Source organism: Cricetulus griseus, chromosome 6 (genome assembly GCF_003668045.3).
Source record: "Cricetulus griseus strain 17A/GY chromosome 6, alternate assembly CriGri-PICRH-1.0, whole genome shotgun sequence".
Lineage (NCBI taxonomy): Eukaryota > Metazoa > Chordata > Mammalia > Rodentia > Cricetidae > Cricetulus > Cricetulus griseus.
This window is the reverse complement of record NC_048599.1, coordinates 6,852,451-6,922,331: the sequence shown is the minus strand read 5'-3', so window position 1 is coordinate 6,922,331 and position 69,881 is coordinate 6,852,451. Positions and strand designations below refer to the sequence as shown.

The 69,881-nt window shown below is 49.5% G+C and overlaps 4 protein-coding genes and 1 non-coding gene across 6 annotated transcripts in view; 4 read left to right on the top strand and 1 right to left on the bottom strand.

The window, feature by feature from the left end:
- Cass4 (Cas scaffold protein family member 4) overlaps positions 1–7,870 on the top strand; it is a 19,110-nt gene extending 11,240 nt beyond the window's left edge. The window contains exons 4-7 of the mRNA XM_035446572.1: positions 230–310; positions 2,280–3,536; positions 5,226–5,303; positions 7,282–7,870. Of these exons, the coding sequence (XP_035302463.1) occupies positions 230–310; positions 2,280–3,536; positions 5,226–5,303; positions 7,282–7,692 (1,827 nt within the window). The 3' untranslated portion in view covers positions 7,693–7,870. The remainder of the gene's footprint in view (positions 1–229; positions 311–2,279; positions 3,537–5,225; positions 5,304–7,281) is intronic.
- An 8,461-nt stretch (positions 7,871–16,331) lies between these two features.
- Rtf2 (replication termination factor 2) lies at positions 16,332–47,097 on the top strand. Of its 2 annotated transcripts, none has more exons than XM_027423271.2 (9): positions 16,332–16,486; positions 20,859–20,953; positions 21,724–21,817; positions 22,495–22,634; positions 22,937–23,015; positions 38,877–38,990; positions 43,129–43,183; positions 43,288–43,377; positions 45,751–47,097. In XM_027423271.2, the coding sequence occupies exons 1-9, from the start codon at positions 16,418–16,420 to the stop codon at positions 45,924–45,926; spliced, it is 912 nt and encodes a 303-aa protein (XP_027279072.1). In that variant the 5' UTR covers positions 16,332–16,417; the 3' UTR covers positions 45,927–47,097. The 2 variants fall into 2 exon arrangements, with proteins under 2 accessions (XP_027279072.1, XP_027279071.1); XM_027423270.2 differs by having other exon boundaries at positions 45,748–47,097.
- On the bottom strand, positions 27,309–31,303 carry LOC100760777 (beta-1,3-galactosyl-O-glycosyl-glycoprotein beta-1,6-N-acetylglucosaminyltransferase 7). The gene is made up of 3 exons (XM_027423272.2): positions 30,238–31,303; positions 29,219–29,314; positions 27,309–27,532 (listed from the first exon to the last, which is right to left on the bottom strand). The coding sequence occupies exons 1-3, from the start codon at positions 31,283–31,285 to the stop codon at positions 27,309–27,311; spliced, it is 1,368 nt and encodes a 455-aa protein (XP_027279073.1). The 5' UTR covers positions 31,286–31,303.
- Positions 47,098–50,498: 3,401 nt separating the features above from the next.
- On the top strand, positions 50,499–52,434 carry Fam209a (family with sequence similarity 209 member A). Its single transcript, XM_027423238.2, has 2 exons — positions 50,499–50,747; positions 52,171–52,434. Exons 1-2 carry the CDS (start codon positions 50,499–50,501, stop codon positions 52,432–52,434), a joined length of 513 nt encoding a protein of 170 aa, XP_027279039.1.
- A 13,920-nt stretch (positions 52,435–66,354) lies between these two features.
- LOC113836508 lies at positions 66,355–66,634 on the top strand. Its single transcript, XR_003486813.1, has one exon.
- The last annotated feature ends 3,247 nt before the right edge of the window (positions 66,635–69,881 follow it).

The window sequence follows — 69,881 nt, the reverse complement described above, 5'->3', positions numbered from 1 at the left end:
GAGACAGAGAGTAACAGAGTTTATTTCAGAAAAACGAGGGAGGTTCAAGCTGGTGGTTGAACACGACTATTAATTATACCATAACATGTGCACTTTCTTCTGCAAAGAACTGTGACTACAAGCCCCAAAGTTTTGTCTTTCATTGGATAAAACACTGAACTTGTGGATTTTGTGTGGGAAATCCTTCAAAAAAGAAATCAAAGTTGCCTTTTTTGTGGTCTTTCCCTAGATGCCAGAAAACCGGCAGTTCTACGACATACCCACCAGCTCCCAGAAGGCAGCACTCCACTCCTCCGCCAGCCAGGCAAGTGTGAGTATGATCAGACCTGTGATGGGGAGCTAGCTGACTAAGCATCCTCTGGGAAACTTTATTAGCTAGATGTATCGCCATCTTTCTGCTGCTGTGATGAAGTGTCTGAGATCAGCAAGGTTTACTTTGGCTCACTGTTTCAGAGTTCATGATTGGTTGGCTGGTTGCTTTGGAGACTGTGTTGTGAGTTCATCTCAGTGAGAGCACACGGTGGAGGAAGATGCTCACTCTGTGAAGGCCAGGGAGCAAAGAGAGAGGAGAAGAGAGGGCTGGAGTCCCAGTGTTCTCTTTAAGATGATGTCCCCGATGGCTCAGCTTCCTTCTACTGGGCCTCACCTCCCAAAGGCTTCATCACCTCCTACCAGCAGCACAGGCTAAGAGCCAAGCCCTCAGCATCAAGGAACATTACAAATTCAAATTGTGACACTTGACCAAAAGGCAGGTGCTGGATCCTTGTTGCCGATTCAGCTGCACTGCAGGTGCAATCCCTCCTTGCCCTGCTATCCGGGACAGGGCCAGAGGGCTGCAGAGATGGCTTTGTTGTTAAGTGCTTGCCTTGAAAGCATGAGGAAGGACCTGAATTCGAATCCTCTCTGCTCACGTCTTTTGTTAAAAGCAGAGCTGGGGAGTTGGCGAAGAGCATTGGCTGCTCTTCCTGAGGTCCCAAGCTCCCACATCCTCATGGCTGCTCACAACCATCTGTAACTCCAGTCCCAGGGGATCTGATGCTCACTGTTAGCCTCCATGAGCAGCAGATATGCACAAGGTACAATACATGCAGGCAAAATATCCACATACGTAAAATATTTTTTAAATTCTGAGCGTAAGCCAGTAGTCCCAGAGCTAGGAAGGTGGAGACAGGAGGATGGCCATTGCTGGTGGACCAGCAAGTATAGTGAGTTTTAGGTTCAATGAGAGACTCTTGTCTCAAAATACAAGGGGAAGAGTGAAGGAATAAGATGCCCAGTGTACAACTCTGACCTACACAAAAACAGACAGACAGACAGACAGATGGAGAGCAGTGGTTTAACTTCCCCATGCCTTCGTTCTTACTGCAGACGTTCTGGAATATTCTGTGAGATAATTGTGGAAGCCACAGAGAGAATGTTCAGCAGGTGCTAGAGAAAGACTTCCCGGGAGAGATCACATAGCGTGTTATATTAAACAGTGCTCTCATCTTTATATTGATGATATCATTTGATGTCCCTCATGAGGGGACCTGTGAAATCCACATTGATCACTGAATTCTACCAGATGTGTCCTGCAGCTGTCCAAGGAACACAGAATTAGGGAGATCTTCCAACAACGTTGCATTTCAGAAAGAAAAGAGTAAAGAGTCCACTAGGAGCAGAGGGAACAATTGGGACATTAAACATGAGTGTGTTTTCTGAACTAAGGAGAGAAAGCAACTTGGGAAGGCGAAGGCTGTATTAGTTCCTTTTGCTGAGATGAAACACCATGACCAAGGTGACTTATAAAATAAAGCATTTAATTGGGGCTATGGTTCCAGAGGTTAGAGTCCATGGCGACAGAACAGAGGCATGGCAGCAGGAACAGCTGAAAGCTCACATCTTGAACCACAAGCAGGGGCAGAGAGAGCACAGGGGAGCAGGGGGAGCTTTTGAAGCAAAAACCTGCCCTGTGACCCATCTCCTCCAACAAGGTCACGTCTAATCCTCTCAGACAGGTTTGCCATCTGAGAACCAAGCGTTCAAACATAAGAGCCTGTGGAGGCCGTTCTCAGTCAGACCACTGCCGCCATACAGGAGGGAGTAGAGGCAAACTTGGGCTGTGGAGAGAAAGCAGGTTCAGACAGAGGTGAAGCCAGGCTGTGAGAGACCTTGAGTGACAAGAGCAGTGGGGAGCCACTGAAGGAAGTTGAGCAAGCATGCCGCTAAGATGCAAAGAACCTTTCAAACTCTCTTTTGATCGCTACTAACCTGGACAGCGTTGTGTGCCTCTCTCCCAGGGACAGAGTGTTGTGCTGACACCAACAACTGCCTTCAGACAAGATGGTGGCTACAGAATGTCATCCAGCCCTCAGAAATCAGAATGGATGAATGATGCACCAGTGTTGCTGGGAAAGGCCAACATCAGAAATGCACCTCTGACCAGCTTCACCAGAGAATCAGGGTCCAGTGCTGTTCCAGGCTCCACCTCTGCTGTGCCCATTGGAGCTGTGACCCACCCCCCACAGCTGGGGAGCACGGGCCAGAAGAGCAGACTTCCAGAGGAGCCTTCCTATGCTGTCCCGGCACCCAGGGGCTCACTTCCTTCTGATTCAGGCAGCAGCTACAGGGTCCCTTCCAGGTTTCTCATTCCCAGAGTGGAGCAACAGAACACCAAGCCCAACATTTATGACACTCCTAAAACCATGCATGGTGTGTCTCAGGCTGGGAAGGAGCTGGAGAAAGTCAAAGAGGTCCCAGAGAATATCCCCTGGATCTCCAGACACACAAATTCCCTATTTCCAGACTCAGACCAATTATCTGTTGCCAGCTCAGACAGCAGAGCTAGTGTGGTGTCTTCGTGCTCATCCGTATCCATGGACTCCTCCCAGGGCTCCTCCTCAGAGGACTCGGCAAAAGAGCTATGGATGGACACAGAGTTTGCCAGAGAGATGGCAATGGCCCTGCAGCACAAAGTGGCCAGCTCTGTAGCGGGCCTGCTGCTCTTTGTAAGCAGGACTTGGAGGTTCAAGGACTCCTTGGAGGTCAACGTCCACACCATCCGCAGGGCTGCTGACAACATTGAAGAAGCCTTAAGAGAGTTTCTGGATTTTGCCCAGGGGGTTGGTGAGACCGCCCGCAATCTCACAGACAGCCAGCTTCAGGCTAGGATTAGAGATCAGCTCCAAATAATCTCGGGTTCCTACCAGACTCTACTGGACGCCAAAGGGAGCCTGGACCACTGCAATTGGTCCCTTGAAGTTCTTGTGACGGACAAAGTCCAAAGCAACCTGGATGACCTGGAGACGTTTGTCATGGTGGCACGGATGGTTCCAGAAGATGTCAAGAGATTTACCTCCATTGTCATTGCCAATGGGAGGCTCCTTTTTAAACGGAACTGTGAGAAAGGAGAGACAGAGTTGAAGTGTGAAAAATGCAGTCAGCCTCCCCAAAGAGAAACTGAGTCATACCAAAAGAGCAGTCCCTTCAATAAACAACTGGCGAACGAACGCCGCCTTGAGCTAGTGAGGAAAAACAGAGTGCATGTCTGTGGACAGGTGAGTGGGGTGATGAACAGTACATCAAGGAGCTTCATTCGTTTCTCAAAATGGAAACAGATGCCGGGAGATGCCGGGAATGTGTGTATGTGGAAGTGTGTACCTGTCTGTGCGTGGAAGCCAGAGGACCACGCTGGCTGTTATTCTCAGTGTCTCCCACCGGCCTGGAAGCCGCCAAGTAGGCTAGACTGGCTGCAGAGTGGGACCTAGGGATCTGCCTTCCTCTCCTCCCCAGCACTGCAGTGACAAGCTTGTGCCACCACACCCAACCTTTTCCCATGGGTTCCAGTGGTTGAACCCAGTTCCTTGTACTTGCAAAGGACCTCACTGGTTGAACTATCTACCAGGACCTTTTTGAGTATGTGTGTGTATACAGTGTGTACGTGTGTGGTGTCTGAATCGGTCATTCTCCATCTTGCTTTCTACTGTTGTTGGTCTTTTGTTTGTTTGTTTGTTTGTTTGTTTGTTTGTTTGAGACAGGGTCTTACTATGTAACCCTGACCTGGAACTCACAGATCTTCTGCCATGACTGAAACAACTCTATTTTTACTCTTTATTTTGAGAAAGGATCTACCTAAGTTGCTCAAGCAAGTTTTGAATTTGGGTCCCTCCTGCCTTAGCCTCCTGCCCGAGTTAGGGTTATTGCAATTGTTATAATGAAACACCATGACCAAAAGCAAACTGTGGAGAAAAGGGGTTTATTTGGTTTACACTTCCACATCACTGTCCATCACTGAAGGAAGTCAGGACAGGAACTCAAGCAAGACAGGAACCCAGAAGCAGGAACTGATGCAGAGGCCATGGAGGGTGCTGCTTAGTGGTTTGCTCCACATGGCCTGCTTAGCCTGCTTTCTTATAGAACCCAGGACCATCAATCAGCTCACGGATGGCCCACCCACAATGGGCAGGGCCCTTCCTGGGAATAACTAATTAAGACAACACCCTGCAGTCTGGCCTACAGCTTCATCTTGTGGGGACATTTTCTCAATTGCAGCTCCCTCCTTTCCCATGACTCTAGCTTGTGTCAAGTTGACATAAAACTATCTAGTACATCTCCCATGATGTGGAAACCATAGGCCTGTGCTGCTAACTTCCAGGTTTCTCCAAATTTCTGGGTTGAGTCATTGTAGATGTGTTTCTCAGAACCAGAGGGGAGCACACGTTCTTCCCAGTGCTGGGCTGACCAGCCTGCTGCTCCAAGAGCTCCAAGAAGCACTTCTCTGGCTGAAGACACACTTCAGAGGCCCAGCGAGTCACTGTGACAGCGGAGAGGTGGCACTTCCTAAGTTCTTCTTCAGTGCCTGGCTGATAGAAGAGCATTGACCCATTCTAGAAAGTTGGCTGTTTTTTAATTTCCATTTTATCAGGCTACATTGGCAGGCAGAATCCAGCCCTTTGCTGCCAAAGCCAATGGATGCGTCAGAAGGCAGAATCATAGCAAAATCTCACATTTAAAAGTAAATTTATGTGGGGCATGGTGGTGCATGCCTGTGACCTCTGTACTCAGGAAGTTAGGGAGGGGGTGGTGAGTTCCAGGCCAACCTAGGCAACATGGCAAGATCTTGAGGGTGAGGAGGGGGGCATAAACCACCAACCATAAAAAAATGAAACAACAAAAAGTGAACTTCACCAGTCACAGTAAGGTGAAAGCTATTCAAATTAGTAATGTGAAGACTTCAATTTTTTCAGAAGCCACCTAACCTTCAAGAGAAAGGAGAACCCATCTTGGAACGAAGGTCAGATGAAAACAAAGATTTCCATGCCACGGTAAGACCTCATGCTCCCCAGGGCTCTGGTGAATGTGACTGACCCTGGAGCACTCTCATTGGGCTATGAAAATTCAGACCTATAGCCTACTCCATGTTAGTGACATCCATCTGCCTCCTGCTCTCCTTAGTAGTGGAGGGACCCTGGAGTCCCTAACGATCAGAGAACGAATTTTAGGTGCTCTCTTCAGGTTTGTCATAGGCGGTGTCCATGTGACACTAAACGACACTTTAATAATTTTCTTTCTTTCCCTCCTGTCTCTGTATTTGGGATTGAATCTAGGGCTCTGCGCAAGGCAGGCAAAGTCCCTACCACTGAGCTACACCCCAGCCTGGCAACCCTTTCCTATTTCTGATGATGAGCACAGTAAAGCATTTTGTTTGGGGGGTTTATGTTTCTTCATAATATCTTTGACACCTGATCATTGTCTTTTAAACCAAAGATGTTATCACTGATCGTGCTTGTGGCTATCTTTTATTTGTAGCAGAAGGCAGTTTTCCACTTACCAACTTTAAATGTTTCCTCTAAATCAACTCAAGTATGAACAATGGGTTAGGGAGATGGCTCAGTGTGTAAGAATACTTTCTGTGCAAGCATGCAGACCTGAATTCAAATCCCCAGCACCCATGCAAAAAAGCCAGACATGGTTGGCTACCATGTGCCTGTAACCCCAGAATTGGGGAGGGAGCGGGTAGAGATTCTGGGAGCTCACTAGCTAGTCAGCAAAGATGGGGACCTTCTGGTTCCGTGAGAGACCCTGTCTCAAGTCAAGAAGACAGGGAAAGATTGGGGAAGAAACTTGACACCATGTTTTGGCCTCTGAATGTATGTGTACAAGTAATATCTATACATTACATACATGCAACACACACACACACACACACATCCATTTAAAAACCAAGTAAGAAGGCTGTCAATGTTAAGAAGAGGCAAGAGGAATGAAGGTTACAGAAACTGTCGCAGTAAACCAAATCAACAACTGGAGTATTGGAGAGAGAAATGGACGACAGAGATGCCCACTGACTTGGACAGGACTGGGGACAGAGCTGCCTGTTGACTTGAACGGGGTATCTGCCTTCTCAGAGATAGATGAGGACAAGAACCCAAGCCTCGTAGAAGTCAGCTCCCCAGCCCCTAGCACTCTGTCCTAGTGAAGGCAGTGCTGTTTTACCCCATGTGAGGGTGCCTTAGACTTAACTTATAAGGGTGTCACCATTGCCCGTCAGTCTTACTACAACCCTCAGTTTCTGATCTTTTGGGTCTGGGCAGAGGTCAAGAATCTGCATCTCCAGCGTGAAGATGAGCTGGTCCCGGGCCCATACACAACAGTGCTGCTTCACGCTAACAGGGCTTCCTCATTGGACAGGGATCTATGTATGTGGTGTCCCATTCAGCATTCCAGGACCCCTGACCACTAACTGCCTGCAGCAGTTCCTCATTAAGAGACAACGATAGCTTCCCCCACACCATCTCTGCCCCAGGTAAAGCTTTAGTACATTTTTCATTTGCCTATGGTTGATATTTTCAAGCTGAGATGCTCATGACGCAATGTCTGTCTCTCTGCTTCTACCCTCTGCCTGGAGACCAAGGTGCACCACATAGGTCAGGCCAGCCTCGGAACTGGCAATCTTCCTGCCTCCACCTCCAGAGAGTAGGGTTACCACCCAACTCCCCACTTCTTGAACATTTGAAGGTTGCAAATTTATCATTATCAGTGTGTTCCTTAGAATGTGTTCCTTACGGTTTACAGAGCTGGTTGAATAAAACTGCCCGCACACATGCACTGCAATCTATAACACAAGAATACACACAGTTGCACGGCGAGCAGTGCTTTGAACACGTTGGCATTCACTTGTTAGACAAACGTCACAGCCGGCTCTGAATTTCCTTAACAAATCTGCTCTTTCTTAGAAGGGTTCTTGCAAATTGAGCAAGGGATGCAGCCTGCTGATGGTGCTATCTTCTTCCTTTTCTCCAGAGTCCTAGCTCTCTCAGCTCTCCACCTCCCAGTCGGCAGGATGCAGACAGGAAGATCCACCTGTCCGAGCACTGCAGGCTCTATTTCGGAGCACTCTTCAAAGCCATCAGCGTCTTTACCAGCAGCCTCGGCAACAGCCAGCCCCCCGAGGTCTTCATCACGCAGAGCAAGCTGGTCATCACAGTCGGGCAAAAGCTGGTAGACACACTGTGCAAGGAGACCCAGGACAAGGACGAACGCAATGAGATCCTGCGTGGCAGCAGTCACCTGTGCGGCCTGCTCAAAGACCTGGCGCTGGCCACCAAGAATGCAGTGATCAAGTACCCGAGCCCCAGTGCCCTGGGCTGCCTCCAGACAGAGGTGGAAAAACTGGAATATCAAACGCGCAAATTCAGAGAGACACTGGAATGAAGCCTTTCTAATGCCTCCTGTAGAGGTCAAATCCTGGCTAGCTTCACACCCACAGAGGGTGTCTCTCTGTCCTGTGGGACAGCCAGTCAGATGGGCTGAAACAGCCACAGTCCTTGGAGCTGGTATTAGTAAGTGGCTGAGCCTCCGAAGGACACTGGCTGACCACAAGGAGGTCAAGAAAGAGGCAGGTTGTGACGAGTCAGGACCTTGTGACGTTGAACTCACTGTGCCAAGGTGGACCGCACCAAGAGTGGGAGTGGCACCGTAGAAGCCATGTTTCCTGCCAGCCAAATGTGTGTGTGGTTTACAGTCTTCCTACACTTATTTATTAGGCGGCGCCTAAGATCACATTACAGGGGCCGAAGTGACAGCAGTGTACCAGAGGCTCTGCCCTCGGAGTCAGTCTGACTGGGAAGATGGACGGGAGGACAAAGAAATGTCTGCAGTCCATCCGCTGCTAACGAGAAATGAAAGTCGGGGAAACGGGAGGATTGATTTCTGTTGCACTCATTAGAAAGTGTGGTGACATACAGGGATTGGTGGTGCCTGCCTTTAAATCCAGCACCCAGGAGGCAGAAGCAGACAGACCTTAATGAAGCCAGACTGGTCTATAGTGAGTTACAAGACAAAGAGGGCTATATAGTGAGATACTGTTTTTTTTTTTTTAAAGCTCCCCCAAAAGTAATGATCATTTGCCCTTCTTTTTATCAGTTAGTTTTGGATTAATGCTGTGAGATGTATACAAAGTGTGCCTGTGGGGTGTGTGTGTGTGTGTGTGTGTGTGTGTGTGTGTGTGTGTGTGTGGTGTGTGTTGCTAGAGATTGAATCCAGGGATTCATGAATGCCAAGCATGTACTCTGCCACGAAGATTGACCCCAGTCCCCTATCCCTAAATGTATTTTGGCTATGTTACCTCAACCCAAAGGTGATTGTTATGTGTTCTGTTGGGCTGTCCACTAACTTATTTTGTATGTTACAAATCCTGTATCAGTCAGTTCCACTGTTCAGTTAGATTCGGTTTATAACTCACTAGTCTCAAATGTGATATATATTTACCTATAATCATGGATTTAAACACATTTGCAAGGTCCCAGGAGATGGCTGGGGAGGTAAAGGTACCTACTGCCAATCTTGATTGCCTGCGTTCTGTTCCAGGGACCCATGTGGTGGAAAGAGAGAACTAACTCCTGTAATTGTCTATGAACATTCACACACACACAAACCTAAACTGTAATTTTAAAAATTAAAACATCTAAGCACTCTGACAGTGGCCCTTTCCTTGAAGAATCTCTGTGCCATGTCACCTGAGTGCTGGCGCCAAAGTGAAACGTTTGTTGAAACCGTCTCCTCTTTGAACGCATCTGCAGGGATGTGTGTGAGTTTGTATATGTCAGTCCAGACTGGAAGACAAAACCATGACTTGTGTGTCCTCAGGGGCGGACAGGAAGACGTGGCATGAGGTGACACCCACACTGTTCACAGTTAGGGATGTGTTACCAAACACTCCTCATACAAACCACTTCCTCTTTTTCTCCACGAAGCTCGCAGCCTTTCAATTCATGTTACCATGGTTATCTCATCCTTCGCTCCATGCAACTCACGTCACTATGGTTACCTTACTCTTCACTCCATGGGAAGGCCCCTGTCTCTTATGCTGCCTTCACAAAGCGTCTCCAGGCCTCCTGTAGTGGTGCCAAGGACAACTTCTATCTCCTCTCATGTGGTGGGCACTTTTAAAATAGTGACTGTAGGGACTGGAAAGATGGCTCAGTGTGAAGAGCACCTGCTCCTCTCACAAAAGGCCCTGGTCTGGTTCCCAGCATCCACATGGTGGCTCACAACCATCTGTAACTCTAGTTCCAAGGGATCTGAGAACCTCGTGTGTCCTCCTCAGGCAGCAAGAGTGAAAGTGGTGTAATACATCCAAGCATGTGCATACAAACATACATCCACACATATTCATGCATGTAAATACACATACACATAGAATAAAAATAACACATATTCATACATGTAAACACACATACACATAGAATAAAAATAACATTCATACATGTAAACACACATACACATAGAATAAAAATAACACATATACATACATGTAAACACACATACACATAGAATAAAGATAACATTCATACATGTAAACACACATACACATAGAATAAAAATAACACATATTCATACATGTAAACACACATACACATAGAATAAAGATAACATTCATACATGTAAACACACATACACATAGAATAAAAATAAATCCTTTTCAGAATGTTGACTGTAGTAGCCAGAGAGCACTTCCTTCTCTTCCAGAGAACCTGAGTTCAGATCTTAGCACCTTCCAACCACAGCTCCAGGAGGTCCAATGTCCTCTAGCCTGAGAGCACACATGTAACACACACACACACACACACACACACACACACACACACACACACACACGCATACTTTCTCATCCCCACATTCCCACACTCATACACACACACACACACACATACACACACACATACACACACATACACACACGCACACACGCGCACACACACACACACACATATATATACACACACATACACACACACACACACACACACACGCACACACGCACGCGCGCGCGCACACACACACATATATACACACACACATACACACACACACATACACACACACACACACACACGCGCGCACACACATACACACACACACACATACACACACACACACACGCGCGCACACACACACACGCATGCACGCACGCACACACACATGCACGCGCACACACACACACACGCACACGCACACGCATGCACACGCACACACACACACACACACGCGCACACACACACACACACACTCATATTCCAATGACCCTAACCACTGCTCAGTGTGCTACTGTGATGCATCTAAGAATTTCTTCTGCCAGTTCTAAGGACACAGAAAAAGAACGGAGGTTTGGGAGAGAGGCTCTGTGGCTGTGCCCCAAGTAACCTTGCAGCATAGTTAGTCACGAGGGGACAGACAGCAGGACCCAGAGGAGTCACACTCGGAGCTATGGTTCATTTCTTTTACTTATTTTTTCCTTTTATGTTTTCAAGACAGGGTTGCCCTGTGCCGCCTTGGCTGTCCTGAAACGCACTCTATAAGCCAGGCTGTCCTTGAGCTCACAGAGATCCTCCTGCCTCTGCCTCCCAAGTACTGAATTAAAGGTGTGTGCCCCATGCCCAGTGCTAGGATTCGTTTCTGTGACAGGGAAGAGACTTCAGGGCTCAGCTGCATGGGAACCAGGAACAAACTTCCAAGAGCCAAGATCATGTTACACTCTTCAAGCACAAACTGCACTAGCACCTGTGGGTGCCGCTGACCAGAGACGCGAGAGCCTCAGCCCCAGCACTTTGTCTGGTGGCTGATGGCACTAGTGTTCCAGGCCAGGCATATATATCCCGGCCTCCAGGGGAAAGCAGACGGTTAGCCTGAATCTCACTGTATGTACAGTTTAGGTGCAGAAAGCCATGCTTAGCCAGTCTGGGGATGGTGAAAAGCCTTCCCAATTCCAAGTTCCCATGTGCCAATCAAGGGCCCACTCTTCAAGCTGACTCTCCTAGGCATGGCAGTCAGGCATGCTGCATAGACACACATCTGCCCAGAGACAAGGGTGTGAAGCACCAAGTGCAACTGCATTCACTTTCATACTGTTAACTGGTCCGTGTCCCTGCAGCCCCAGACAGTGATGCAGAGGTGGGCTCGGGTGAAGGCTGGACACCAACAAGTTTGTATCAGAGCCAGGGAGCTCTTAGCTTAGGAATGCCCCAACTCTTGCTGGAGCTGTGTCTCTGAGACACCATATTTATCTGATTTTCAGCAGCTGGCACTTTGGGAGTCAGAGGCAGGAGGATTGCTACAAGTTGGGTACAACCAAGGCTATGTACTTAGACTCTGTCTCAATTTAATATTTGTAATCTATATAGGTATCTATAGATACAGATACATCTGTCTATACATGTATCTGCGAATTTTAGATCAGCCTGGTATAAATAGTAAGTGTAAATATAGCAAGTTACAGGCAAGCCAGGGCTGCACAGTGATCCCATCTCAATAAAACAATAATAGGTACCTGATAGATATCTAGATAGATAGATAATAGATAGATGATAGGTAGATGATAGATAGATATAGATAGATGATAAATAGATAGATGATAGATAGATGCGTTGTTGGCCAAAAACTTGTCCTGCACTCTGGAGGGAGAAACTATCTTATCTTCCAAAGCTGTTGACCACAGCATCCTTGAGAAGATAATTCAGAACAAAACCCCATGTGGTCTGCTCAGATGTGCAGAGATGGTAGACAGCCATTGGGCGTTGTCTTCCAGTAAGGGATGCAGTCAGGGATGCAGCTGGAAGCAGGGAGTGCTGCAGGCAATCAAAGGAGAAAGCCTTCTTGCCACAGAAATACTGGTCTATTTACTCAATGATACGACAGCCTCTATTTGCACTGCTTCCTGGCCCAACGCTGTTTCAACGCCTCACAAACGTGAACCCAGCCCCTTCTCAGGGGCAGACGGTCTAGCAGCTTGTGGCCCGGTGCTGCTTTTCATATTTGTAAATTTTTGAGTTGCGTTCAAAGCAAGACTGTTGTCAAGGGATGTGGGTCAGTTGGTAGAATATGTGTTTAGCACGCAGAAAGCCCTGGGTTCCATCCCCAGCACCTCATGAACGAGCACTGGCACGCTGCTGTTATCCCAGCACTCAGATGGGCAGGGGAAGGGTCAGGATTTCAAGGCCATTTTCAACTACTCAAGACTTTGAGACCAGTCTGGGCTATGTGAGACCCAAGTAAGCAAACAACAACAACAAAAAATTCTTGTCAGCAAAGAGCTGACATGTACAAAATCATGAAAAATAGTGCTCTCAGCTGCAAGTGCCTCCTTCCCTTTTTACACAGACAGTGGCCATCATGGGGGTGAGTCTCCACAGACTGCACAGACAGACAGTGGCCATCACGGGGGGGGGGGTGAGTCTCCACAGACTGCACAGACAGACAGTGGCCATCACAGGGGTGAGTCTCCACAGACAGTGGCCATCAGAGGGGTGAGTCTCCACAGACTGCACAGACAGACAGTGGCCATCACAGGGGTGAGTCTCCACAGACTGCACAGACAGACAGTGGCCATCAGAGGGGTGAGTCTCCACAGACAGTGGCCATCAGAGGGGTGAGTCTCCACAGACTGCACAGACAGACAGTGGCCATCACGGGGGTGAGTCTCCACAGACAGTGGCCATCACAGGGGTGAGTCTCCACAGACTGCACAGACAGACAGTGGCCATCACAGGGGTGAGTCTCCACAGACTGGCTCCACAGGGTTACCCAGGAACTTTAGAATCACATGCAATTTGTCAGCTTCTGACAACTTGTTAAATGTTTCTAATATCCAACGTTCTGCACCATTTCCTCCACAAAAAGGAAAAGGAAATGGTGGGTGGTGGTGACACCAACTTGGCCTCAATTAAGCTCAATTCGCCAAGAGGATGGAAGTGGTGAGGACCCACCCGAGAGATCTTCCAGCGTGACAAGCACTGGGGACTCAAGTATGCACTTTGATGCAAATACATTCTTTTCTTGAGAGAGGGTCTTGCTGTGTAGCCCAGGCTACCTTCAACGCCCCCATCTTCCCAAGTGCTGGCTGCAGCATGGACCACTCCCCAAACAAGTAATATATTAATATATATAAAGCATTGTCTTGGGCCAGCAGGTGAGATGGGTCAATAATAAAGGAGCTTCCTGCTGGCAAAACATTCACACACAGAAAGTAAAGAAGCATTTTTTAAACTATTAAAAATTCTAATATATCGTTTTTGAGGCAGAATAGAGTGGGAAAATTTTTGGTTTTCGACACAGGGTTTCTCTGTGTAATTTTGGCTGTCCTAGAACTCACTCTATAGACCAGGCTGGCCTTGAACTCACAGAGATCTTCCTGCCTCTGCCTCCTGGGGGCTGGGATTAAAGGAATGTGCCATCACTTACTGGCTAGAAAGGGAAGGTTAAAGGGACATAGGAAGCGTGGAAAACTCTTACCTAGGGTCAGTTTGCATGTTCCACAGACCGAGAGAAACACAACATAACTGACTAAATCATGATTGCTTGCAGATAGACCTCTGTGAGTTCCAGGCCAGCCAAGGCTACACAGGGAGACATTGACATTGTCTCAAACAAAAACACCAGGAGAGCAGGGTGGTGGTGGCATAAGCCTTTAATCCCAGAGGCAGGCAGACCTCACAGAGTGTCAAGACAGCCAGGTCTATTACACAGAGAAACCCTGTCTTGAAAAACAAACAAAAAACAAACAAAAACCCACCAGGGGTTTAAAAAAAAACCAGTAAAAGTGCTGAAGATATGCCAAATCGGGTACAGCTGTCTGCCTATCACACACAAAGACTTGGGTGCCATCCCCAGCGCCGCAGAGATGGTGACAGGAGGATCAGAAGTTTAAGGTCACCATTGGCTGCATAGTGAGTTCCACCTTTCTGCAAACCACCACCACTAGACCATGCTCCCTTACAGGGTGCTGGCCAGTCTTGGGTCTCTCTGTATCAGCACTGCTCTCATCCCTGAACCTGCAAGGTGCACCCCACGACGGGAAACTGAGTCAACCAGCTCACTGTTTTGTATTTAATCTGTAAACTTTGCTTGATCTTGGAACTTTGCTGCAAGTTGATCCTTTGAATTATGTAACTTCAGAAACCACAAAATCAGATGTAAAGCTACTGCTAGACACCCAAGTGTGACTCCCCCACCTTGAAAAGCCCATACCCAAGTCCTGGGTACTTAGTATTGTCCCTTTCTGTTTGGGGTATGTATATACATATGTTGACATGCATTCACCACACGCTAGAAAAATATGATCTACCACTCTGAGATATATCCACAGCCCTTAAAAAATTTTTTTTGAGCCAGGTGGTGGTGACATACACCTTTAGTCCCAGCACTCAGGAGGCAGAGGCAGGCAAATCTCTGTGAGTTCGAGGCCAGCCTGGTCTACAGAGCTACACAGAGAAACCCTGTCTCAAAAAAACAAAAAACAAAAAAAAAAAATAACAACCTTTTTTTGACACAAGGTCTCACTCTGTAGCCTAGACTGGCCCTCATTCATGCCGTGTAGGCCCAGGCTAGCCTTGAACTCAGCATAATTCACAAGGCACAGACATAAGGCATTGTTCTGGGTCTGCAACCACCTAGGGTGCCAGAACGACAGAGCCCCAGTGGACAGAGCACTCTCCTAAGTGAGAGTGAAGCGAAAAAGAAACAGAGTCCTGAGACAGGGTCACCTCAAGCAGTGGGTACTTGGGACTGGCCACCTTGCAGGACTAGAGCTGGCAGAGAAATCAAGGAGACCACCCCTAGCCCAGGACTGTTTACTTATATGTGCCTTTAGTCCCTGTTGGTCCTTTAGGCCCACAGCTCATGTTAGTACCCCACAGACAGACTGGGTTGTCATTGATGTAAGGATTCAGGCATATGCTGACCCGCCCCTGTCACCTGGCAGAAAGCACTCAGGCAGTACCCTGGTCAGCCCAGGGTTCCTTGAGACTGTGTAGTCGCCACACAAAGGACCCTTTTAAAAAACAGACCCCCCACCCACTTAACGCTCTCTTTTCCTGTTCCCCTGGGGCACACAGGACTTTTCCTGTCTCCCTCTTCCCTTTCTAATAAAACTTAAGCTCTGTCTGCCTGGCATGTTTGTCCCCCGACTTGGTCACCCTCGGGCACGACATGGACCCCACCAAGGTTCCTCACGCTAACAATTGAACCCCTTATTTGTCCTCTTCCCAATATGGCCACCCTGAATATATCCCTTCCTCTGCCTTTACCGTCACTAATCTCTTTAACTGGCACCATGGGATGGGCGGCTAAGCTTAGCTTGTGGTGACACTGGAGCCCTCAAAAGTCTGGATACAGGTTGGAGGGACGGCTCAGTGGCCAAGAGTGCCTGCTGTTCTGTGAGTAGACTGGTTTGGTCCCAGGAACCCCAGGGAGAGCCAAACGCTCTGCAGGCCTCCACAGGCACCTGTACTCACGTGGAGCACATGCACACATGCAGGCCCACACTCGTGGTTGTCTCTTGTTGTTTGGGTTTTGGGTTTTTTTTGTTTGGTTGGTTTTGGTTTGGGGTTTTTTGAGACAGGGATTCTCTGTGGCTTTGGAGGCTGTCCTGGAACTAGCGCTTGTAGACCAGGCTGATCTCGAACTCACAGAGATCTGCCTGCCTCTGCCTCCCGAGTGCTGGGATTAAAGGCTGGGCCACCCCGCCCGGCTGTTTGTTTCTAAGTCTGGACTTTAAACACATGAAAGCTAGCTGGTGACAGGTCTGGTCTGCAAAACGCTCAGGGTCCGGGGCTCACACGCTCCCTAAGCTCCCGCTCCCCGGGACCCAGCAGAAGCCCGGGACGGCCGGGAAGAAGACGGGCCCGCCCACGGCCGGAAGCGGATGCTCTCCCGAGGAAGCGCCAGCGCACGGCCCCGAAGCCACGCCCAACTCCGGGCAACGTTCCTATAGCGACCGCCGCTGAACAAAGAATCCGCGGATCCTCGCAGTGGCCCCGCCCCATTCTGCGGCGCGACTGCCGTATGCGTCATCAAGGAGCGCCGGAAGTGAGTAAAGTTTTGGCAAAGACTCCGGAAGCCGCGGCCTCTGGCTTTCACTGCGGCTTCTGACTCCGGCCTTGGGATGGGTTGCGACGGAGGAACAATCCCCAAGAGGCACGAGCTGGTGAAGGGGCCGAAGAAGGTCGAGAAGGTCAGCGGGGACCGCGGGCGGCGGGGCTGGGGATGAAGCGTCCGTTTGCGGTCAGCGGTCTAGCCTGGGGAAGCCTCCCAACAGACGCGGTGTGGATTCGTAAACATTAACCGAGGCTGGAGAGCTAGGAGCGGCCCCGCCAGCCCTGGGACCACACCTGCAGCTAGCAGCGATCCCGTCCGTACACGCTCGTGTGTTTTTGTTTGTTTTCGAGTCGGGCTCGCACTAGGTGGCCCTGGCTGTCTGGAAACCCTGCCTCTGCCTGCTGAGTGCTGGGATTAAGGGCGTGGGCCACCGTGCCTGGCCCCTGGTGCATTTTAAAAGCTACGCTGTGTGTGGACACGAGAGTGCGGTACCCAAGGAGACCAGGCCAGAAGAGGGGATCCGATCCCCAGGAGCTAGAGTTAGCGGTTTCTGTGAGCCATCGACTTGGCTGTTGGGAACCAAGCTCGGGTCCTTGGGAAGAGCAGTACAAAGATGTAACCAGTGAGCCTGGCTTTCCAGCCTGAGCGTTGTGTATATTAAAGGAGGCTTCCCGGACCGTCCCCTTGTTTTGTGACCTCAGACCCTTATTAAACTCTTTTAGCTCTGAGCACACTGATTTGGTGGTTGATCCCAGTCGATCCCCACCTGACTTGGAGCTCCTAGTGGTGGAAGCCATGCACCACTTTTCTTCCAAAACTAGCACAGTTTCTGGCACAATGAATATCTTGAATAATGGGTGAATGGTCTCTAAATCTCACAAGACATTGAGCAAAGTGTATAGTTCTACACTAATGACAAGGAAATTGAGTCCAGGAAAGAGAATTAACACTGTGAGAGTCACTCAGCCTGTAGTTGTGAACCGCTATTCCCACCGGGTTATGTGCATTTCAAAGCGAGTGCTGGTGATGATGACTGTGTAAGGCATGGAAGGCCCTTGATACAGTTCCCAGCACAGGGAGGTTCACGTTTTCTGATCCAACATTCAGAGAACTTTGGGGTGGGAGGTGAATCCCATCCAGTATTATATAGCTTCCTGTCACCTGCCTAATAAATTTCCATTGGGTCCTGTGTGAACAGACCCACTCCTGCTTGTCTCTCTGCCCTAGTCTTCTGCCCCTGTTAGCGTTTTCATTCTGTTAGATAATGTAGGCCTTGTCCATCGTCCTGAACATTCCTCACTCATAGTGACATCATTACTTTTTCATTCAGTCCTCATTTGGGGGGAGGGGCTGCTTGGGGCAAGCTTTCCCTGTGGGGTAGCTTAGGCTTGCCCCAGACTTGTTCGGTTCTCCTGCTCCAGCCACCTGAATGCTGGGTCTACTGTGTGAGCTACTCAGCTCTGTTCCTTCTTGCCTTCACCCAACAGTCATCTCAGTTGGCTGCAGCTAGGGCTCTTCCCTTGAAGTCACTCTCTCGCCCCTCTCCTGCTCTCTACTTTATTACTTTTTTAATGATGCCTGTCATTGTGGTTATTGACTATATATCTCTCCCCTGTGTGAACTGGGATCCTTGCATGTCTTAGTTCTGCAGCCTCTGTGGTGTTTCTGCACTTAGACATCCACTCATCTTGTGTTGAAAGTGAGATAGGGTACTCTGAGGCCCTGCCAACTTGTCACATTCAGGTGTGCAGAAAGCATTCGTCTTACTTTTGCTGTCTTGTGCCCTGGACTGACAAGGAGTAGTGTAAGGAAAGAGTTGGCAAAAGAAAAAACTGGTCTCAGAAGGGCAAAGAAAGAATGATGAGCAGGGGTGGTTTTATTAACCCCATCCATACAAGTACCTTATTAAATGCTTGTTGGGTATGCTGTTGGCCCCAAGGGCAAAGAACAGAGTGTGTTACCACTTCTGGAGCTTCCATTTCAAATGCCGCTTATGAAGTAATGATGTGGATGGGATGTGGGGGTGGGAATCTGCCCCTGCCTCACACATAGCTCCTAGATCCCCTTGTTCTAAGTGAGATGTGTGATGACTTTTTTAAAATGTATTTAAAGTAAGGGCTCAGTATGTAGTCCTGGCTGGTCTGGAACTCTATGTAGATCAGGCTGGCCTCAAACTAACAGAAATCCACCTGCCTCTGCCTCAGTTGCTGGGCTTAAAGGTGTATACTACCATATCCAGCTTGTGATGACTTGAACTCCTGGTTGGAGACCGGTCACCAGAATGACAAAGTCATGCTTAGGAGCTTTACACTTGGTTTTTTTCTTTTAAAATTTATTTATCATTTTACCTGTATATGCATGAGTTTACTTACACCACGTGTGTGCAGGAACCCAAGGAGGCTGGAAAAGGGAATTAGAGTCCCCTGTAACTGGAATTGTGAATTGCCTAATATGGTTATTGGGAACCAAAAACTGGGTCTTTTGCAAGAGCAGTAATGCTTGCTTTTTATTTGTTTGTTTGGTTGGTTGGTTGGTTTTTTTTTGAGATAGGGTTTCTCTGTGTACCAGCTCTGGCTGTCCTGGAACTCAATCTGTAGACCAGGCTGGCCCCAACTCATAGAAATTTGCCTGCCTCTGCCTCACGAGTGCTGAGATTAAAGGTGTATACCACCACCACCACCACCCAGCTTTCAGTAATGCTCTTAAACACTGAGCCCTCTCTCCAGCCTTGTAATTTGGCATTTTTATACGCCCTCCGTATTCCAGAAAGAAATGTCATATTCTGTAAGGCATTTATTTACTTGAAAATACATTAGTGTTGATGTGTAGGGCTGGAGCCAGATCAGAGGTGGAGCCCCTCTTAGTGTATGCAAAGTGGTTCATTCACTCCCTCCATTCCCCCAATTGTGGGTTTTTTTATAATGATTGTACACACAGTACAATTTTTGTTTTTGTTACCTTAATGACATGATATGAACTTGCTTTGTGTGTCAGATGTTGGTAGGTCTTAATTTAACATAATTTAAAACCTTTTTAAAATTGTGTTATGTGCTGCATATGTAGAGGTCAGATGAACTTTTGGAAACTGGTCTCATTCCACGGTGGGTTCCAGGGATCACATCAAACTTGGGTTTTTCTTGTTGTTGTTGCTTGTTTTGTTTCATGTCTGAGACATCTTTTTTGGTTTGTTTTGTTTTAGGTTCACTTTTTTGGTTTTTCAAGACAGGGTTTCTCTGTGTAGCTTTGGAGCCTATCCTGGCACTCGCTCTGGAGACCAAGCTGGCCTCGAACTCAGAGAGATCCGCATGCCTCTGCCTCCCGAGTGTTGGGATTAAAGGCGTGCGCCATCAACGCCCTGCGGTCTGAGACATCTTAACCTCCCCTAATTTTCAAAAACTTTTTTAAAGTCCCAACTTCATATATCACTATTTTATTTATTTATTTATTTATTTATTTATTTATTTATTTATTGTGTTTACGATTACTCACTTAGGACACTGGAGATTGAACCTAGGGCTTCGTGTCTGTTAGGCAAATGTCCTTCCCCCATCTGCATTCTTCACACCCCAGCCATTTACATGGTTTTTTTTGTTTGTTTGTTTTGTTTTGGTTTTTTTTTTTTGTAATTTTGTGGGGGGTTTGGTTTTGGAGAGGTTGTTTTTGTTACCTTAGCTGTCCTGGAACTTGCTCCATAGACCAGGATGGTCTGGAACTCAGAGATGCTCCTGCCTCTACCTCTCCAGTGCTGGGATTAAAGGTGTGTGCCACCACCACCCAGCTCTCTTTTTATGACTTTTAAAATTTATTTATTTGGTTGGGGGCTGTGGCACATAGATGGCACACGCTGAGGTCAGAGGACAGTTTGCAGGAGTCAGTTCTCTCTACCATGTGGGTCCCAGGGACAAACTCAGGTCATCAGACATGGAGGCAAATGTCAGTCCCTCTGAGCTGTCTCTCTGGCTTCATTGTTTTCATTTAGAAGCAGCATCCTGTTGGGTTATCCAGGCTGGCCTCCAACTTTATCCTCCTGCCTCAGACTCTCAAGTACTGGGATTATAGTCACTACTGCTCCTGGATGTGTGTCATTATCCTTAATTTAAAAATTAGGAACATCATAGTGTGCACATTAGTTACTTTTCTATTGCTGTGATAAAACGCCATGACCAAGGTAACTTAACAGAGCGTTTATTTTGGCTTATGCTTCCTGAGGGGAGAGTCCATGGCAGCCAGTGGCAGAGCAAGAAGCTGACTGACCACATTTTCATCCTCAAACAGAAGCAGAGAGAGTGAGCAAGAAGTGGGACCGGGTTACAAACCCTGCAGGCCCACCTTCCGGACTTGCTCCCTCCAGCAAGGCTACACCTCCAAGGTTTCCCAACTCCCCAAACAGCACCATCCAGTGGGGACCAAGTGTCCACGTGCTTGAGCCTGTGGCATACCACAGTGTGGCATCAGATACATTTTACCTGTGAATGGACCAGAAGGATTGTCTGTGTTTTCTGTCTCAGGTTGACAAAGATGCTGAACTGGTGGCCCAGTGGAACTACTGTACTCTAAGTCAGGAAATCCTGAGGCGTCCAATCGTTGCCTGTGAACTTGGCAGGTATGGATTCTTTACTGAGTCAAGATGAATTGCTTCTGTTGCTTTTGAAGAGAATGAGAAGGTGCTTGATTGATCAACTAGGAACTCTCCTAAGCAGATAAGTGGGGAAGATGATCCTGGGTCTGGACATAGCTCTGCACTATCTTCCTCAGCTTGATTTACACTCAGGAGCCAATAGTAGCCGCTAAGATAAACCTGAAGCAGCCATGAGTACTGTAAAGAGGAGCCGGGAGTTGGAGAACTGGAGAGGGCATGGCCTACCTAAAGGGGGCGGGGCGGGGCGGGGCGGGGCTGCTACTCAGTTCTTACAACTGAAGAATGTGGGTCTGGGAGTTGTGAATCTTCTGATCTTTATTTTTAAGAACAGGGAAGTAAGGACTTTCACATTGATTTTTCCATGTCTTAAAGTCCTTGTTCAGGTGTAGTTGAGCCTGGCAGTCTGCCACCTTGTCTTAAGTTGCTGCTCTGTGTGCTCTGCAGGGGTTACACCTGCTCTGTGTGCTCTGCAGGGGTTACACCTGCTCTGTGTGCTCTGCAGGGGTTACACCTGCTCTGTGTGCTCTGCATGGGTTTACACCTGCTCTGTGTGCTCTGCAGAGGGTCACACCTGCTCTGTGTGCTCTGAGGCAGTTAAAGCGGGTTCACACCTGCGTTTAGCAGCACAGGGTGTCGTTAGCAAATGTGAGTGACTTTAATCATGTTCAGTTCTTTCTTCCCCATTTGGTTATCTGAATTATTGCTGTTGTATAAACTAGTCCTCACTCTTACAGACTGTATAACAAAGACGCCGTCATCGAGTTCCTGTTGGACAAGTCTGCTGAAAAGGCTCTGGGGAAGGCAGCATCACACATTCGGAGCATCAAGGTAGGACCAGGGACACGGTCCAGAGGCCTCAGTGAGTGAGGTCACTGCGATAGGATTTGTGTGTGTTAGAGGCTGCATGCAGCACCAGCAGGATGGCCCAGTGGGCGAAAGCTGCCTACCTGATGGTGCAAACTTATAACCTGAGTTCCATCCCTGGGACCCACATGGTGGAAGGAGAGAAACAACACAATAGGTTGGTCTCTGACTCCCACAGGTGTGCTGTAAATACACAATACACTAAACACATAAGTAAACAGAAAATTCTGTTTTGAAAATTGGATTGAGGACTTGAGTTCAAATCTCCAGCACCCAAATATAAAATGAGGTGTGGTGGCGTGTGCCTGTGGTCTCAGCGCTGGGGATGTGAGAAGGAGGCTCTCTCAGATTCACTGGACAGCTAGTCTTGCTAAATTGTCGAGCTCCAGGCTCACTTAGACTTCCTGAGAAAATAAGTTGAAGAGAGATAGAGCAATCTGAGCTGATTGCACTGTCTCAGGCCGGTAGGGTATGCAGAAGAGATGGAGACAGGAGGATCACGAGGAAGACAGCTGACACTGGCCAGGCCTTGCACACATGGCCTTGCACACATGCGTACACCACACACGTGCACCTGCAGAGCCCTGTGGTCGGCTGCACCAAGTTCACTTCACATCACCATTATTAATGGTTCTCCACAGAATGTGACAGAACTCAGGCTTTCTGACAACCCTGCCTGGGAAGGAGATAAAGGAAACACCAAGGGCGACAAGCATGACGACCTCCAGCGAGCACGGTTCATCTGCCCCGTGGTGGGCTTGGAGATGAACGGCCGGCACAGGTGAGTGGTGACAAAATGGGTGAAATGACCCCAGTCTCATTGGGATCCCTCTGTGCTGTCCAGGGCTGGAGTAAGGCCTTGTGAGAAATAGTGCCCAGTCACGGTGGGCTCCTTCCCCAGCAGCCATCTGTGCACTCTGCCCATCCTGCTCAGCTCACTCGGAACAGTGGCCCGATCAGCTCCATTGCCCTGGTCAGCTCTGGGGCCCTGCTTTGCCCTGTGGCCCTGCTCTGTGCTACGGCCCTGCTCTGCACACTGGTCTCAGCGCTGGCTTAAGCTGCTCTCCCTTGGTCCCTCTCCAGGTTTTGCTTCCTCCGATGCTGCGGTTGTGTGTTTTCTGAACGCGCCTTGAAAGAGATAAAAGCTGAAGTTTGCCACACGGTGAGTTCCCGCCACACTCTGTGTGTTCCTTTTGGCAGCTGAGAGAGTGGCTACAGCATGTTTCCCTCTGCCATTTCAATCCTAAGTTCTTTGTGAAAGCATCTATTAGTTGCCACTTCTACCGTGGCTCTTCACTGGTGCAGGTGCAGGTGCACACACACTCCACGCCCTGGCCACTCTCTTCGACCGAGTTCTTTCCCCTCGGAACTGCCAGCCTGGAGGGCCATATCCCTCCTCTGCCTCACTTGCTCTGCAGATCCTGGTTGCTGGTTCTTCCTCATCACTGAGTACCTTCTTCCCCTCTGGTCTCATCATCACAGATGTGTACGTGTGTGCCAGGCTCCCCACTGCACTGTGTGCTTTTGAGGGCAGGGACAGGGTGTGTTGTCCCTTGATCTCTAGGCCATGCCGTCAGTGAGTGATCACATGAGGAGTGCTCCTCCAGACTGTCCTAGCCCGTCCAGAGGGAAGCACTTGGCACTTGTAGGTGGCGCTGCCCCAAGGCTTTCTTTGAGTTCCTGTGGTGTTCATTTGCATGACATTTAGTGTAATGCTGTAGATAGAGGCCACGAGTGACTGTATTCAGTGAGTGTGGGTGTGCTTAGGCTTGTCACAGATTGCTCCCTCTGTTGGTGGCTTTTCATGAGCAGTTGTCATGGCAGCTCCTACCCTAGCCCTTTATGAGGAGAGTGGGGAGGATATCCTGAAGGAAAAGACCCACCGAAGTCCAGCTCTTGGGGATGTTCATCCCTCCGGGGAGACCCTCACAGAAGTGAGAGTCACTGTGACACCCTTCAGAGGGAGAGCATGGGGCTGTGTAGCCAAGAGAGAGTGTTGACAGCAGCAGTGGACCGCGGAGGCATCTTCAAGCTTTGAATTTGGAGCTAAAGGGCACAGAGGTGCTAGCAAAGCTTGGGCAGGAGCCAGGTGCTGCAGCAGAAGTGACAGGGGCAGTAAGTGTGGCCAGGAAGGACAGGAGGCATATGTGGAGTTAGTCACCTCACACAGGGATGGGGTGGCCACCTTGGTGTTCGTGGATTTTAGTCTAAGATGGTAGAAAGCCAGCTTGAATGGGTCCATATGTCCTCAGGATTAAAGTGCGCACTCCACAAAAGAAATGCCTCAAGGGAGCACTGAGTGATTCCTCCTCTGCAGCATCCCTGAAGCTGATGGGCAGGAAGCCAGGGGTGCTGGACTGAGCCGGACTCATCTCCATAGCACGTGCAAATGTTGCATTAGGCTTCCTTTTTTAAAAGTGTGTCCCTGGGAGTCAATGCCTATTGCAGCTGGCAGCATGTAGGAGTCTCCTGTTGCTGGTGGTGATGCAGGTGCTGTGAGGGAAGTGACATCTGAATGGCGGTGTCTGCAGAGGGCGCATCACAGAGCACTGGACAGGCACAGCACACAAGGCGGGAATCCCGTTTATCCCCTCCCATCCTCCTTTGCCTCGTGCTGTCAGAACCTTACTACAGAGACCTGGCTCTTCATAAAGAATAGAAATGTCCTCACATTCTAGAGGCCGAGAAGTCCAAGCAAGGTGCCAATGTCCCTCAAGGGCACGGTATCCACGTCTTAATGTGGGGGTGTTAACCTGGGTATGTTGGTGGTAGCAAGGGACGGGGAGTGGAATGACATGAGCAAGCCTGGGTTCAAAGTTCACGAGCATCAGATACCAGCAAAGGTCCTTTCCGGCTGACAGGAGTCCTCTGTCTGTGGAGTGCCCCCTTCCCCTCAGTGTGCTCAGCCTGCACCTCTCCCTCACTGACATGATCAGATTCTCTGTCTAAAGCGTGGTTATGCTCCAGTGCGGGGAAAGAACTTGTCCTTTATGAGGACCACACAGCCATGACATTAGCATTAATTACTTTATGAGGCTCTGTGACCCAGACACCTGCCACCCACCCCTGCCTGCCAGCACTGCCACATTGGGCACTGATTTTCCAACCCAGGAACGTTGAGGAACACATCCCTGTGGTGTCATGTGGAGAGTGTGGCACCGATCAGTTTGGCCTGGGAGAATAGCGTCTCTGGGCCCAAGTCCATATGTAAAGTGAAGGGATCGTACTACTCAGACCCTTTCCTTTTAGATCCACACATTCTAAACAAGAGCATTTTAAGAAAGGCAAGAAATAGAGCCAGGTGTTATCAGGGCTCAGACTCCAGGTGTGAAGTTGCTCAAGTTTGGTAATGAAGTATATTGAGAAGGTTGTCTCGGGCTGGAGGGATAGCTCAGCCGTTAAAGGCTAGGCTCACAACCAAAAATATAGAAGGTTGTCTCACTGTGGGAACCTTCTGAGGTACCAGGTACCCAGCAGAGAATCCCGGCTGGGCAGTGTCTTCCCTCCCACCATTCCTTGACTTGATGGGAAGGAAAGAGAGCATCTCTTTGGGAAGTTTTTATGGGTCAGACCTGCAAATTGTACCTGGAGCATCTGTCTCACATTCCACTGGCTAGAACCCAGTCACATGACCACCCCTCACTTCAAGGAGCCTGGCTAAAGGATCTTGCTAGGTGTGTAGAAGACTGGCAAGTGCCGGCCCTTCCTCAAAACTCTGCCCAGTGCGGACATGGCACAGCATCCTCAGTGACAGGTGTCATGATGAGTGAAGGGAGATGGAGCCACAAGGACAAGATTATGGGGTTTTGGCACTGTCTAAAATGCATAAATCACTAACTACGGACAAGGGCTTCTGTGGCAGCTAGGTCTCTGCTTGTCAGCCTGGGGCTACCCTGAGATTTGTCCTCTTGTCTCCCCATGTGGCTGTGACATTCTCACACACTGTACACACGGTAGTACTAAAATAATTCAAACACTCCTGGGCTGCAGCTCACTTTGGAGGTGCTTATGCAGCGTGTTAGCACGGCGTGCACTTGGCCTTCAGAGAGCAGCTCCCAGAGAGGTGCAGCTGCTGTGGTTTGGTTCATGCAGTAACCAGATGACTAGCCAGAACTCCAGTTGTATTCCCACTGGGTGCTTTGTGTCTTATAAGAAACACTTTGCCATGTAAAAGGTCATAGATATCTTAACATTTTCAGTGTACAGTAAGGAAAAATGTTTGCCTAAACAGACTGCTTTCATCTTCCATATTTGCTTAAAGTTGATTTATAGTGTCTACCTCTAAGATGTCTTCAGTCTGCCTGCTTTCCAGGCCACATCGCTAGATGTGATCTAGTCTCTATGTGAGGAGCCACAGGTGGTCTTTATATTATGTGTTAGTTTCCTTTCTGGGGCTCCTACTCTTAAAAAAAGGAAGTATTTCCAGGCTGGAGAGAAGGCCCAGTGGTTAAAAGCACTGGTTGTTCTTGCAGAGACCTGAGTTCAGTTCCCACCACCACATAGTGTCTGGCAACATTGATTTGTAACTCCAGGTCCAAGGGAGCCAGCACCTGCTGTGGACATGTGGTACACATACATACATACATGCATGCATGCAGACATGCAGGCAAAACATCCATACACATAAAATAGTTGAGTGTGTCAGTCTTTATGCCACCAAGGACATTGTTAGAGAAAGAGTATATATACAAGTTTCCTATAACTGTGACAACAGAAGAGTCAGAGACTTAGGAACAAAGGACCTGCATTTGTGACTCGGGATGGCTAAGGCCATTCATGTCTTCAGCCTGTACACCTAGGGTGCTGGCTGTTTGCCACATGAATTAACTGATTTGAAAAACTAATTGAAAGTCAAGAGTGGCCTCCTCCTCCATCTCTCCACATTCTTCTATGCAGAAGGCCCTGTGGTGATGGTGTCGGCCCCGTCTGTTGTGAGCCGTCCAACCTGTGCTGGTGGCATTGGCTAGTGTTGTTGTGAGCTGACCATCATGGCAGGAAGAACGAGTAGATGGCAGACCAAGACTACACAAACTGTAGGCAGGCCTCTTAAGCTGTGTTTTCCTCTGTGGGATAATTCATTTTACCCAGAAAAGCAGCCCCCCAGATGTTCTTCTGGAATTTTCTAGAAGAGTTGCGGTGCTCTTAACTCACAGCAATAGCTCTAGAGAAGCATGATTTCCTATGGGTGGGCTTTGTTCTGTGTCGGTGCCTCAGAACAAGACCTACTGACCTGGATTCATGGGGTGGAGAAAGTCGTCCTTCAGCAGCTGCTCACTGGACGGGTGCTCAGCCTTCCAGGTGTTGGTTTGCACTCCTCAGCCAAACAGATTTTCCTCTGTGATCACTTCCCGCCTATGCTCAGTAGTGGAGTCTGGCCAGTAGCATGTTTCTGCATCATTTTTGAACTAATTTGCATCCAGGCATTGAAAGGGTGACACTTAAAATTAAGTGTCTCTCAGTGGTGGGGTGGACTATGGAAGTGGCTTTCCCGGGGAAATTGCCAATGTGGCTCTGCGGGGACTTCAGCCTGCTGCAGGGCCTTGAGTCGGTGCCATCTCTCTAGGCATGCCACCACCAGTGGGGCTGTGGAAGGCTCAAACGTGGCAAACAAAGCTGGCGATTGGATGAGCCAAGGCAGGTCTCCTAAGCCATAGACACAGGTGTCTTGGGCACCGTGGCCTGCAGAAAGAAACAAATTTAACTGTCCGTTTCCCCACCTGTTCAACCCAGTATGAGTAAGTAGAGTACTCTTCAGGTGTCCGCTGGGAGGGCTCCTGTGCACAGAGGACAGAAGAAGCAGCATCCCGTAACTGTGGTTGGTCTCTGAGCTCAGAGTTTTAATTTTTAATGAAGGAATTTCACCTTTGGGCTCGTATTTAGGGAATATTGTAAATGGCAAGCGCCACTGAATAGTGCTGCTGCATCAGGCCTGGAGGCTCCCGCCTGTAAGTCGCAACACTTAGGCAGCTGAGGCTAGAGGATTCCATGAGTTTGAGAACATCATTAGTACCAGGCCAATCGGGGCCTCATGAGCCCTGGACCTAATTCCTATTTTAATTGCTTACACTTGTGCCAAACTTTACTCAGAAGAACCAATAAAGAGAGAGTCGATGACTGTCTGTACCAGACCTTTCTGGTGAGTGGCCCACAGCCAAGGAGAAACCTGGAAAGTCATGGAATCAGAATCTGAAAGCGGTGCAGAATGTGGCTTCTCACACCTATAATCGCAGCACTTGAAAGGCTGAGGCAGGAGAATTGCCCTGAGTTTAAGGCCAGCCTAGCTACATAGCAAAACCCTGTCTCCAAAGAAAAAGATGAACAAGGGTCTGGTGGTATAGCTCAGTAGGATGTGCGTGCGTACGTGTGCTTGTGTGCATACGAGTGCAAGAGAGAGAAAGATGCTGTTATAGCTGTCACTGTAGCTCCCTGTTGAATTACAGTGTCTGCCTTAAACCCCGCCCCTAAAAAATATGTTCTAACCAGGCCTGGTGCACGCCTTTAAGCCCAGGAGGTAGAGACAGGCAGATCTCTGTGAGCTAGCCTGGTCTACAGAGTGAGAGTCTGACTCCCTACCTCCCACCCCACCCTCCAAGAAAAACAGCCTTCTGAGCTAAACCCTTGCCCAGTGCTCTGACTGGCACTGGCAGGACAACTGTTTACTCATCTTTTAGCTACTTTGGCCTCAGAGTTGACATCCCCCCACCCTATAACCTGTTTATTTTAGGTCAGTCTTTTAAATCGTTGGGGAATCGGGAAACCTGTCTTATTTTGCTAGTCTGGTTTACTACTAATCCAGGGTCCCTAACCAAGGACAGTGTTTAGTGGGATGATATCCTTGTATGGAGCTGGTACTGTGGTTAGGAAGCTGCTTGCAGACAAACGGCAGCACCCAAAGGGATGCTGTGCTGGGCTTCAGCTACAGTCAGCCCGTGTGGCCTGCACCCCACCCCACCCCCACCCCACCCCCACCCCACACCTCATCCCCCCGCCCCTCGCCCCCGTGGACTCTGCAGTGTGCTGGCCGTCTGTTCACCCATTAGGATTGTGCAGTGAGGTAATGATCTCCACAGCTTCCCACGCCCCAAGTGTTTGCCCCAGACTGGTTTGCCATCAGCCGGGTCCCTCCCAGACATTTTATGACTGGGCCCATGATCTCTCTCTGACTCAAACCTCTGGGACACGATAGAGGGAGAACTCGTGGTTCCTGAGGGAGAATCCACCAGAGCAAACGGGAAAGGCACCCCTGCAGCAAGAACTGCCTGATTCCCGCTTGGGCACCCTGTGCCCTGTGTGAACCAGACATGGGGGCACACATCTCTAATCCCAGCACTCCACACACAGGCGGGCTGCCGTCTGATTCTTTACCTGTACACCCCTTGTGGCTGTTTCCTTCCTCCGTTCTCCATTTAGTCGCCCGAATGTTTCCTTCCCAGGCAGCATCGGGTGTGGCACCCGGAGCATCTGAGGGGGAGACAAACAAAATTGAGGTGCCCTGCAGAGCGTAGCTCCAGCTGCTGTGATGCCAGCTCTGCACGGCCATTGCCCTTCCTGGGATGTGGTCACGGGGAGCAGAACCTGCACAGTGCACAGCTGTGGATTGTGCTGGCCGTGTCCACCGAACCCTGCCCTGCACTTTGCACCCTTCGAGTGTCTGGAAACTCACTGGACGTGTGTAAAGTGCCCTCGGGGCCATGTCTCCCTCTAGTGGCCCTGGAACAGGACTTGCTATGGGTCTGAGAGATCATAGAATGGTCCAAGACCATTTCTGCTGGTTCCTGTTACCAAGAGTTTATCTATTGATGGACATAGGTGGCCATGCTTGAAGCAGCACTCTTAAAGGAACCAGCCAGTCTTTCTCCAAGATGACTTAATAAGCACACTGAAAGGGTGGACCACAATTCCCTCAGAAGTGGTGGGCTTGCCAGACATTAGTTTTTATATTTGGGGGTGGTGTTTTTTGTTGTTGTTTTCTTTTTCTGTTTTCTAGTCAAGAGCTCACACTGTATCCCAGGCTGTATTGTACAGCAGTCCCCTGCCTCAGCCTCCCAAGAACTGTGACTGACAGATGTGAGCCCTTAGCACAATGCCAGGCTGTAGTGACTATCCAATAACATTACCACGTGGATGAAAAAAATGCAGATTTTTCCATTTATGCCCAGGATTTCCCAAAGGTTCTGTTGGAGGAGACACAGGATGAACCTAAGATGTCCATGTAGGGTGGGAACATTACAAGACTCCACATCCCTAGAACCAGAGGACACCACATTCTCCAGGTGGCATGCCTTGTGAGATACGGGTGTACGAAGCCACAGCAAGACAGCAGGAAAGAGTCCGCCCCTGTCCATTTCTTCCCCAAGTGGCACCCCACTGCCGAGTGATCCTACCTTTCAGTCGGTTCAGGGTCACCCAGTAGTGCTGCTCTGGACTGCGGACATCTTTGGACCACTGCAGCATGTCTTTTGCACGGGGGTCAGTCAGGATGAACCCTACAAACTTTCTCGTAAGTGCGTAATAAGAGCTTCCAGAGTAAACTGTTAGGTTATGGGGTGGTTTTTGTTTGAACCTTGTATTTGGAGTTGTGTAGGTATTTTCTTCAGGGCCGGGCTCTGGGGGGCTCTGACCTGTCCTGGGTTTGGTGTGTGGGGGTGGGGCCACCACAGGAGTGACGTTTTTCCCCTTCCACTTGGTTCTGATGTAGCGGATGATTTCTTTGTTGGTTTTGATTGGGAATTCCTGCCCGCAGAGATTCATGACGTAGCGCCACTCACGTGTGGAGTGGACGAGGTCTCTCATGCAGTTAATCTCTGCCTGCAGCCTCTTAGGCCCGTCATGAGCCACCTCCTGTGTCTTTGAGGAAATAAAGACGTTTTCGAAACAGCTGATGAAGGTATGCATGGCACTCTTAAACTTCTTTGGGGCCGTCTCATCGATGTGGACACAGTAGACATTCTGAGGTGTGTAAATGGCTCTGAGGAGCCATACGAACATGGCCAGCTCTTTATGAACACTTATAACATACGCCAAAGGGAAGTTCCCCTCTTCTGCAGACAGCGGCCTGGTTATGAAATGCAGCTCCCGGGTCATCCTGGAACAGTTTCCGGGTGTGTGCAAATGAGCCAGTATTTCAGAATTGTGAGGGTGTTTGCAGAATTGTGCGATTTGGGGGGCTGCCTTTTTCCCTTCGAATAAAGCTGAGCACAGTTCATCTGGGTAGAAGCCACATTCCACCACAGCCAGGTGGGTGGGCTCCTCCTCAGCCTCCTCAGGACCTGGGTTCCATAAGTAAAGAAAGATGAAGGTGCAGATCACTCCACATGCCACAAGTCCTGCCTTTGTGGTCCGGAGCTGGCTCATGCTTTCGGCTTTCAGTGCCTTCTCACCATCATAGCTTGAAATGGTTCCTTTGTTTCCTGAAAGAACAGCAGAAGACATTTAGACAGTTGGGTAACCCCCCCCCAACACACACACACACACACACACACCAGACACACACACTACACACCACATATACACACACACACACAGACACACACACTACACACCACATATACACAGACACACACACACACACACACACAGACACACACACTACACACCACATATACACAGACACAGACACACACACACACACACACACCACAACATCACACATACACACACACACACACACACACACACACACACACACACACACACCACCACCACCATCCTGAAGCATTGACTGTGTGTTCTTAAGTAAACCACTTGGGGCTGTGGGTGCAGCTCAGTTGGTAGACTGTCTGCCCGGCATGCATGAGGCCCTGGGCTCCACCCCCAGCACTGCATGAAGCAGGTCAGGTCAGGTGTGGTGTTGCATGTCTGCTCTCTCTGCACTTCGGGGAGGGGCCAGGAAGAGCAGACATTGCCGGGTATCCACTTCAAATGATCAGTGGGCAGCAAGATAGGTTGATGGACAGATGGGAAATGCCATTTGAATAGATCCTGATTTATTGGGTTCTTTCAGTCTTTTTGAGAAGGGTTTGTTATGTTGTCTAAGCTGGCCTTGAACTCATGGATTTAAGCAGTCCCCCTGCCTCAGGCTTCCAAGTTGCTGACCTGTAGGGGCGTGCAGCACACCTGGGTGTAATCGACTGTGTTTATGGGTGTGCTCTCTGAAACTATCACCATGTCAGGGCGACTTTCACCCCTGAGTTCCTTCATGCCCCCGGAAAGCCATCTGTCTTTCTACCCCATCGTGCAACTGCCCTTTGTGCGTTTCTGTGTCCCTGGTTCTATAATGTGATGTAAGTGGATTCTCGGTGAACGGTGGCTGGTGGCCTATTCTAGTTAGGATAATGATTCTGAGAGTCAGCCTCCTCCTGGCATCTTTCGTTGGTTCTTCTCCATTGCTAAGTGACACTCCATCTATGGCTGTGCACAATTTAAGTGTTCAGCTGTTGATGGACTCTTAAGGTTTTCAAGTTGTCATTATTACAAAGATGCTGTCAGCACAAGTGTTTGTGTGGACAGACTTTCATCTGTCTCGGGTGAATGTGGGATAGTGAAACGACTGTCTCGCGTGTTGGGCCTTGCCAGGGCAGGGCAGCAGCAGGTAGGAGAGTTTCCTCCGATGCACATTGCCAGCACTCCATTTCCATGGTAACCATCCTAATTGGCTTGCAAGGGGCAATTCCCCGTGGTTTCACTGTGTGTCCCTGATGACTGTCCCTGCTGAGCACACCCTCACTAGTTATTCTCCTGTATTTACGCCTTTACACGTTATATAGAGTCTGGATCTTTCCATAAAGGATTTGAACGGCAACTTGAGAGAGAGTTTGTGGTTACAAAGTTAAGACTGTTGAAATGAGCTGATGAATTGTTTCAAGGGATTAAGATCAAGGTGGGTAATGATATCTCTTGATGCCAACACGGTGACCTGTCTAGAACCCCAGTAGGTGCTTGAGCAGCTGCAGCTGGCAGTACTGAGCGAATTAATGGAGGACTGCTGCACACCAGGTTTGTCCTCCTGGGTTTAGAGCGGAAAGCTGTCCAGGCCGGATGTCAGAGGGTCTTGCTGTTTGGACTTACACAGCTCTTTTCCTTGGCTGCAACTTGGGGGCAGACAGAGCAGTGTTGAGCTACTCTCGGGCTCTCAGGTTTCTCAGCATTGAGAGCTCTGTCTGTTGTGGATGTTTAAATACCACATGGCTTGTCATTGTCGTTTCTTACCAGCTAACATGCTTTGAAATACAAAGTGGCTGCTGCCCTGGGAGCTGAGTTGCAGATTCAGTCAACATCTGCTGATTGCCACAAGCATCACACCGTCGGTGTCCTTAGCAAGAGTTTATAAAGCACACACTTCATACGCATGGCACTCTGGTGACTCTTCACTTCACATCTAGTCCCCAAAATAAGCAGAACCACCCCCACACCCCCAGCCTAGAAATCCACCAGGAAGGAGGTCCTTGCTGAGGGAGACGCAGGGCAAGCCTCTCTCGGCACTCACAGGGATCTGTACTAGGGTTAAGGGCCTGTGTCACCACACCCAGCTAAAGTGTGGGAAGTTTGAACAAGGTACACAATACATGATGGCTTAGTGAGCCCCTCCTGGTGTGGTAGCTTTTGCCAGGAGGAAGAGAGGTTCAGGGATTGCCTGGTCCTCTGCTGCCTGCATTGGCAATTGTGCCCCCATAAACCTCACGCTGTAGCCAAGCCCGGGGACTGCTGTTTCAGCTGTTTATATAATTACATGAAAACAGACCTGGGGATGGCCTGGGGTCCTTCAGTTGTACTCCCTGGCCTAAGTGTTTTTCTGCCTGTTATAGGTGAAGGAGAGCAGGCTAGGTTGTTTTCTCCTCCTTCCCCTATGTCCTCAGCCCAGCTGACACTGGGGTGTGACTGTCATTGTTCAGATGCCACTGCCAAGCCAGCCGCTACTGTAGCACAAGCCTGTCCAGCATTTCTGTTTAGCAGTTTGTTCCATGTGCTATGCTGTCCTCTGGAGGATTCTGTTCATTGGTCAACATTCAGAGTTTCCTCAGGCTTTACTGGCAAAGCCCAGCTCACTGTTTCATGTCTCACACTGAGAGTCTAGGGTTCAGCCTGAAGGCTGAGGAAGCACTGAGGAGCCAGGCTAGCTGAGCCACAAGACCTCCTGAGTGTCCCTTCTCTTCCTCGGCTGGGGTGCTTGCCAGCCTGATACTTGGTTAGCCCCAGACCCGTGTGACAGAGTTCTCTCAGAGCTACTTTCTGAACATGGTAACTCAAGTCCCTGTGGGCAGGGCAGGGTCTCTTCTGTCTTCTTTGTTGTCCTGGACTCAGGACAGTGTCCATAGCACCCTGAACATCAGTTTTTATAAACAGCCAGTCACATTGTGTTAGTTGGGCTGATTTGAACGCACAGGCTATGCAACTGTCCAATAAGATGGGTGTCTAGTTCACAGTGTGCTTACACCTAAGCCATGTGTCTGCAGAGGTGTGTTCCTGTTGGGGTGTCCTCTCAGAACAAGCCCAGCTATCCATTCATCTTCAGTACTGCCACCAATAAGAAACTGAGGCTTCGGCCATGACCTCCAGGCTGAAGGTCTGGTCTTAACTAGGTCAGGGTTAATACATGGTGGCTTTTTAACATCTTGAAATGTCACCTGTTGCTCACCGTGGAAATAGGCCACCGTGGTTTTCTTTGGCTTACAGCCAGACACCATGGGACTGTTTTTTGAGGGGAAAGTGATGCCGCCTGCCGTCCATCACTGACCGTGTGTTTACAGTCACGGGCAGCTGAGAAAGCCCTGCTTCCTTCAGAACTTACACCCACTTGCCCTGCTGTCCACATCCCCTCCCTACACCGTCAGTAACACACTCACCAGATGCAGGCCTGTTCCGGGAAGGAACCTGGGCAGGTGCTGGCCCAGCCACCTCTGCTCCCTCTGATTCCAATGGCTGTGGCTCCTGCTTTCAGAGTTGCCTGGCAGGCTGGATTGCCTTTGTATCCCTAGGGACTTGTATTCTTGTTGATCCAGACACGTTGGTAGAAAAGATAGCTGCTGTGTTTGATCCCTGAGAATTATCCAGGACTGTACACCTGCCAGGAGGAGGGGGGTGTCATAAAAAAGCAACACAAGGTACTGGCAGAGCCACAGCCCAAATGAGAGTGCAGCTCTGCACCCGGGAAGCAGTGGCCCTCTCACTGAACATCACACTTTATGTTGGGAGAGATCGTTCCACCCTCAGACTCAGGAAGCTGCTAGCTGGGCTGATGTTTTGTAAGATTGGGGAACTCCAGGGCAGCCAAGGCTGCATAGTGAGACCCTATCCCAAAAACAAAACAACAAAATAATTCTTTTTAAAACGGGAGACTAATTTTTCTGACACTTGTCCATATTTAGGTTTACTATGGGTAGATCTAATTTTTCACATTCGTCCATTAACTTATTTATTACTGGGGGGCGGGGGTGCACATAGGTCACCAAGCAGGAGTGGAGGTCAGAGGATAACATACATAGGTCGGTTCCAGGGATTGTGCTCAGGCCGTGGGGCTTGGCAGTAAGTGTGCTAACCTGCCTAGCCATCTCACTGCCTGGCACTCCTGTTTTCTGGAGAGAAGTAAAGGGGACCAGGTCATCACCACATGCATCCCTGGGGGTGTGGCTCAGTGGTCATGTTCATCTGGTTTGCATCAGGTGTGGGATTCCACCGAGCCTCAGAACGGGACATGGAAGGAGAAGTATAACACCGAAGATTTGTCCCCTCCTGTGTTTGCAGATTCCTAAACTGCATGGCAGGGTGGGTCGGTGGGTGGTGGAGCTACCCTGAGGCACAAGTGTGTTTTGTGTCCCAGCTACTATAGAAAGAGGTCTTGGTAGGGCAGCTTGCACAGTCTCCGTGAACCTGAAGTCCTTGAGGAGGACAGACAGACAGCTTGTGCCTGTGTGGAGGCCTCAGATTCCATTCTTGAGGCTCTACATTATATAGCAAGAATCTTGAAAGAGCAGCCAGATGTGATTCGTTCAACTTAATGGTGGAGGCTAGCCTGGGCTACAAGTGAGACCATGTCTCAATCTTTAAGGAGATCCGAGCATGGTAGTTCTCGCCTTAACATTCCAGCACTTGGAAGGCTGAGGCAGGAGAATCCCTGTGAGTTCTAGGCCAGCTTAAATTATGTAGTTCTCACCTAACCTGGGCTAGAATGAGAGCCTGTCTTAGGATGAAAGGAAAGGAGAAAAAAGGTGTTAATGACAAAATGTGGACCAGTCCCATGAGATCTCTGCCTCTGCATCAGCCATGCCTCCACCCCCCACCAAAGGTAGTCTGGAGAAGACCTAGGCATCTCGAGGGACAGTCCTACTTAGTTTAGATCCAAGCAGCTGAAGTGTTAATGATCTTTTGATTTTTTTTTTAAGAGGGAGAGGGTGCTCTGTTTTGTTGGTTTTGCTTTTGAGGCAGGTTTTGCTGTGTCCACGTTGGCCTGAAACTCTCTTAGTGGCCCAGACTGGCCACGAACTCATGGTAGTTCCGCCTCCATCTCCATAGCGCTGGGATCATAGGCTTAAGGTAGCTCGTTTTCTAAAAAAGGTTTACAACTTATGCATGTGTGAGCCTGCATGAGTTTATGTGCACCATTTGCATGCCGGTGCCCACAAGGTCAGAAGAGAGTGTCAGATCCCGTGGAATTGGAGTTAGGGGTGATGAGCCACCATATGGGTGCTGGGGACTGAACCTGGGTCTTTAGCAGAAACAGTGAGCACCCCTAACCAATGAACCATGTCTCCACCCCAAATCCCTAACAATCTGTGACTTATTTAGCTGTCAAAATAGAGCAGTGCTGGGTATGTGTGTGCTCAGCATCAGGCCACGGCCATGATCCTATCCAAAGGATGTTGCTGCCTGCACCATAGAGGAACGACAAGGGGTGCTGGGATGGGCGAGGAAGGTCACCCTGAGTTCCCAGGAGGATAGCCACAAATTTGAGGCCAAGCCTGGTCTACATGGGGAGTTCAAGGCTAGCCAGACCTACTTAGTGAGACAGTTACAAAAGAGGAAAACTACACAGGTTTTAAGGCTCAGCCTTACAGTTCTGGGCTCTTTTTCTCCACACCCATCCTGAATGCACAGAGAGTGGTCTGCAGAGCAATGCCCTGACCCCTGGTGGTGACATTCACTCCTGGTGGATTCTGGGATCCAGTAGTCAGGATACTAAGCCACCTGTGCTGACTGGGTTATGTCACCCTGACACAAGCCTGGACTCACCCCAGAAGAGGATACCTCAGTTGCGAAGAGGCAAGCACCGTTCACTGGGGGCAGGTTACCCTGGGAAGGTGGTCCTGGGTAGTACAAGAAAATAGGTTGAGCATCTTCTGCTTCAGTTCCTGTCTGCAAGGTCCTGCCCTAACTTCTCTCAGGGTGGAGTGTGACCTGAGTGTTGTGAAGGGAGATAGCCCCTTTGCTCACAAGTTGCTTTTGGCCGTGCTGTTTATCCCTAAGACATGGTGGTCTTATTCCTTGACTGCAAATTCCATCCTCACAAAATTCGAGTTGAATCTTTTTTTACTTGACAAGTTTTTGTGTCAGGCTTGTCAATTGTAAAATACACTGGCAGCCTATCCTCTGGTGTTAAAAACAAAAGAGAGAAGCAGGGAAGTCGGGCGCCTCTGGAAAGAAACTGGCTGAAATCCGGGGGGGGGGGGGGGTGGGTGGCCCTGCTCTACATCCCGCCTCCTGTACTTGGTGCTGCCCTCAGGAGGGTTATTTACGCCAGAGTGAACCTCCACACCCCTTGGGCCTTCCTTCCCACCTCACTCAGTTCCTGAAAGATCCCTTTCTATTCCCTCTCCAAGGAAAAGTCCCCCCACCCCTGTGGAGAGATTCTCTACCCAAGTGTCCCCTGGCCCAGGACTTCCCATAGGACCAGTTGCCCAGAGGCTCTTCCTCCCCAGCTCCCTGCCTGTCGTGGCTGAGAACAGCCTTCCACTTGGGTGGGTACCTCTCTCCCTTAGGTTGTTCCTCTGGAGGGTGCCAAGCTCAGGGCTCTGTGAGGCAAAGCAAATGTCTTCAATCCACCAGTCCTCAGGGAAACCCTGTGAACCAACAGACCCCAGCCTGAAAGGTGGATTTGGAGTGAGGTGCTCCTCAGCCCTGGCGGGGTGCAGGAGCCTGAGGCCGGCACACTTACCTCTGTCCTGTGTGCTGGGGGGTGTCAAAGAACAGGACCCTGTTTACTAGCTTTTTTACAGAAGATGACAGTGACACCCCTTCCCAAATGTGACAGCCAGAATGTCTCTAGACTGTGGTGTTCTTGAGGAACAGAGCAGCCACCTGAGGTTCTCTGCCCTGGGGTTAGACCTCCACCCTTGAGGAGGCCTGAGGGACCTGGAGACACTGGAGCAAAGCCTCTGTTCACAGAAGAGAGCTTTGCTCTCTGACACTGCCCCTCTTCCTGCCATGTGTTTGGTGTCTAGGACCTCACTCCAGGAGATGTAATGGTGTGATGGTGGCCTCTCTGAGTAGGTAGCTTGCTTGGTTATAGTTCTGTGGATATGGGCATGTGTGCAACTGGCAAAGCTGAACATGGACACGGCTCCATCTTGTTCGGCCAAGAAGTGTCTAGAGTCAACCCTTACACTTGGAATTTTCTGGAAAGACGATGGAAGTTAGCAGATACCTGTACTCTCGACTAGAGCCTATAGCCTGTTGGTACACTGCAGTGAGCTCACACAGGGAGCACCGCCCCCAGCAACACAATGCAGCTACTGCAAGTGGTCCCACGCTCAGGGTCTTTGCTCAGGCCGTATGGGTGCCCAGCAGGGACCAGTGTGGAGAGTCTGGTACCGTGAGCCACCCTATCAGTGACCATTGTTGGACCCCTCCAGGGTGGGTCAGTGGGGCTATGCTGCTCTCGGCACATGGGGCCAGGACTGAGAGAAGCTGATCTGAGACGCTGGCAGAGATGCTGCAGGAGCCTAGCAGGGGCTGAAGGGCAGCCCTGAGTGCAGCGCAGAGTCCTCCATGCCTCCCCCCCATGCTAACTGACCTTCTCTTCGCCCTGCAGTGTGGGGCCGCCTTCCAGGAGGAGGAGATCATTGTGCTCAATGGCACCAAGGAGGACGTGGACTTGCTGAAGAGGAGGATGGAAGAGAGGCGGCTTCGGGCCAAGCTGGAGAAGGTAATGGGGTGAGGGAGCCTCACTCCTGCCCCAGGGCCTGTGCAAGCTATGCTGCTGCCTTAGTAGATGCTAGTGACAGGGGAGGTGTTGCATGGCTGAGTTTTGTCAGCCTAGCAGCCTCTAGAAACAGATTCAGGGCTTGGCTCCATTGGCTTTGTTGCCTGCTCAGGGCATGAATGATGTAGGGGAGATTTTTTTTTTTTTTTTTTTTTTTTTTCAAGACAGGGTTTGTCTGTAGCTTTGGAGTCTGTCCTAGAGCTTGCTCTGTAAATCAGGCTGGCCTCGAAATCTCAGACATTCCCCATCTCTGCCTCCTAAGTGCTGGAACTAAAGGCATACACCACCACCACCTGGACGGAAGATTTTTAAATGACACCTGCCCATCAAGCACGTGCACAGAGTGTGGCATTAGTGAGCCCTCAGGAAAAGGTAGCACTAATTTTAAAGAGCGCATGTGGACTGCGGGTGTGGCTCAGTAGTAGAGCCTGAAGCCCTAGATTCCGTCCCCACTACAGGAAAAGAAATTGGACTCATACTCCATTTTCATAACCGTAAAGACAACAGTGGAAGTTACCATCCTCCCAGCAAATCTGAAGGTCCCACACCCTCAGCCACCTGCAGTGTGGTCCAGCAGGCTTGGGGGAAGAGATGCTCAATTTTTTTAAGTTGGCATACAAAGCAATGGAACTCATTGGGGCTATAATTTTTTGTTTGTAATAGAAAGGTTAAGCTCAAGAAAAACTTGGGCCTGGCCTTTGTTTTTACTAAGGTGAGGATCCAGATGTAACACACCTGTGATCCTGTCCTCCTGAGTAGAGTCAGGAGGCCAGCTGAGGCCAGTTTGGAGACCCAAGGCCAGGGTGTGGCTCAGGGGTAGAATACCTGCCTCGCATGCGCAGTCCTGGGTTTGACCCCAGCACCGAAACAAACAAAACCACAGGACTAGTGCTGCAAGTGTTGTAACCGTACGGCAGAGGGTGGGGTGAAGACACACTGTGGGGCAGAGCCACCGGTGTCGGCAGGGGATAGGGCTGCAGTGACGGAAGGGGCTTCAAAGCTTTGCTCCTGTATTTTAGTCATAGAAGAAAGGCAGGGTCACATGACCTACACATGATCGTACTTCATGGTTGTGAGGCTTAGAAGGCTGATGGTCACATATGGGACCCAGACTTGGGAGAAGTCAAATCTACTCTCACTTCCTCCTTTATCATCTTAGAAAATGGTCCAGGTGCTGTTCCATAACACTAGGAATTGTGGGCAACTCTGAATTAGATGCCACAGGACCGCTCTGTGCAACTAACTGTTTACAAGATGGTAATGGCATACTGAGAAATACTGAAGGTCACTGGGTCATTTAAGCTGTGTATGCAGGTTAGAAAAATCAGACATTTGTATGTGTGACATGCATGTGTATGTGTGTATGTTAATTCTAAATTGCTAAATGTTTTAATTTAGTAAATTACTTTTTTCTAAATTACTCTGCACTTAGCATCATAGGAGCATAGAAAAGCCTGGAGTGTCTTTAACAAAAGACAGCAACCAAACGACATGCTTGCCGTCTTTGCCGTCGTTGGTCAGGTTTGGGGGTTTTGTTGTTGTTGTTATTGTTGTTACTCAAAGAGGGGTGTTGTGTGCTAAAAGCAGTAGCTAGAGAGCTGGGGAGCTCTGGTGTTGTCCCTGAGTGACCGACCGTCTCATCACGGGCTTCCTGCCAAGTCCTGCAGAGCCCTGTGGGACTAGATCCCCTCGGCAGCCTCCTCAGCAGAGGCTCTGAATGCGCTTAGATACTGCTACCAAGATACAAAATATTTCCCAAATATCCTAACCTGCAACAGCGCTTAGCACCTCTGCATGCCACTAGCCTTGAAACTGCTCAGCGGTAATGGAGGGCTAAGAACTGAGCATCTGCCTCTGTTTTGTGTGGTTGGGGTGTGTGGACACTCAGTGTGTGCACAAACTCAGAAGCAGGAGCACAGTGTCTGTCACTTTCTGCTCTGTTGCCTTGAGACAGTGTGTCTCACTAAGCCAGAAGACCACCATTTCCCCTTGACTGGCTGACTAGCAAATTCTCAGGATCCCAGTCTCTACCTGCCAGTGCTGGCTCACAGCCATGCACAGCCATGCCCAGCTTTCTGCAGTGGGTGCTCCTGCACTGAGACACCTCCTTAGTCCTGTTTGTCAGCCTTCACAGATTTGCAAGTGTGCATTTCATGTGTGAAACAGTTTCTTAACTTTTTTTCCAAATGCTTAAATTACATTATGTGTGTTTGTCACACATTGAAAGCCACCACCAAAAGAGGTCTTTTGTTCAGTGCTTGTAAGAGACAAGGCCTCCAAAATCCTTATTTTGTTTCAGCCCAAGCTAGCCTCAGACGTGCTGGCCTAAAATGCATTCTTCTCTTTTCTCCACCTCCCCAAGCTGAGACAGCAGCTCCTGGCTCGGCTGTGTCTCTTTGGTACCCCTTTTTGGGGTTTTATGGCAATGACATTTTAAAGAAAGTTGTGAACAATCCTTCTGGTCATTTGTGCAATTGAATGTAATTGCAGAACAGTCCACCTTTTGGGGACTGACCAGTAACTATCATACTGATCCAGCACCTGAAAAATCTAAGGAGAATAATCTATAGAGTTTAAATCAGCCACCATTCCTCAGGTGTGCCCCCAAGCCTCATAAACAAACATCACAGTTTGACAGCTTGGAAACTGAGTTCAGAGTGAATGAGATTCTGTATATGTTTGTGCATGTAGAGTTTGTGTTGCTGTTTAACTGCTCTTTTGTGTACAGTGGTCACTGGTATTGACCGTGTGTGTGTGTGTGTGTGTGTGTGTGTGTGTGTGTGTGTGTGTGTGTGTGTGTGTGTGTCTGTCTGTCTGTGTGTCTGTCTGTCTGTGTGTCTGTCTGTCTGTGTGTGTGTGTGTCTGTGGGTGTGTGTGTACACGCATGTGCTCATGCACATTTGTAGTGGTCACTGGTATTGACCGTGTGTGTGTGTGTGTGTGTGTGTGTGTGTCTGTCTGTCTGTCTGTCTGTCTGTCTGTGTCTGTGTGTGTGATGTGGGTGTGTGTGTACACGCATGTGCTCGTGCACATTTGTAGATCAAACCCAGGCCCTCGTGGTGCTCTGTTGTCACTAAGCAGCATCCCAGCCTCTAACATTGACTCCTCATTGAGATGCATTGTCTTCATTGTAAAGCTTTGAGAGTATGGAGCTAAAACTGATGAGGGTCTGTATGGACTCAGCCTTCTGGGGTCACAGCTGCTTGCCTGCAGACAGGTCCTCCTCTGAGAGATGTGTCAGGCCATCAGATAGGACCCTGGGCCCTAGGCAGGCCCACTGCCGCTGTGGTCTGCACGATGTGAGCATACCCTCTGTATTAGTTACTTCTCTATCACTGTGCTCAAACACCATGACCAAAGGCAGCCTACAGAAGGAAGAGTTTATTGTAGCTCAGGGTTCCAAAGAGAGAGTCCTGTAGGTAGAGTTTCTGTCCCACCTGGTTCCACAGTCCTTTGGTCCCAAATAAACACACAGAGGCTTATATAATTATAAACTGTTTGGCCGATGACTCAGGCTTCTTATTGGCTAGCTCTTTTAATTACTAATTTATTTCTATTGATCTATATATTTCCATGTAGTCTTGGCTTACTGAAGAATGCCCAGGCATCAGACCTTCCTGCATCTCTCTTGAGACGCACTCTCTGTGTTCCTCATCCCAGAATTCCCCTAGTCTGGTAGCCCCGCCTATACTTCTTGCCTGGCCACATCCTGCCTGTCTATTGGCCGAAACAGCTTTATTCATGAACCAATGAGAGAAACATATATTCACAGCATACAGAAGGACCTCCCCCATCAGAGTCCCTCATGGCTGGGAGCTTGGCAGCAAGCTGCAGGCATGTTGGCAGTGCAGGAAGCTGAGAGCTCCCACCTCCATTCACACTCAGAAAGCAGAGTGAACTGGAAGTGGGGCGAAGCTATCCACCCTCAAAGTCCACCCCCACTCTTGTACCTCCACTTACTGAAGTTTCTGTAAACTCCCAAACTGCAGCACCCATTAGTGACCAGGTGTTCCATACCTGAGCCTTGGGGGACATTCTCAGTGAGACCACCACAGCTTCAGCAGCTTCTTTCTTCTTACAGAAATCAAAGAAACCGAAGACCACCGAGTGTGTTTCAAAGGCGGGTGTCACAGACGGTAAGATGCCAAGAGACTCCAAGGGGGCAGGCTACATCTACGACACCAGGCCCTTGCTCTGCTTTGGGTCAAGGTTTGTTTTGCTGACTCTGTGTCTCTTACAGACTCTGCAGGGCCATCAAAAGTGAAGGCTGGCAAGCCTGAAGAGGCAGACCCCGATCCTAAAGAGAAGAGAAGCACCGTGGCTTCCAGAGGTGAGTCTTACTGAGGAAGTTGGAAAGCCAGAGCAAAGGGATGAGAAAACATAGGCTTTCCCCTGTGTCCTTTGAATTAAACGTAGCCTCACATTCCAGCCTGGAGCCCTGTTGGCCCATAAGATTCTGGGCATAAATCCCGCTTCTGTCTTACTGCTGCGCAAGCATATGGTGCCGAAGCAGGCAGCCACGTGGAGACACACTGTGGAGGGCCTGGGTGCCCAGAACCTTCCTACGCTCCCCTCATTTCTAGACTGCCGTCATAGAAACGTCCTTTCCCTGTGCCTGCCTCTTGACCATGTGGGAAAGCTGCTCTTGAATGTCTTTTTTTGGTTTTTGGTTTGTTTGTTTTGTTTTTTTTGAGTTGGGGTTTCTCTGTGTAGCTTTGGAGCCTATCCTGGCACTTGCTCTGTAGATCAGGCTGGCCTCGAACTCACAGAGATATACCTGCCTCTGCCTCCCAAGTGCTGGGATCAAAGGTGTGCGCCACCAACGTCTCAATGTCTTCATCTCAAAGAAAACAGCATTTGCCACAGGCCTGTGGCAGAGGCAGGGTCAGCCACGGTGCCACATGAGCTCCAGGCCAGCCTGAGCTGTGTACTGGACTCTGTCTCAGAGAGAAAGTAAGAAGCAGGGGCAGAAGAGCTGGCTCGGCACTTAAGAGCCAGTGCAGTTCTCTCAGATGACCCGAGTTCTGCTCCCAGCACCCATGTCTGACAGCTGACAACCGCTTTTAACTCCATCTCCAGACCTGACACCCTCCTCGGACCTCCACAAGCTTCCGTGCAAGCACGCGCGCACACGCGCACACACACACACATATATGTATATGCATTCACACATACATATACACATAAAGAGAAAAGGGAAAACCAAAAAAGGAGGATGAAAACCAAAACATGTCTGTGACCAGTTCCCAAATAACTACCTGGAGACTTAATTACAGATGCTCAGCCAATAGCTCAAGCTTGTTACTAGCAAACTCTTACATTAAAATTAACCCCTATTTCTTCTCTAGGCTTTGCCCGTGACTTGATAGGTTTTCTCAGTGCGGCATGCCCATCTTGCTTCTCTCTGCATATGCTTGTGACTCCAGCCTGTGCCCTTCTCCTTCCCAGCAGTCTCAGTTTGGTTCTGCCACCTAACCTTACTCTGTTTAGCGACTGGCCAGTCAGCTTCCTTATTGAACCAATCACAGCAACATATATTCACATAGTGTATAGGAACATTCCACACATGTCTGGTGACACAGGCCTGTCATTCCAGCTACTCAGGAGCTGAGGCAGGAAGATGAAAAGTTTGAGGCCAGCCTAAACAACTTACTAAAATCCTGTATCAAAATAAAACATAGAAAAGTAGCTGGAGCTGTGGTATAGAACCTGTTCAGCATGTATGAGGTCCTGGGGTCATTGCCCAGCCCTGAAAACAACTAAGATCACAATTACTTTACAAGAATTAAACACAGGTTTGTCAGTAAGAGAAAGTGAGACATTGTGTTTCGTCCCACATCCTGGCCTCCCATCAGCACAGGCCACTGAGGTTTCTGGCTCTTTATCCTTGTACACTACCAACCCGAGAGGACCAGTTCCTCACCTTGAGTGCTAAGAAGCTGGGGACAGCTTGGTGCCAGCACAGTGTTCAACAAGGCCGTAAGTGGTCAAGGCTTGGTCTAGTGTCTAGAAGACACCATTGAGAGTCTGTGCTTCCTGCCAGGCCTGGCAGCATGTGCCTGCTTTGGGAGGCAGCATTGGGAGAATCATCCCAGTTTCAAGACCAGACTGGTCTACATAGTGAGTTCTGGGTCAACCAGGGCTACATAGTGAGGCTCTGTCTCAAATAATTAATTTAATTCATATATTGTGGGAAGGGAATGTAGCTCAGTTGGTAGAACACTTGCAGAGTGTGCACAAAGCCCTGGGTTCTGTCACCAGCACTGCATAAAATGCTATAACAGCACATTCCCATAATCCCAGCCCTCAGGAGATGGAGGCCACAGGATCAGATTCAAGACTGGTCTTTTGAGTTTGAAGATGGCCTGGGCTGCATGAGGCCCTCCCCCACCATGCTTCAGCTTTCTTTCCAAATAGCCGCAAATGCAGGGAGCTGGGGGAAGAGGCACGCATGACTCAGTCCCTTTAAAAATTCAACATTTGGCCTGGTGGTGATGGTACCTGCCTTTAATCCCAGCACTTAGTAGGCAGAAGCAGGCAGATCCCTGTGAATTAGAGGCCAGCCTGGTCTACAGTGTGAGTTCCAGGACAGCCAGGACTATACAGAGAAACCCTGTCTCAAAAAACAAAACAAACAAAAAGTTTGATGGTTGGGGTGATTTGTAGTCCCAGCTTTACAGATTTTTTTTTTGTTTTCCAGCAGCTAGCGGGAGTGCTTCTGGGAAAGCTGGGAAGCCCCCATGTGGGGCCCTGAAGAGGTCCATCGCAGACAGTGAAGAGTCTGAAACCTACAAGTCCATCTTCACAAGCCACAGCTCCGCCAAGCGCTCCAAGGAGGAGTCTGCCCACTGGGTCACCCACACATCCTACTGCTTCTGAAGCAGGACCACAGCCCTCCCCTTGGGGCTCCTCCCCTGTGGCCTTCTGTGCCAGCTTGCCTGATGTGGCACCATGCTATAAAGCTCTCCTCTGCAATCTTCGACCTGCGTGGTCACTGGCTGTGACATGTGTGGGTCCAAGGAGGGTGAGGTGGCTTGCAACTTAACAGGCCGCTGCTCCCACGGGCTGTACCTCTTGCTTAGCCTGGTGACTGCTGCTTACACTTAGGTAGCAGAAGGACTCTGGGTTCCTCACTGTACCGTTGGCTCATTTTCTAAAATTGTGACGGGTCAAGAAAGCAGTGACACTGGGCTTCAGGACAGACTTGCAGCTGTCAGCCCTTGCTCCTGGTGAGGTTCTTGTCTGATACAAGGACATCAGAGAGGAATCACACCCTGACTGACTGATACAAAGTAAAGCCCCTTTCTCTCATCTCCTCTTTCTTCCTCTTACATCTTGGTAAGAAAATGGCAGCCATCAAGGTGACAGGGGCGGACAGGAATGACACCTTCTCCATCTTCACAGTTAAAATTGGAACCTGTGTAAGACTGTTCATGGGAGCAGGGTAGAACTGCCTCCATGGGCCAGTTCTAAAATCCTGCTTCTAGGCTGGGCAGGTGGCTCACTCAGTGGATAAAGCACACGTCATGCACACTTGCAGACCAGAGTTTGGATCCCCAAAACCTTAAGCTACGTGACCAAGATGCTTACAAGTTCCTGCAGGGTTCTGGGGAGAACCTGTCTCAGTAACTAGAATAGAGTGCAACTGAGAAGATGCCCCGTGTCAACCTCAGGCCTCCACACATGCCTACAAGAGTGCGAACATAGAAACCCTAGAGTCCCTGCTCCCAAACCAAGCATGGTGGCATGTCTAGTCGAAGCCCTCAGACTGAGGCAGGAAGATCACAGATGTCAAAGCTGGCCTAGGTTACATAGCAAGACCTTGCCTTAGAAAACACCCAAAGACAAGCACCTACCCAACTGCCCTCAGGTTCTTTGCTTGCAAGTGATTAGGCTTGGCCGCAAGGAGACATAAGGCTTGTTCTGGGACAGTGTTAGGAGCATGTAGACATGGGTGAGTGGGACAAGCTGTGAGATGAGTATTGTCCAAGAGAACCTGAGATGTGTGACCTTTGTATTTAGAAACTAAAATAAAGATTGTAGAAATATTTGGGAGTTGTTTGTTTTTTGTTTTTGAGACAGGGTTAGGCATGGCTGGCCTCACACTCCAGATCTTCCTGTCTCAGCCTCCCAAGTGCTGGAATTCCAGTGTTTATCTGAGTTTTTCAATGAGAATTAACCCGTTCTGAGGATGCGGCCTGCTCGTGGGGTAGAGGGCTTGTGTGGCATCACAAAGCCCTGGGCTCCAGACCCAGCACCATGTAGTCTAAGTGTGACAGGCACTTGTTCTCCCAGCATTGGGGAGGTGGGCATTGGTGGCACACGCCTTTAATCCCAGCACTGTGGAGACAGAGGCAGGCAGACCTCCTCTATGTGTTTGAGGTCAGCCTGGTCTATAGAGTGAGTTCCAGGACAGCCATGGCTACACAGAAAAGCCCTGTCTTGAAAAATGGGGGAAAAAAAGTTCAAACTATCCTTGGCTACCTACCAAGTTTTAGGTAAACCTGGTATACATGAGACCATGTCTTAAAAAATAATGAATTTTTACTGTGTACTTTTCCGAAACAAAGATGAATTAGCTATTTATTCATTTTAGTACAGTGAAAAACTGTTTTAGAGAGTTTTTTTTTTTTTTTTTCCTGTTAAACTTTCAAAACGGGGCTGGAGAGATGACTCAGAGGTTAAGAGATATGGCTGCTCTTCCAAAGGTCCCGAGTTCAATTCCCAGCAACCACATGGTGGCTCACAACCATCTGTAATGAGATCTGGAGCCCTCTCTGACAAGAAGGCATACATGCAGGCAGAACACTGTATACATAATAAATAAATCTTTTTTTAAATTCTCATAAGTTTATTTGGCTAGGATTTCTGTTTCTATCTTAAAAAGTTTAATGAGGGCAAGAGGAAGCAGACAGTGTAAAACTCAAAGCTGCTTTGTTGTCAATTAACATTTTCTCTTGTACCTTTACACAGAAAATGGTCCTCTTAAGCCATATTTTACTAATTACAGCCTTTAAATTTTTTATGGCTTTTAAGAAACTGCTTTCACATTTCTCAAGCCTTGAAACTTCAGTATCTTCAGGCCTCCAGCCTCAGAAATGTCCACAGATTTCTGCCTGGGCTCTGTGGCTCCTTCCTGGCCCTGACCCTGAAGGGGACCCCTGATAACAGGGAACAGTGTGTGTTCTGAGATCTTTCTCCAGCCTTTAGGGTTAGCACAGGACCAGCTTGTCAAGCTTCCCTGGGTTTCTTGAGAAACCCTGCTGCACCAGACTGCAGAATTGGGCCCTTTCTAGGACCATGGAGCTGAGCTCCACCCACTGTCCAGGTCCAGGACCTTTGTTGTGTAACTGGCCTTCCCTGGCCCTGTTCAGTGAACACACCGAGAGGAAAGGGATCCTGGGATTCCTACCCTCAGGTACACACAAATGCTCCCAGATAGCTGAAGTCAAGTGTTCCAGGCATGCATGGTGGAGTCATCTGTGCAGATCAAGCCTATCTTCCCATGTGGTGTCACCAAACAGCTACCAAATGCCAGAGCTGACTTCGAAAGCAGTCCCTGCAGAAGAGGGCACCCCACCCCTACAAGACCTTCACCATGGCAATTTTCAAGATCTTGCTCAAGGATGAGCCTTCAAACAGGCTGCACTGAACCCATGGCTCACAGCCGGAAACACCAGGCCACCTGCTTCTGGAGGCTTTTGTAGCTATAAGGATAAAAAGTGTCATGTAACATGAAGCCTAGTTTCTAACACAGCTGTAAGGCCTGCATCTCTCCAAACCTGAACCAATGTCTGGTAGGAGTCCCACAGAAGCCAAAGCTGTGCCCTAGGGCATGTCCCTATGGCTCACTTAGCCGCTGGCCCCCTGAGAGATGAGTCTAAGGAACCTGTCACTGTCAGAGTGCAGCACAGTTGGAGGCAGTGTGAGAGTTAGCAGAAAGTCACCCCTTAGGTCGGTCTGAACACAATTCCTCCTTAGGACCTGAGAGGGACAAGTGTGGACCTTATACTGCCTGGGCTAGTATATTCTTGTCACCTCTACAAACAGTTGACATCAAATACAGTCTGTGTGTGCGCACACACACACACACACACACACACACACACACACACACACACACTCGAGTTCACACAGGTGTGTATGTGAGCATGTAGAGACCAGAGGTCAGCCTTGGGTATTGTTCCTCAGATGTGGTCCACTTGTATCATCCCTCACTGGCCCAGAACTCTACAAGTACTTAGGCTGGGTGGCCAGCAAGCCCAAGCTGAGCCTGTCCCTGCCTCCCCAGCCTTGCAAGTGTACACCACCACACCTGTTGATATCCTTGCTTCTCCCTTTCCCCGGGTCCTGGACAACCTGTTCCTGCTCCCGACTCTTCACCCACCACGGTGGTTTCTCCTCAGCACCTGCCTGTCACTCTGCCAGCCTTCTAGGCCTGGGCCTTCTCCTTAGGGAAGCTTTCCTGGTCTCGGGGCCTTTTCCCGCCCTCGGATAGATCACTCCTCAGGGCGACCTTCCCTTGCCCAGGCATCTATCTTTAACTCCTCACTGACAGCTCGGACTGTCAAAGGTTGCATGGGTGTGCCCTGCATGCATTAGGTGACTGCATAAGGACTCTGCCTGCAGAAACCTTGTGGAACACTCGGAGCTGGGCCAATGGCAGCTCCCTGACTCCAGTTTCAATGGCCCCAACTACTGAGCCACGTTCTACACCACTCCCTTTCCCTATATAAGCCAGCACCCCACTCCTCCCCACCCCCACCCCTGCCTGTTCTCTCTCCCGCAGTTAACACCACCCCTCCCTCACTCCCTTCCCAATAACTCCACGTGGATTTGTTGAGTTTGGTGGATCCTGTTTCATCGCCTTAAGTATCAGCAAAGAACACCACCACCCAGTTTTTTATTCATTTTCTGGGTACTAAAATCGGGTCGTTATGCTTGCCTAGCAAACACTACCTGCTGAGCCATCGCCCCAGCCCCTTGGGTGACAGTCCCCATAATGCTGATGAGTCACTATTTTTGGTGCAGGCCAAAGGAAAGGTCCATGACCCCTAACCGGCAGCCTGTGGCTAGCAACCTTATTTCTTAGTGGACCCATTGTATCTGCTGCTCACCACAATGTCTGGATCAAATAAATGAAACCAGAAATAGATGATGGCCTCTCCCAACAGTGTGCCAAGTCAGAAAGAACATTCCAGCAAGGAGAGAGCTTCCTCCTCTCTTGTCTTCTAAAAGGTTCTCTGCTCTGGAAGTTCTGCCAGGTGGAGTACTTGCCAGGAACCTCACTCAGTCTTCTCAAGCTGAAGGCATCACAATGACTGGGGCTGTCAGCTCAGGGCCCTCTGTGACATCACCAGGGCCCCCCCCCCGACGCTAGGTCCCCAGTGTCTCTGGCACCACGGCAGACAGACCCACCATGAGCAGTTTCCCGCCCCACCTCTGCTCACCATGCGGACGCTAAGATGGTTCCTGTTTCTGCCTCTGTGCATTTCCTGCGCCTGTGCCTTCATGTTTTCTTCGTTGAGGGAGAAAAACAAAGAAAGCCCAGGGAAGGTGCCTTGCGGAGGACATTTCCGGATTAGACAGAATCTTCCAGAGCACACCCAAGGCTGGCTTGGGAGCAAATGGCTCTGGCTGTTTTTCGTCATTATGATATACGCGATGCTGAAGTTACGAGGAGATGGTGAGAAGAATAAGGTAAGGTTGCTGAGGTCACACCACAGCCACGGGGTCTCAGAGACTTAGGTTCTGTTCCTGGACACAGGACTACGAGTGTCTGACCAGAGACCCTGTCAGGCTGCTGGGGAAGGGCAGGTGGATTTGCTTCCTTGGTGATGGTAGTAGTGGCCACATCCATCCAGGACAGGACATGGGCTACTAAACAGCTCACAGTTTTTCTGTGATGTAAATTTTGTTTGTTTTTCCAAATCGAGAGTAGATTCGAGAGCTCATGGTGTGTTTCATGTCAGACCTGCTCACAGAGCCAGGTGCGCTCGCTCTCTCTCTCTCTCTCTCTCTCTCTCTCCCTCCCTCCCTCCCTCCCTCCCTCTCTCTCTCTCTCTCTCTCTCTCTCTCTCTCTCTCTCACACACACACACACACACACACACACACAGAGCCAGGCTCACACACACACACACACACTGCTCACAGAGCCAGGCTCTCACACACACACACAAACACAAACACACACACAAATGCTCACAGAGCCAGGCATGCACACACACACACACACACACACAGAGAGAGAGAGAGAGAGAGAGAGAGAGAGAGAGAGAGAGAGAGAGCCAGGATCACTCACACACCCTGCATGTTTTATTTTCATTGCTTTTGACTCATCACGAATTTCTGAACCAAAGGAAATTTTATTTCAAGTAAAGGAAGTTTGAGGCCTGCACTGGGATAAAGAGTAGTAACCGATGCTCCCCACAATGTCTCGGCAGCTCTTCAGGGTTCAAAGGGAAAAACATTCAGTCTTAGACAAACCTAGCATTTCAAGACACTAGCCAGGGCTGGGAGATGGCTCACTCTGAAAAGTTGCTGCCGTGCAACCTTGAGGACCTGAGTTCAACAGGAGAGTCAGGAATGGTGGCACACACCTGTAACCCACGAGATGGGGAGGCAGGCACAGAAGGACCCTATTAGGCAGCTAGTCTAGCAGAATTCTGGAGTTCCAGATTCAGTGAGAGACCTTGTCCCAGAAAATAAAGTGGAGGAAGACACCCAGTACCACCCTCCACACACATGCACCCAAGCACACGGATACCCATACGCGTCTACTATACACAGCACATGACATTCTGGCTGGAGCAGAGGCTGCCCATAAAGCATCAGCGGGAAATCATTTTCCGATCTGTAGGCCATACAGTCTCAGTGGCAGCTACTTCATCCCTGCCACTTGAGCCTGAGAACAACCATAGCTGATATGCAAATAACTGAGCTCAGCTGTGCACCAATAAAACTTTATTTACAAAAACAAGTGGCGGGCCAATCTGGTCACGGTTTGTCAACATTCAGACTAGGTTTATCATTATGTTCCCTCTTAGATGATCCTAACTTCTGGAACTGTGTCGGAACTGTGAGGCCAATGGAGTCATTCACCCTAATATCTTTCTTGACAGGAGCAGAATTCTACCAGCCTTCGGGGCTGTCAATTTCGCTCTCCACCAAAGAAAAATCAAAATATTTCCCCCAGCAAAGACTTCACTTTCAATACTTTAACCCAGCTCGAGATGGAACTGGTGAAATTTGTGTCCAAGGTGCGGAATCTTAAAGTCTCTATGGCAACCAGCAGTAACCCCAGGCTGCAGATCCCAGACATACCTATGGGTCCGCACAATAACGTCACAATATATGAGATATGGGGAGAAGAGGAGCCTGAGTGAATGGGCTCATATCAAAGTATGAGAGGAGATAAGTCAAGTGTTGACAGACAGTATCCAGACTAATAAAGACTATTCTGAAGAAAGAGTCCCCCACGTTAGATTTCCCCCCCACCCTTCTTGTTTTTAGTTGGAGTTAAGATGACAAGTCCCAGTAGCCCCCGAAACCATTACTGTTTTTCCTCTCCAGTCCCCACAGCTGTGCACAAGGACGCTCCCGAACACAGATCACTGAGCCTGGGGTCTGCCAGGCTCTGGAGTCTGGAGGCAGGTGCGGACATCATTTTCCTGGACACATTTGGTTTCTATATACTATCTGCAAACATCCGACTCAAAATGACTAGTTCCACTACAAGATCGAACTTTATGGATTTAAAATGATGGTGATTCAGTCAGGAGAGAGTTCTGGAATCATTTGCTTCTCTCACAACCAGGGAAATTGTCTATTCATTCCATCCTAGAGACACAAGGTGTTGCAAACTTTTTTTCTCCTTCTAGTGAACTAGCAATTGCACATGCTGTAGTTGGATTCGTAGAGTAGAGAAAGAGCTGGGTGTAACAGCCTATGTCAGCAGTGCCAACATGGGGGTAGGGGCCAGCACTTGCACAAGGATCTCAACTTCAAGATCTGAGCTGCACAGACTTAGGGATGGGAGGAGATGCCTTCTGTGATTTTGGGTTTAAGATACAGATGAAGCCAGGCAGTGGTAGCAAGCACCTTTAATTACAGCACTTGGGAGGCAGTGGCAGGCAGATCTCTGTGAGTTAGAGGCCAGCCTGGTCTACGGAGTGAGTGCCAGGACAGGCTTCAAAGCTACACAGAGAAACCCTGTCTCAAACCAAAAAGGAAAAAATGCAAATGAACTAAACAAGGGCTCTCAAATTAGTCCTTTAAAAATGTATTTCTATGTATATGTGTGTACCTGCTTGCCTGCACACCACAGGCATGCAGGTGCCCTCAGAGGGCCGGAGAGGGCACCAGACCTCCTGGAAGGGACTTGCAGGTTGTGAGCCTCCTTGTAAATGTTCTTCACTGAGCCATCTTTCACATGCTTTAGTGGACAGGATGGGAAATGGGAGGAGCTAGTGACTCGAGTTCTTTTCACTGAAGAATCCAGGCAGGCAGAGGAATAATGATAACACTGAGGGGACTAATGGCGGCTTCCTTGTTTTCTTATGGGCAGATTTTAGATGTACTCCAGCCAGTCGCCACACCTGTAGCTGCCAAGGTACACAGCTCCTTGGCCAAACCTGGCCAACTGTCTGGATTGGTGTGGCTTTGCAAGCCATTCACTGTTTTTACATGTTTAAGTGGTTGAAAAAAACCAAAACAAATAATCCCTTGTGACATGAAAATGACATATCAGTGTCTAAGTCTTCTCCAGAGCCCAGCCACACTGGTTAACTTAAATGCCATCGGTGGCAGTGTTGATGCCACCAGGGCAAGCAGAATGACTGCAACACAATGGAACACTTCTCAGAGTTGACTGATCCGACAAAGGAGAAAACTTGTTCTAATCCGTGCTCCAGTGATGATGCGACATACCCCCTCAACAGCCTTCCGTTGTAATTTAAGAAAAGCAGCGCTCTAGAGGAAGAAGACAGCAAGTGACAGGGTTCAAGCAGAGGATTTGTTTTTTTAATTGGGGAAAGGGATCATAAAAAGGGGAGAGGGGAGGGGGGACCAGCCTCCAGGAACAGGAACAGCAGGAGAGAGGAAAGAGGGGGGAAGGAAGGAGAGGGAGAGAGAGGGACAGACAGACAGAGGAAGAGAAAGAAAGAGAGAGGAAGATGAAAGGTGGGCAGGGCCCTTTTGAAAGGGAACATAGTGATTGTGCACAGGTGGTGCTCTTAGTGACTGCAGCTGAGGGTGTGTCCTGTCAGAACCCCAAGGACAGGCCAGTACAGATACCTGAATACAGATACTTTCCCCTTGAGTGTTTTATGAAAGATGCCCCAGTGGCCCTTGGGAAAGAAATTGAAATATTGACAGACATGTCAAGTGGCAGGAGGGGCCAGCCTCTAGGATCCAAGAGAGGTCCCTAATTAACAGAAAGGAACCGGGTCTCTCACCCGTAGTCACGGGATAGATCCACCACAGTCAGGACCTGGAAGAAGGAACAGAGCCTTAAGTGACATGGTGGTGCTGGTACCTGCCGCAGGCTTGGGGAACTTTTACAGAGAACCTCTGGCCTGTGAGTAACCCCTGACACAGAGCGAGGGTGACATTTGAAGCCATGAGATTTCTGGTAGCGTAGCGATAGAAGACAGGTCCATTGTGTAGGTGCACGCAACAGGCTGCTTCTGATACATCACAAGACACACTCAACCCCGTCTTTCTCCTGGTCCTTGATGGGGCCAACGAAATAAATAACAAAGTACCTAGTATGAGAAACTGATCCTTGAAGCCAAGGTCACAAACTGCGTAGACAAGTCCTTGAGTGCTCATTATTCTGAAATGTTACACACAGATCCTGGAGCTGGGGCTGCAGCTCCAGTGCTCGCCTATGGTGTGCAAATGCTGGGTTTGATCCCCATTGCTGCATAAAACCCGGCACGGTGGTGCACACCTATGCAGGGAGGAGCATCAAAAGCTCATCTGAGTTGTAAGGTCAAGGCCAGACTAGAATAGCATGAGCCCCTGTTTTAAAAAAATTAAAAAATTTAAAAAGATTTTAAAAAGAAAGAAAAGAAAATTTAAATTAATAGAAAGTTACCAAGGCAGTAAGGCCCCCTGCACCCTTCATTTCTCCCTGGGGTGTCATATTGGTAGCTAAATCACAACACCAAACCAGGAAATTAACATTAGTCCATTGTCAGTAGAGTCCTGTGCCCCTTCATACAGTGGTCTGGGGCACTGCCTCCATAGTCAAGATGCAGATTGGTCAGAATTGGCACCGGGTGTGGCCTCCTACCTAACCATGGGCACTGAGTCACCTCATCCCTAGTTCTAGACACCACCTGTCACCTGTCGTCTCCAGACTCAAAAGTGTTGTCAGGAGGTTACACAATGGAATCCTGTAGCATGGGACCTTTACAGTTGACTTCTTTTTTGCCCAGGGTTGATTTCTTAGGTTGATTTCTACTGCATTTTGACAGCGTCTTTTTTGTTTTGTTTTGGTTTGGTTTGTTTTTTTTGTTTTGTTTTTTTTGTTGTTGTTGTTTTTTTTTGGTTTTTCAAGACGTGTCTCTTTGTAGACCAGGCTGGCCTCGAACTCACAAAGAGCTGCCTACCTCTGCCTCCCAAGTGCTGGGATTAAAGGTGTGCACTGCTTGACAGTGTCTTCTAATACTCTGGCTGAAAGTTAATGGCTGTGGCCATCACGTGAAGAGGCAGGCCAGACAAGTTACCAAGGCCTTGGTTAAGGGATCTAATAATGAGGTTTAGGCTGTGCATGGTGTGGGGGTGGGGGATCTTCTCTGTGTCCTGTGCTCTCTGCTCTTGTGCCTTCCAGCATGGATAGTTAGCACAAAGGCCTCTCCCGGATGCCTATGCCAGGCTCTGGATCTTCCCAGCCTGCACTGTGAACTACCAGTTATGCTGGCTTTGGCACCTCATGAGAGCTGCAGAAGAGAGACGAGTCTTTTTACCGGGACACGGAGGGAACAGGCTAAGCACCCAGCTCCCTGCTTCGTGTGGCCTCCCATATACGGAGTGGCACTGTGGTCACTTCCAGGTGCTGGCTCTCACAGACAGGTGCAACAGAGGGCTGTGCCCAGGCAAGTTCTGTCTGGACAAGAGTCTCATTCCTTAGCAGAAATGTTCCAGGACACTGGCTGGGTCCCATGACTGGAACGGCCTTTGGTCCAGTATAACTTTTTGTTTATTGTCATTTTTGAGACCAGGCTGGCCTCAAACTCACAGTGATGGGAGGCTGTGCACCACCACACCTGGCCTGGGGGTGTTCGCTGTGCAGTGGCTCCCTCTGGCAGCATCGCCAAACTGTCTTGGACCCACTTCCACCCAGCTATGCTGACTGTCTACGTACTTAAAGTCATGTGAGCTGTTACCAAGGCTCCAAGAGTCAAAGCTTTGGAGAGGGTGTCCCTGCGGAAGTGCCTCTCGTTCCTCCTCTGACAACATCTGTCCTTTCTCTTTCTCCATGGCTTCCCAGACACAGCCCCGATGGCAGCTGGTCTCTGCAGTTTGTGTTGCATTTTCCATCCTGTGTCTTTTCCTCTTGTTCTGACTGGCTTGTCTTTCTCATGCCTTCACCCTCATAAGGAAGGCAAGTGTGCTGAGGTAACTGTTGGATGCCAGTTTCTTCCCCTTCATAGTTTTCCCGAGAACAATCTCATTTTTCCAACCAGCTTTGGGACCGCCCCTGTGTGTGCAGGTTACCTGGGAATATCCCACCACACCCGTCGATGGGGAAATCTCAGGGAGTTTCCAATCATTTGTAGTGACAAACGCCCTGTACGGACGTAGGTGCCTGGGGTGGTTGAGGGTGCGATGCCCAGGCAGCCTCTTGCAGGTTCATTGTTGAAGGGAGAGGGAATGAACTCTGACAGGCATTCCCACATCACCCATAGAGCAGTGGTTTTCAGCCTTCCTAATGTTGCAACCCTTTAACGAAGTTCCTTATGCTGTGCTGACCCCAGACCCTAACACTATTTCTGTTGCTACTTCATAACGGTGATTTTGCTACATTTATGAATTGTAAATATTTTGAAGACAGAGTTTTGCCGAAGGGCTTCCCGATCCACAAGTTGAGAAGCAGAATGGCTGCTCTAGAGGGAGTGTTCCCTTCTGTGTTCTTACCAGGAGCACTATTACTGCACAGCCAGTGTGTGTGGCTTACAGTTGCCTGGACAGACACTAGGTGGCAGACAAAGCCTGTGCTGGGGCATTGAGACCATTCACGTGCTATGTAGACTGAAGACGTTCACTATCAGTAACAAAGGAACCAGTATTTAAAGTGCATAGAAATCTTGGCTTTATTTTGCTTTGTTTTGAGACAAGGCCTGAGACAAGGCTGGACTGGAACTCACTTTGTAGCCCAGATTGTCCCTGGACGTGTGAGCCCCCAACCGCAGTCTCTCGAGTGGTAGGATTACAGGTGTGGGTAATTACAGCTTCCACATTTGTTGCAGGTGGAGTGTCTCAAACTAACTAGCTGTGTAGCTGAGGATGACCTTGAACTCTTGACTCTTCTACCTCGAGCTACCTTGGGCCGGGCTGGGGTTATGCGCATAGCACCAGCCAGGCTTTGATATGTTCATTAGCAACCCACAGTCGCCATTTGCTCATTCCGTGGCTACTGTGAACCAGACAGAGGAGAAGGTGAAAACAAGCATTCTACTGGAAAGAGAGAGAGACTCCTTGTGAGCGGTGCTTAATCCACGAGCACGCGCACGCGGTCCTGGGTGCCACTGCCTGAGGCCAAAAGGAAAAAAAAATGGTAAGAAGCAGGTCCAAGTGAGAGGATCACACTTGCCTGGCAGTCCTCAGTTTACACACACACACACACACACACACACACACACACCCCTGACAGTGTAGCTCGGTGGTCGAATGCTTGCCTAAAATGCTTGAGGTCCTGGGTTCCATCCCCACCAAAACTAACAAAAAATTAGGTAAAATTTAAATAAAAATATATTGTTTTAAATGTCCAAGTGGCATGTGTCTGCGTGTTTGCACCTGCCCTGCCTCTAAAGCCACATCAGCCCCCTTTACCCGCCCAGGTTTACTCCTTTGCCCCATTTACAATGAATAACTGCCTCTTAAAAAAATGCTCCTCTTTGTTTTTTTTCTGGAATGGTTGACTGTAGAAATAAAGACATATCCCAAGAGACTCACTAACTCCCATCCCCAGACTCCACTGTGGAAGCCGGAGCAGAAGAAAGTGTGGCGGCTGGCACTGGAGCAGGCCCTTGGGGTTTTAGTTCCCTGGGGTGTCACAGGCCAAAACTTCAGGAGACTTACCTAGGAGAGTGTTGGGGAGTATTTAAAGTGCATAGGAGCAGATGAGTTGGACACAGTTTGGTGCACACAGGAGACAGAGCCCCTGGGGCAGGGCCACATCACAGGGCCTGATAAACTGATGTGTCTCAGGGCTGGCTGCCTTTAGGCATTGTAAAGTGCCATTTCTTCCTACATGGCTGCCTAAGCTGCTTCCCTATGCCCACTCCCTTGCCCTCTGGGGCTCAGAGCTCTGGTGAGGGACTCCTCTACAAAGCCATACCGGTGTGAGGAAGGAGCAGACAGTGTGGAGAGCACCAGGAATGGAGTTGCAAATCAAGGCAGAGGTACTGTTAGACCCCCGAAAACTCAAGTATCCGGGGTCCCAGGCCACGTTCTCGGCCACCCCAATCACCAGGCAGATTCGAGAGCTTGCTGCAAACTGCACGAGGCTTTATTGTAATTTAACGAGCTAACCCCATGTTAGCTTGGGTCTTTCACCCACCCGCCATGGCGGATGGCTAGAAAAGACGGCTCCTAGGGTCTCCCAAGAGATCTTATAGGACAGTGTAAGGGGAGTGTCTAGGGGTACGCAGAGGCTCCAGGCTTGGAGGGCTTGCCCTGTGTTGATTGGTCAACTGGTTGTTATGGCCCATAGGCCCTCCCAGGGTGGTTGCTATGCTCTCTGTGTCATTGCTGTGCGCTTGTCCGTAAAGCACACCCAGGGTCGTAAAGCATAGCGCTACCAGCTAACTTCTGATTGGTTCCTTGTCACGAGACAGGCATCTGACTTTCTAGTGTCTAGGACAAGGTCATAGAAGCACGTGTTCGGCCATTATGGCTGCCAAAAGGGAAGCTGGTCCCTTCAGTACAAGGTCTGCAGAACAACACTTTAGAAAGCTTTAAACTCCAGAAGGACAGGGGGGCAGCTTGATGCACCTAGACACAGCCACTCCGGGATGGGGGGGTCTCTGGCTTGGAGCCACTCAACACCCGTCCCAGCCACCTCAGGTGACTTTGTTACTGCAGCCACCCACTCTCAAAGATTCTCTCATTCTCCAGACAGTTCTTCGACTATTTGTTGTTCAAGAAGTAGTCGAGTTGTTTGATGGCACTTGCCTGGAATGTCAGCACCAGGGATTTTCACTAAAACCAGAAAACAAGGAGCGTCTTATAAGGCAGTGTGGAGAGCCCTCACAGATAAAGGGCTGGTCAGAAAGCTAAACCAAGCAGCACCAAGTCTCCCGCCTTGTGTTTCTCTCCAAGGGCTCTTGAGTTCTGGGAGGCCAGGAAAGCAGAAGGGACCATTAGAGAGGGGCAAAGGGTGCTTAAAGGAGGGGAGATGGACGCACAATTGGAGGAGTTCGGAGAGAGACACCTTTAATACCAGCTCTGGGGAGGTTAAAAAACAAACAAAAACAAAAAAACAAAAAACGGTTGATTGAGACAGGGTTTCTCTGTGTAGCCCTAGCAGTCCTGAAACTCACTCTGTAGACCAGGCTGGCCTCAAACTCGCAGAGATCCTTCTGTCTCCGCCTCCCAAGTGCTGGGATTAAAGGAGTGTGCCACCATGCCTAGCCTATTTTTATTTGTCTGTGTGTCTGTCTGTGTCTATCTGTGTGTGTATGTATCTGTATGTCAGCGTGTTCATCTCTCTGTGTATGTATTTGTATGTCTGTGTCTGGGTGTGTATCTGCCTATGGTTGCCTACACTCCTGAAGAGACTGGAAACAGTCGTTAGATCCCCTGAGCTAGATTTACATGTGATTGGTTGAGAGCTGCCTGATGCAGGAATGCTGCTTCCGGTCCTGTTTTTATTTTATAAAATGGACAAACCTGATGGTGGAGTCTCTCCCCTCCTAGAAGGGGTGGCTCATGGCTGCCCTGTCCTTACCTCTGTGGCAACTGTGTGTCTTGTCCTGGAAGACACTGCGTTCTTTACATTTACAGCATCCTGCCTGCTGCCCTACACCACCCCCACCTCCACCCCCGCCCCCAGCTGGTCCCTGTTTTCCTGACTCCCCCTTCTGACCGGAGTATGGCATGTTAGGTGAGGTACCATCTGTCTGAAAAAAGATCTTGTGTGGACTCCTAGGGGAAAGAGAAGAAGCTCTGACCCCTTAGTAGCCCCTCCTCCACCCTCTCTCTCAGCCACTGGCTACTTCCTGACTGTTGGATCTTCCTCCTGACATTTCACACACATGGACTCTCACAGTATGTTAGTGTAGAGGAAGAACCCTTCCTTTTCAGGGATGGGTAATATCCCACTGTGTAGATAAATTACATTTCAGTTATCTGTGTTCACTGATGGTCATTTGGGTCTTTTGGCACGCACCCTATGTAGCTCAGGCTAGCTTCCAAATCATGACCACGTAAACCCAACCTCCCAAGACAGAATTACAGGCATCTTATCCTGCCCAGCTGTTGAACTCAATCTTGCCTGAATCACCCAGCTTCCTTCACAGCAGCTGTCCCGTGACACTGGGCTGTTTCTTGTGTCTAAGCCTCACTCCCCTCCTCTCTGTGCAGTAAGCACCATTCAGGCACCAAAACCCTGCCCCCTCCTGGTCACATTCCAGTGTAGAATACCGGGAGCTACCACTCACTAACCCAGGCCTCTGGGGATCCTCCAGTGTGACCCAGTCACAGAGAGGCAGACCCACAGCTCAGTCGTCCTCTGAGTCTACAAGGGAAAGTGAGGCACCTGGACGAGGGCTGGCAATCGCTACATTGGGTGACGTGGGTGCATGGGAGGAAGACTTGGGTGTCCCTGTGGAACCTGTCAGGGGCCCTGCTCATTCCACTGATCCCCAGCATGCAGCAGTTCGAAGCTTGTGTGTGAGAAAGTTGAACCCAGATGCTCAGCTCCTTCATTCCCATTTTACTTGATTTTCATACTTTGGAAAGTATTTGCCAAGTAGACTCATCCCCCATTTTTGGTGGGAATGTTTCACACACACACACACACACACACACACACACACACACACACACACCTCAAACCCAAAACTCAAACTTAATACTTAAGTCTTTATATAATCCCATTTCTAATACTTAAGTCTTTTATATAAAATGATATGCTATTAGCCTGGCGTTGGTGATTCACACCTTTAATATCAGCACTCGGGAGAGCAGAGGCAGGCAGATCTCTGTGAGTTCGAGGCCAGCCTGGACTACAGAGGGAGTTCCAGGACAGGCTCTAAAACAATACAGAGAAACCCTGTCTCGAAAAATAAATAAATAAATAAATAAATAAATAAATATGGGATTTGCTGTTTTACATAGAACCCATGTATAGTCTCCATGTACTTTTTTTGAAGCATGGTCTCATGTAGCCCAGGCTAGCCTTGAACTCACTGTGTAGCTGAAGATGATCCTGAACTCTCCTGATCCTCCTGCCTCCACCTCCCAAGTGCGGGGATTACAGGGTTGGACCACCACATCTGATTTACAGGGTCTGAGGCTGGAACTCAGAGCTAAATGCATGCTAGACAACAGCCTATCAACTAAGACACAATTTGTGGCCCCTGGAGGTCCTAGGGTATTCTCTGCCTTCCTCTGCCTGTCTGGCCATCCGTGGTGTCCTTTGGGAGATGGCCACCAACTGTCTCTGTTTTGATGGCCACATGGGGTTCTCCTCGACAAGCACTCTCCTCATGGGGTTGGTCTGTCTGTGTCTCGCCTTATAAGAAAGTCATAGCTAGGCACATGCCTTTAATCCCACTCGGGAGGCAAAGATGGGGGATCTCTTCGAGTTCAAGGCCAGCCTGGTCTACAGAGCAAGTTTCAGGGCAGACTCCAAAGCTACAGAGAAACCCTGTCAAAACAAAACAAAAAGAAGAAAGAAAAAAGAAAAGAAAAAAGAAGTCAGTCTTGTTGGATTGTGAGTCTGCCCACCCACAGGATGACAGGAGAATTGAACTTGGAGACCTGTGCACGCCAGGAACGTGTCCTATCACTGACTTACAGTCCCCACCTATGGTTTAAGTCTAGAATGCCCCTCACAGGCTCACATTTTGAGTTTTGAATGCTCCATCTCCAGATGAAGGACGTGGAACTTTAGGGAGTCGGGGCCAGACTGATGGAAGTGGTTCTAAGGGCAAGTCATTGAAGGCTATGCCCACTCTGGTTGCCACGGCTCTCTCTGCTTCCTGGCTCTTGGAGACATGAAGAATCTTCACCCTTGCTTTATCTTTCTGAAACCTGGAGCCAAAATGCTCCTTTCCCTGCTAAGATGTTTCTGTCATACAGGTTTTCAGCATGACATGGAAAGTTAATATTGGGGGAGGGGGCATAAAGGGGCAGGAGAGATGGCTCAGCAGTTAATAACACTGGCTGACCTTGCAGAGGAACCTGGGTTCAATTCTCAGCACCCATGTGGGGCCCACGGGCATCTGTTACCCCAGTTCAGACTGGTAACTGGTGTGAGTGAGGCTAACACCAAGCACAGTCTTAAGGGAACACCTGGAGGGGCAGCAGGGCTGGTCCTCTCTGAGAGTGGAGTACAGCTAGGCCAATCTCCCCAGGCCCACAGGGGACAGGCTCCCTTACAGGGGACTGCCGGTAGTACCCAGCCAAAGCCCCAGACACAGCAAGCAAGCCACAGGCTCAAGATCCAGGGTCTCACAGGCCCAAATCTAGGCGCCTCCTGCAATAGGACCTTTGTCAGCGCTCCCTAGTGCAGGCTCCTTTTCACAGAGGACATGAGTGGCTCAGCCCTATGGGCCACCTTCAGGGACAGCCAATTCCTTCATCGTGGTGACACCCATGGAGCCTAGCTCCTCCTGAGGCTTGCCACTCTCCAGGAACCATTGAGAGTTCCTCACACTTGGTCTTCAATCTGCCAAAAAATAGTAAATATTTTAGGCTCTGCCAGCCATCTGTTTCTGTCACCATCACTCTGCCTTGTCGTTTACATGTTGTTTGTCACTACTCTTGAGACCATCTGGGCTGCAAAGCCCAAGTTTGCTGTCTGGCTCTTCACAGCGGCAGTCTGCCAACACATTGCCATCCTCCAAGCACGTTTGCTCTTCCCAGCGCTGAGGCTCGAACCCAGGGCCTTGAGCATGCCAGGCAAGTGCCCCAACACTGAGTCTCAGCCACAGCTCAAGGACATCTTTCAAACCTATAAGTAACCACCCCTCTACACACACACACACACACACACACACACCCCACACTTTTTAGGGGCCGCAGGTTGCTTTCCTTCCATGGCAGCTTCCCCGGTAAGTCCAAACCCTGTGTGACCCACAGCCAAGTCCAGCCCTTGGTGTCTATGCTCTGGCAGGCAAGGAAACAAGAGTGGCAAGTTGTACACAGGTTCTTCAATGGACATGCATCCCCCCACACTGGCATGCAGGGTGGTCTCCCAGGTCCCTGTGACTGGGTCCTCTGCTTATAAGGCTGTACCTCTGAGCAGCTGTGCACCAAGAACTGGTGAAATCATCCCTCCCCCGTAATTACAGTTTACAGTGGTTTACTGGGGGTAAAGAATTTCTGTCTTGCCCGAGGCCATTATAGATGCAGCTGGGCTGGGGGAGGTGGGGGAGGCAGGTGGCAAAATCCAGGAAGCAGTTCCTACCCAGAGTGGGGACCAGTTTTTCTGGTTCCTGGGCTCTGTCAGATGCTCAGATTTGCCTTTCTTAGGTGGTAGCCCTACAGGGATTTGCAGGTGGCATGGGGCTCCCTTGGGGTCCTTGGAGAAACCAGTCCCTCTTTCTCTAATAGAGAGGAATTAGAAGCTTTGCACCCGTCCTCTTGGACTTCTGCCAGAGTTGTCTTAATGCTACTGTCACCAGCGCCTTCCCCTGACCCGGAAGGGCCTCTCATACCAATAATGGGAGTTTCCATCGTGGTTCTATTTTCATTTTTCACAAAACACCCCAAATGCAAACATCACCTCCCCATGTGCTTTCAGATGCATTGGCAGAGACTGGAGAATGAAGCTATGGTTATTATTTTCAAGTTTCCAAATTTGAAAAGGTGCCGGTGTGTGATATTGTTGGGGCCCACCAGCCAAGCCTTCTGGGAGTGCACCTAGTGTGGAATGCAGGCAGGATTGTCCAAGGTACTATAGCTGCCCCCAGACAGAAGCCCCAGGGAGACGCTTGCTTAGCCAGGACAGGAGGCAATGGCGCTGTGTGTCAGGGTGAGGGAAACAGACCAGCAGTCCATTGAACATGGGAGAGAAGCTGAGGCAGGAATGGGGGCACAGGCAGTCTGGGGTCCTCACTACCCAGGGAACTGAAGCAAGAGGGTCGTGGAAGTTCAGGGACTAGTCATTACCTCAGTCGTGCATAGTGTCACATGCTTCTGTGCCCAGCATTTGGGAGGCTGAGCAGGAAGATTGGTGCAAGTTCCAAGCCAGTCTGGGCTATGTAGAGCTCCTGTCTAAAAACAGAAACAGGCTAGGAGTGTAGCTCAGGCATCGGTGCTTAGCCATGCTCCTGGTTGGTAGTAAAGTTCTCAGAGTCTAATGGGCCTTCTAGAGGAGTCAGCAAGAGCCATCCCCTCTTCCAGCTGTGAGCAAAGCTGGTTTCACACTCACTACACCGTGGTAACCAGAACAGATTAGAGTGGCCTGGGCTGAGGTGTAATACAATTGGCAGGATGCCTGCCTGGAGTGCAGAACGACCAGGGTTTGATCATCACCACTACACAAACCAGGTGTGCTGGTGTGTTTCAGGTTGCTCTTCTCAGACACCCCTTGGGGGAGAGGGGGAGAAGACGCAGCACCAACGACTCAGGCCCTGGGAGTCAGTGAGTAGCAGAGCACGCTGCAGACTCCTTTATTCAGGAAGTCAGACCTGCCTTTATACCTGCTTCCAAGGTCCTATCGGCTCAGGAGGCTGACTCTGCTGTCTTGTCCTTTCCTCATTGGTGTCTCTGGTCAGGCATCTCTTTGTCAGCAGTCTCTGGGCATAGAAGCAGGCTTGGCTCAGGGAAGAAATGTCTGCCACTCATGTTCATGCTGGGCTGGCTTGGGCACATGGCAGGGCGACTGTGGCTTGGGTAGGCTGGCTGGCAGTTTCTCCTACAGTGGTGCACACCTGTAATGTCAGGGGAAGGAGAGGTAGAAGGATCAGGAGTTCGAGGCCTGTGGCAGCTTGAGGCTAGCCTGGACTACATGAGGTCCTATCTTGTTGAGCAAGCAAACAAACAAACAAACAAATAAATGGGTTTTGGTCCATCTGTTCTGTATATAATGGGACAGAGACACTTCCTCTCCAGAAGATAATTAAAAGAAATCAAATCACTGCCTGCCTCCTCTTCAGAGAGTCAGGGCAAATGTACTGAGGGTTTGGATGGGACCCTAAGAGTAGATAAGAGATGGGGGAGGGGCTTTGTCCTTTCATTTCTTGTTTTGTTTTGAGACAGGGTCTTACTATGCAGTCATGGTTGGCCTGAAACCCAGTATGTGGACCAGGCTGGCCCTGAACTCACAGAGACCTACCTGCCTCTGCCTCCTGAGTCCAGGCAGCTTGCTCTTTGAACTGGATTTCAGGAGGCTCTTGTATGCATTCCCTGCCCTTAACTCTGCAACTCCAGGGAACTGCAAAGCCCTCTACCTGCTCTGCCTTGGTCACCTGGTCACCAGCATGGACCCAGTGGTCTTTCCTCCCGCCCTGTTCACTTCCCCCCTCCCACCCCCAGAGTCAGGCCTGGTGTCTCTGGTCCCTGTCACCTCCCCTCAGGTCTGCCTCCCTGAGCTGGTCCCCTTCTGCCTGCAAAATTCTCACAAAGCACACTGGTTTTCTGATCCGTGGGACTTCTAGCTCACTCTTCATGGGACAACTCCAGAGTCCCTCCTGTAACCCATGGAGCATGGCAGCTTAGCCAGCTACAGCAGGGGAGGGGGAGGAGAAGGGCCCGGGACCACAGAACTGCAGCTGTTTCAAAATAAAGTGGTTGGCACTGCTGACATTTATCGCATTTGCTCAAAGGGCTAACCCTCAGTTGTGTGGACACTTTCACACCGCTGCACAGTGAGGAGGTCAGCCACATCTCCAAAGTCAGAGAATATCTGTGGGAGGAAACTCAGCTGGAGTGACGGGTGGTGTGGACAGCTGCTGTACAGCATGGGAGGGGTGTAAGCTGAATGGAACAGAGGACGTGTGTGTGTGTGTGTGTGTGTGTGTGTGTGTGTGTGTGTGTGTGTGTGTGTCTACACCCATGTCCCTCCCCGTGCCTACACCTTGATTCTGCTTGATCAGGTAGGTTCTGTGACCCCCACCTCCAGCCCACCATCCTAAAAAGAAAAGCCAAGCTTCCGTGACTCCCTTTTTTGTGGCACTGCGCTGAGAGGCCCCAGGGGCAGCATCAACGGGGAAATAAAAGAATGTGTATTTATTTTTATTACATTCTATTCCATGTTGTTCTATTGTATCTTATTTGCCTAGAGACATGGTTTCATGTCTGAAACCCAGACTGGCCTTGAACTTACTATACAGATGAAGGTGGGTTTGAACTTGTGTTCTTCCTGCCTCTGCCCCTCGCCCCCCCCCAGTTCTAGAATTACAACCGCACTTGGTTTAACATCTCTATTTTATTATTATTTTATGTGCACATTTTGCCTACATGTATGACTGTGTGCCATATGCATGCAGTGTCTGAGAAGAGCAGAAAAGAATGACAGCTCCCCTGGAACTACAGTTAAGACTGTTTTTTAGCTGCCCAAATGGATGCTGGGATTTGAACCTGCGTCTTCTTAGCCGATGAGCTGTCTCTCCAGCTCTTAGCATCTGTATTTTTTTTGAAGATTTATTTATTTATTATGAATAGTGTTCTGTCTGCATATATGCCTCCATGCCAGAAGAGGGCACCAGATCTCATTACAGATGGTTGTGAGCCACCATGTGGTAGCTGAGGATTGAACTCAGGACCTCTGGAAGAGCAGGCAGTGCTCCTAACCTCTGAGCCATCTCTCCAGCCCCAGCATCTGTATTTTTTTATTAATTTATTTTTACATTCCAATCCCAGTTCCCTCTCCCTCCTCTCCTTCTGCTCCCCACACTCCCCCTCCTCCCATCTGCTCCTCTGAGAGGGTGAGGCCTCCCCTAGGAAGTCTACTCAGTCTGTCCATCATCTAGCTGAGGCAGGACCAAGGCGCCTCTCCACCCCCCACACCCCTGTGTCTAGGCTGGGCAAGGCATCTCTCCATAGAGAATGGGCTCCACTAAGTCAGTTTGTGCATTAGAGTTAGATCTTGGGCCCACTGCCAGTGACCTCATATATTGCCCCAGCCACACCATTGTCACCTATATTAAGGGAGTCTAGCTTGGTTTTATTAGCTTCTGTATTTTAAGAGCAAAGTCTGGCTAAAAGATTGCTCAGAAAAGGGAATTACTTACCGCTTGGAGCCTAGTTTTCTCAGAGCCTTGGGTTTGCTCCCTGGCATCAAAAGGAGGGAGGCAGATGGAGGAAAGAGGTAGCAAACCCAAAGCGCACAGTCCTCCTAGACTAGGCTAACCTGTAACGCAGGGAGACCGAAAGGCCAGCCTGGGCTACACTGTGAGACCCTGTCTCAAAAGGCCAAAGGCTTGGTTATAGTTAGTGGTAGAGCATTTGCCTAGTTGGTTCAAGCTTGTGGGTTTGATGCTCAGCACAACAAAAATAAATAATGAATGAAGGTGCTCACCCATTTTTCACACATGTAACTTCCCTCTAGGACAAGGCTTCTCCAGCTCAGCACTGTAAACACCTGAGGCAGACCATGAATGACCTGTTGGCAAACAGCATCTCGAGCACACTATGAGCTGTTTAGTGGGATCCCTGACCGGTACTCGCCAGCCTACAGCACCCTCCTACTCGCACTTTAACACCCAGATGTGTCCCTAGCATTGCCATTCTGGAACCGGGGAGACTGTTCCCACAAACCACTGCACTAGGTGGATATGGCAGCCTCCCCAGCTCCTGAGGCAAAGGGGTCTGGAGTCAGGGAGAAGCTCGTGACAGCCTCCGCAGTCGTTCTTTGATTTCTGTCCCACATACAGGAGTGACCTACAACACAGAAACATGGAAATCGCTCTGCACGTGAATGCATACAAGCGTGACTAAACACAGGCCATCCTAGGAGCTTCACGGAGGGAAACTCACAGGCATGTGAGAACATGGCTACTGCTGATGTTCCAAAGATCGGAAAATGGGCAGGGGGCCTGAGCCACATACCAGACCAGCTTGCAGTGAGGAGTTACACCTGCCCCGGGGCTACTGAACCGGCCTCCTAGCTGCCCTGGCACTCTGTATAAAGAATATGAATACCACAAAGCCATGTATCCTACAGGACAGCTCAGTGGCTGCACCAACTTCTCTGAGTTACAACGAAAAGAGCAATTGCCTCTGCACAGACCATTTGACCCCCTCACGGGTTCTAAGAACAAGAACCCAAAGAGAAGAAGGCAGAGTCAGCCCAATGGCACTTTTATAACGTCACCTTGGAAGCACAACTTGCTCATTCTAATTTTCTCTGCTGATGAAGGAGGTAAAAAAATGTCCTCCACAAGCAGGGTGTGGTGGTGCACACCTTTGACCCCAGCACTAGGGAGGCAGAGGCAGGTGGGTCTCTGAGTTCGAAGTTTGGACCCTAAAGGCAACATCGAAGGCGTAGTCATGAGCGTGTGTTGCCACTGGGATGTAGTAATTAAGAGTTCAGCCTAGTGGGTGAAAATGAGGTCATTACGGATGGTCCCTGATGGGTATATTGGGACCCTGGACCCTTCCTGCCTCTGTCTTTTACTTCCTCTGCCACAAGTTCACTGCCATGGTGCAGAGGCCTCACAGACACAGACCACTGACATGGGCTGGACACTGAAACCATGAACAAAACAAAGCTGACTCCTTCAAGTTGATAGCCTCAAGTGTTTAGCCACAGCAACAGAAAGCTGACAGGCACATTGGTAGCTAACATCACTCACCGATTCTTGGAACCTCACTGCTCAGAGCCAGACGTCTTTCTGCCTAGCCAGGGCCAGGAGGGTGAAGTTATAGAGATTTTAACTGGAACAATCCTAGGAGAGAATTCTGATGGGCGCATCTTAAATCACATAGAGAAAAAAATGCAGAGCAGTAGTGGTGTACCTCTTTAATCCCAGCCTAGAAGCAGAGGTAGGCAGATCTCTGTGAGTTCGAGACCAGCCTGGTCTACAAAGAGAGTTCCAGGACAGTCAGAGCTGTTACACAGAGAAACCCTGTCTCGAAAAATAAAAACAAAAACAAAACAAAACAGAAGAGGGGGCTTATTTTGACTTATGGTTCCAGAGGTCAGAGGCCATGACGGTGGAACAGAGGCATGACAATAAACCCCAGGCTTAATGGCAGAAACAAGAAGCTGAGAGCTTTCGTCTTGGACCACAAGCACCAAGCAGAGGAGATTAACCCGAAGCTGCACAGAGTCTTCAGGTTCTCAAAGCTCACCTGCTGTGACACACCTCTTCCAACAAGCCTTCACTTTTAAAACATCCCCCAATAGCTCCACCTACTGGGGATCAAGTATTCAAACATCTGAGCCTATGAGGAACATTCTCATTCAAACCACCACACTAGTCCAGAC

Bases quoted from the DNA above. Each gene is read 5' to 3' on its own strand.
- Rtf2 (XM_027423270.2), top strand. From the start codon at position 16,418: ATGGGTTGCGACGGAGGAACAATCCCCAAGAGGCACGAGCTGGTGAAG. The intron at 16,487-20,858 runs GTCAGCGGGGAC...TTTCTGTCTCAG, and splicing joins GGCCGAAGAAGGTCGAGAAG to GTTGACAAAGATGCTGAACT. The intron at 38,991-43,128 runs GTAATGGGGTGA...TTCTTCTTACAG, and splicing joins TTCGGGCCAAGCTGGAGAAG to AAATCAAAGAAACCGAAGAC.
- LOC100760777 (XM_027423272.2), bottom strand. From the start codon at position 31,285: ATGTCTTCTGCTGTTCTTTCAGGAAACAAAGGAACCATTTCAAGCTAT. The intron at 29,315-30,237 runs GTAGGATCACTC...TCTCCCCCTCAG, and splicing joins GACCCTGAACCGACTGAAAG to ATGCTCCGGGTGCCACACCC. The intron at 27,533-29,218 runs GTAAAGAATCAG...TTCTTTCTGCAG, and splicing joins CAGCCACAAGGGGTGTACAG to GCCACGGTGCCCAAGACACC.
- Fam209a (XM_027423238.2), top strand. From the start codon at position 50,499: ATGCGGACGCTAAGATGGTTCCTGTTTCTGCCTCTGTGCATTTCCTGC. The intron at 50,748-52,170 runs GTAAGGTTGCTG...CTTTCTTGACAG, and splicing joins GAGATGGTGAGAAGAATAAG to GAGCAGAATTCTACCAGCCT.